The sequence below is a fragment of the Pinus tabuliformis genome, chromosome 6 (assembly GCF_031772625.1).
Source record: "Pinus tabuliformis cultivar Carrire ecotype Pingquan chromosome 6, CPIR1, whole genome shotgun sequence".
NCBI classification, from domain to species: Eukaryota; Viridiplantae; Streptophyta; class Pinopsida; order Pinales; family Pinaceae; genus Pinus; species Pinus tabuliformis.
Window position 1 is genome coordinate 217,839,485 of NC_142292.1, and position 72,089 is coordinate 217,911,573.

The following is a 72,089-nucleotide window of genomic DNA, read 5'->3' on the forward strand; positions in this document are numbered from 1 at the left end:
ATGGTCAAGGATCCCAAAAAGGCCAAAAAATCAGAGTTGTTGGATGCAAGCAAAATCGGCACTGTCGCGTAGAGCTTAGAAAAAAGATCCCAACCCAACTTGAACGGATACATTTGGACTCCAAATGAAGGAGAAATAGCTCGTTGAAGTTTGTGTGCGAGCAGGCAAATGAGGCCTTGTAGGCCAAGAGGCAGCTCCACAGTTTGATGTGGTAGTCAACAAGTCAAAGTCAACTCCAGTTTGGGTGCAGATCTTCATTACATGGTGAAGGTATAAGTATCATAGCAAAAGCATATGGTTTATGAAACATATATAATATTTGGTATAAAAACCATATATTAAAACATATGCCTTGTTATTAAAGTTTCCTATCGTAATTATATACATAATATAAAATGTGGAACGCATATTACAAAATGGTGGGTACATTACATATGGTTGAGAACCATATATGTTAATGCTACAAAGGATATTAAAATTATGTATTAAACATAGTTTATGGTATAACATGGGTCCAAATGACATCTCACGCTTTGAAACGATTACAAAATGTGCCACGGGAACCATCGCTCCACCGTGACCACAAAGGGTTATGGCACCACTTGAAGCCACCATTCACATGCGACCAACAACTAATGTGGCATCACTATCGGGAGAAGTTATAACTATATGTTATGTTTGGAAACCATACAAAACACGCCGAAGTTTAATGTATTATATGGTTGCTATTAATATATGCCATATTTGTATAGTTTTGATACCTATGTGCATAGTTTTCATTGCACTGAGAACCAAATGTAATGTTTTATATGGTGCAGTTTTGAACTATATGTTAAATTTGTAACAAAATTGCAACCAATTTCCATGTATAGAGTTTCAAAAACTTACAAATTAGCATTACACCAATGTGCTAGAGGAGAGAGGAGAGAGTGAGCTTGGGGGTTTGAAGAGAAGTGGTGACATTCCATAAAGCAGAGGAGTTTTTGAGCAGGTGTAGGCAACAAAGCTAAGAACATTGAAGACACTTTCTGGGAGATTTGGGAAATCTTTTTCAGAACCGAGAGTTTCTACAGGATCCTAAGATGGAGCAGAGTGCATCTGTATGGTGCAAGATTGTATATGAAGCAATATTCTCTTATGTATTTATGGTTTTGAAGTTTCTAATATAAATCCCTCCCTGTTGAAGAATAGGGCTAGAAGATGTAGGCTTGAAAATAGCCAAACTATGTTAACAATCTCTTGTGTCATTTTTCTTTTCATGTTTTGATGTTCAATTTTGCTACAAATTTCTTCTCAGTTCTTCATGCTTATTTGTTTAATGGTGTTTTTAAGAATCATGCATTAACACTATTTGAAAGGTAAATACATCACATTTCAATTAAATATCTTTCTGGGGATCATGGTGTCACCATTTATGACAATGGTTGTCTTTTATGGGAAGAATGGATGAAAGATGCAGTAAGAGAAAGGAAATGGTTACCAATCTCATTTGACACTGCATATATAGGTCAAATGGATTGAATTTTAGGGTTTTCATACATAGTGTCGTGATACCAAAGAGTGGATTTGAATATAATGAATTGATGATCAACTAGATGACACTAGGGTTGAACAACAAAAATATGTAAGGGACTCGGTTGTTGATGGAAAATGGAGGAATGATTAAGTGGATCATCCCCATGTTGATATGGACTGATATGGGAATCTATAGGATTTTCAAGATGGGGAAGAATAGTCTTAATAGAGTCAACACTACTAGAGGCACTAGAAAGGTTGGAGAGAACTACTTCTCTTGGACTCTCAAAAGTGGATGCACCCTTACCCAAACATTGGGTGGAAATGTAATGGCCATAAGGTGGATGTGGTTCAAATTCATGGGTTTGAAGTATGGGGTGATGGAACCAATCATCATCATGGGAGACATGGTTCACATACACACTTTTTCTATGGTAGACTGGAGACAAGTGGATCCAAGGTCCATTGATGTTGAGACCCAAGTGTCTTCGGAAGATGGATCTAAAGAAACTTAAAATATGAAAAACGTTGAAGAGCTATGTTCAAATGAAACATATGGTGGGTCATAGTAAGCCCCAAGCAGCCTAGAATATTTATAGACTCTAGGGGAAACAACGGTAAAGGTAGGGGTTTTCTTATTTCTTATCGTTGATGAAATGGTCGTCTAAGGAGAGGTCTGCAATTGAGGGTCATAATAAGTTAGTTGATTGATAGTGACGATCTTTCATTATGAGGAAAACACATCTTGCGAAAGACAGAGGATGTGGAAACTAACGTGGTGTATGTGTAACTACAACCAAGGAAGAGGTTATGATCTAAATGGACATTGATGACTTGGATATCAATCAAGATAAGCTTTCTACCAATAGTGATGGGGCCATTCCGATATAAACCAAGAGGATGCGAGGGGTGAACATCCTGAGCATGAAGAGTGATAGTGGATGGTGATAGGTCAAGGGAACCAAGTTGCTTCTAGACACTACCAGCCATCACACAAGTGGAGGTGGCTTCATCGATTATACATCATTGAAAAATGGCATTTTCTATTGAGACTAGTATCTGAAAAGCAACAGATGAAGGGAGACGAGGATGTTCCACTTTATCAATGTCAGAGATAATTAAACAATTTTCAGAAGGATCCACAATGCCTAGGGTTGATAGTAGAGTTTTCCATTGGGATGGGCACATGTAGAGGTCTTCCAACAATGGCATGGTGGCAAGAGACTGCACCAAGTCATCTACTATACTATATGTATGAAAGGATTTAGAAGAAGAAAAATTTCGACTTAATGGTCCTTTGGTGATCTTAAGTTGAACCTATACCTTAGGCCGAGGGATATGTGAGGTACCATTTGGTTAAAAATGGGTCTCAATGGAATTTTTGGACTGAGAATCAGTTGTTGACTTATCAAGAGGATTGTCATACTTGCACGACCAAGTTTGGAGGTTGATGTCTTTAGAATTCATCTTGATAATTTGAAAATTTCCTTTCCTAGGTTGCAAAGGTTGGTGGGGTAGATGATTATGGGCAAGTTGGGTGGCCACATATCCTTAGTGGGGGATTGGATTGGTAAGCACTGCTAGCTATGAAGAAGAAGGAAGGGGTTGAGAAATGGGTTACAACCCTATAAAGATAGTTTTTTGGTCTTCACATACCTCGCATTTGAGAGAGAAGGGGACATTCATGAGTATAATGGCCATAAGTATCATAATAAGAACAATGTTTTCTAGTTTTAAGAGCCTTGTTCTACTTGAGATATTCACCGTGTTGCTGGGTTGCAGGATTGGACTGGTCACCCTTATTGGAATTAGGTTGTTAGGCCCCTATACTACTAGTGTGAACCCTTATTGTTATTAGTACAACCCACTTATTATATTGATGTACCCATGTAGTGCCCATATTGTTACTATTGTGCCACATAGAAGCCCACTATTGTTATTATTGTGCCGTTACATTATTATTGTTATGTCGGCTCTGATTATGTTATGACCCCTTGGACTCCTATATATAGAAAGGAGGTCTTTTCACTTGTATCATCCAAGAATTGCTCATTTATGTAATGTAAAGGAGGTTTTCCCCTCGAAGAGGCTGAATTCTAAGGCGTTGATCTATCTTTTCTATCTTTTTCTTGAGCTGGTTTCATAACATTTGGTATCAGAGCTTTGGATTCTAGGGTTTCGCTGCTCCAAACAGGTCATCGTGGCATTTTTGCTATAACTTTTTTTCTGCAATGTTTCAGAAGCTAAAAAAAGAACCCATTTTAGAAGAAATCGCTCTACATCTCGGGTCCAAATTTTAGAGTTTTTCGTACTATATTTGCGGAGATATGATTTGTGGAAGTTGGTCTTTTTGAAGACTCCTAAATTACATTCGAAACAGGTGACCTGGGGAAAATAGTCATAACTTTCTCTCTGAGCATCAGATTGAAATTTCGTAAGAAGTTACAGAAAGGGGATGGATTGTAGTTTCTTGTATATCATTTTCAGATCCAAAGGTCGAAAAAGTGACTCGTGGAACGTCGTACAAGTTCGCTATACTGAAACTAGTCTATAATCAGGTCATCTTGGGAGATTGTGCATAACTCTTCCTTGGAGAATCCAATTTGGATCAGACTGGTGGCATTGGAAAGAGGACACAAAGAGCTACTATATGTCGCAATTTCAGAACTTAAAGATCTGAAAATATAGAGCTACAGTTGTTTCAAGATCGAGCTCCTAAAATAAAGAAAAAGCGAGATGAGGAAGTTTGATGGCAAGGATCCAATAAATTGGATACTTCAGATGGAGCAATATTTTGATCTACATGGGGTACCATTGTTACAAAAGGTATGTATTGCATCTTCATATTTAGAACCAGATCAATTTTTATGGTATGAAGGGCTTTGTTCTCGTAAACAACTTGTTACGTGGTCAATTTTCACGGAGGAAATGATAGCACGTTATGAGGATACAAAGAGCAACACCTTCTTTAGAGCAACACCACAACAATTGGACAGAGTAAAAGGGATTTGTGACATAGTGGAAAGAAAAATTATGGAAACTAGGAAGCATACCCCTCACAAGTATAATGATGGAATTGTTGTTTCTCCCAACCTTCCACAACCTACAAGGGTTACACCACAACAATTGGAAGAAAAAAGAGAAAAAGGGCTTTGTTACAATTGTGATGGAAAATGCACTAAAGGTCATAAGTGTGCTGAGAAGAAATTATTTTACATAGAATATGAAGAGGATGAAGAAAAGGATCAAGAAACATCAAAAGAAGAGGATATACGCGAGGACCCCACCCTAGAGAAAGAAGAAATGAATCAGACCATATCTTTAGTTATAAGTAGAATTTCGGCGTAAATCACATAAAGAGAGACATTTGTCGATGCGTTTTGAACCATATCTTGTAAAGCATTGACAAGAATAACCACTCCTCAAACTCTCGAGATAGAAGGACATATCAAGAAGAAAAAGGTGCAAGAAGTGAAAGATCACATCGAGAAAGAAGAAATGAATCCAACCATATCTTGTAATTCATTGGTCGAAATTACCACTCCTCAAACTATCAAGATAGAAGGAGATATCAAGAAGAAAAATGTTCAAGAAGTGAAAGATCACATCTAGCATCAAGAAATGAATTCGACCATATCTTGTAAAGGATTGGAAGAAATTACCACTCCTCAAACTCTAGAGATAGAAGGACATATCAAGAAGAAAAAGGTTCAAGTAGAGAAAGATCACATCGAGCATCAACAACAAGTTCTCCAGCTTTTAAAGGATAACGCAACTTCGGTGCAAAATCAAATGAAACAACAGGTAGATCAATATCATAGTGAAATTTTTTTTGATGTAGGTGATTGGGTATTTTTACTGCTACATCTCAAGCAAGCTATTTATGAGAAGGAAATGTTGGCAATACTACATGCACTTAAAAAATGGCGACCTTACCGAATGGGAAGACTCTTCAAGGATGAGGATGTGGAAGCATTGTTGTGTGCTATTTCTATTATCCAACTAGATTGGATAAACAAAGCAAGGGATGAATGGAAGAGGGATGAAGAAGTATGGCCACTTATTCAAAAGTTACAAAATATCCCAATTCAAACAAGATTGCTAGAAATTGAAGAGGAAGGAAAAATCATATTAGAACCTGGAGCAGTCACAGAACCAAGAACCCGACAGCTACAAAATCATTCAATTTTAGAGTATCTCATCAAGTGGAAGAACTTACCCACTAAAGATTCCACATGGGAGGACAAGAATTTTATACAGAAGCATCAAGAACTACTCAAGCGTTGAGGACAACACTTTTTAAAGGAGAGGGCATGTTAGGCCCTATACTACTAGTTTAACCCCTTATTGTTATTAGTACAACCCACTCATTATATTGATGTACCCATGTAGTGTCCATATTGTTACTATTGTGCCACATAGAAGCCCACTATTGTTATTATTGTGCCACATAGAAGCCCACTATTGTTATTATTGTGCCCTTACATTATTATTGTTATGTTGGCTCTGATTATGTTATGACCACTTGGACTCCTATATATAGAAAGGAGGTCTTTTCATTTGTATCATCCAAGAATTTCTCATTTATGTAATGTAAAGGAGGTTTCCCCCTTGAAGAGGCTGAATTCTAAGGCTTTGATCTATCTTTTCTATCTTTTTCTTGAGCTAGTTTCATAACATAGGTTGTCTACCTGAATTGCCTTGATTACCCTAAGATAGTTGGTTTTGGTTACCTTTACTCCTATTCCTTCTCATGGGGTTGGGGGGGAATGGTAGCACTCTGCTGAGCATACACTTGAGTTTGTGGAGGGGGTTTTTGTTGCAGCAGAGGTGGTGGAGTCATGGAAAATTGAGGGACTCATACCATTGGGGTTGGAGTGTTAGGAAGTGTAAAGGGATAATAAGGGTTCACCGCAACATTTTGGTAACTAGGTTGAGAAACATCTGACCCTAGCATCAACTAATGTGAATGGGAAACTACATAGGATGTGCTAGTAGGTTGGTAATGGTTGACACGTTAAGTGTTAGAGGGGGGATAAGTGTAAGTAGAACTGGTCCCCTCTTGGGGTTGACGATAACTCATAGGAGGTTGAGAATATGGTGATGAATGAGGGAAGGATTGGATCCAATAATATTGTGAGTGGCATGAGATGCCCTCATCACAAAAACGACATCAAGCCATGGTAGATCGGGAAGGATAATATAAGCATAACCTGACTGTGCATAGATAAAATCATATTTCAATGCTATCGGGAGAGTTTCTTCCTTAGTTCGAGGGAAGTGTGAGGTGACATATTTACATATGGGGGCAAGGAGAGTTTTTAGAAACCAATCCATATAAACACGATCCTCAAACTCAGGAGCTTTACAAAGGCTCCTCCTTTTGTTCCATTCTTGTACATGGCCATAAAGGAAAGTGGCAGAAGTTTGATGAAAAAAGTCAATAATTTAGTATCACTATCATATGGAAGAGGGAATTTGAAATATGAAATAAATGTGTTAGAAAGAGTAAAAATGGTGGAATGAGAGGCATCAGTTGATATACATATCAGTTGGTAGCAACTCCAATTAGAGTGCATTAGAAATTATGTTGAAGTGAAACTAGTATTTAGTGATGTAATTTGATTAATACAACATGTGGAAAGAGAAAACGTGATTGGTAGGGGTTTCTCCAGGATTACCTTCAAAATTTGGGATACCTAAGGGAAGTTTGGTGGTCATGGGAGACCAATTTTGGTGATGGAGAAGGGGATCATTGAGGAGTTGGCTTAAGTCGAGGAGGCTCAAATCAACCATGTAGGGAAGAAGAGATTTATTAGAGACATACTTGAAGAGGTTCCGATGTTACATCCTTGACGGCTACCTTAATTAGGACTAGTGTTACCACTTGGGTTTCCACCACCTACATTAGCTCCTAACATGGTAGCATAGTGGGGTTGGGAGGATGTGGAATCAAAGGAATATCTAGAAGAATCAGAAGAACTCGAGTTTGTTTGTGGACTCAAAGGAAAACTAGGAGGATGGATCCTAACTCAATGAGCAAGATAAGAGGATGTCCTAAAGGAAACTGGGGGAAACGGCCATGAAGTCTCCATGAAAAATTCCTAGGGGGCATAATGGTGTCAGGGGAAAATTATGACACTAAAGGCTAAAGGGTAAGATGAAGGAAGAGAGTAGGAAACAGTAAGAAAATACCTAATGTAGTGGTGCCAAGTGTAAAATAGCTATACTGATATGCTACACTAATCCAAGAAAAAACGTCCTATCAAAATAAAAAATGACCGTTAGCCTAAAGGTTGTTTGAATCCTCAAACAAGTGTTAGTTCTACTATTTTATATGGGCTTCCAAAAGACTTATTACATGTTAAGGTCAGGTCCCTGCAATAAGAGTTGTCTAGGGGAAGGTAGGGTGGAGGAGCTACTTCTTTTCCCATAGCCACTACCTATAGGGTGCTTTCCTAATATTGGCCACTAAGGTTACCTTCGTATGATGGGGACAATTGAGTCTTAGGCTTCTTGGCATTCATTCAACAATGTGGAAGCCTAGACCAATGATTCAGGTTATCCTCATGGAGAGTCACACACGCTGAGACCTAAGCATACCCCCCTCTCAAATGGGTCTATGGTGCACACTAACTTTGGACCGTGAGATCGTGAAGGATTTTGACCTCCCTAGTGTTGGCATTATGACACAGGTTTGGCACTATGACACAGGTGTTGTCCTTGATGGCAACTCACTCAGATGACAGATCATAGTTCAGGCTCACATAATGAAGGAAAAATAGGCAATGAAGGAAAAATAAGTATACGTAGGTTCCCTTTGACCAAGCCGAGTATACACGTGGGATAGCAGACCAAAAGATGCGTATGCGTATATACGCACTTTCGCGCAAGGAAAAGCACGTACATGTTGGAAAACTTATTTTTGGTCTGTGGTGTTTGGTCCAAGGTATTGATTCTAACTGGTTTTGGACCATGGTATTGAGTAAGGCCTAACACTATAAAAGGAGGAGGATATCATTAGGCAAGGGGACTCAAGAATTGAACATCTAATGAAGAGCAGGATCTAGAATATTGGTCATTGGGTTATGGTGCATAGCTAGATCTGAATCAAGGAGGAACCTGAGTGCTTGAAGAAGGATAAGTTCTATTGGTGGGTCAAGATCTTTAGGCTTGAAGAGAAGTATGTTTGTGTGGTGTTAATCTTTTGTAATTGGTGCATGTCATAATCTATAAATTTGATGATCTGGGTATAACTAATGTTTGAATAGTTGTAAAGGTTAAATCATCTTTTACAGATCTGTATGCAGGTTTAGTATAGCAAAGGCGCAGATACACGCGGGTTCGACATTTCAAAACTGCGTATACGCAAGTTTACCTTCATATAACAATGTATGAATACAGGTTTGACACATTGAAGTAGCGCGCATCTCATAAAATATGTTTTAGCTACTTCTGTTAGTTTTTGCAGTGTTCTGGGTTCTGGATTGGGTTTTGGTTACCGTTACTGTATTCTAGTTACAACATTTATAAAAGTGATTGTTTGATTCAGTTTTGGTTGGTTCAAAGGATATCGGTTGATGCAGATATATTTGATGTTTGATTGATGTTATTGATGGATCCAGTCTAAAAATTTATGAAACGTGGTCCCTGGAAGAAAAGAGAAGGTTGTAGGCTTATGTAGGTTAGAATTTACATACTACTAAACACATCAGCTAGTACAAGAGCTAAGGGGGTTGTAGCTCCCTTCCAGGAAATGCTGGAGAACGAGAGAAGGTTGTAGCCTTCTACAGGTAGAATCTTGCGTACTGGTATAAGGCTGCACTAGTACAAAATTTGTAAAAATAAGTTTCTTATTAAAGAAAGATAGAGATGACTATAGTAGGTGGTTTTCACCCACATTGGGTTTCCACCTTATATCTTGTGTTCATGTGTGTGATTTCTTGTTCTGTTTACTGCACCTGATTACTGGTTATATGGTTCTGATACATAGATTAAAGATCAACTAACTAAATTATAAGTTTGCAACGTATACGTTGGTTTCTCTAAACATAGTTGCGTATACACGCAAGTTTCATTAACAGAAGTAGCATATATAAATCTGTTTATGGAAATGAAATATTGTTAAATTGCTAATACTGATTCACCCCCCCTAGTATTATTTCTAAAAATTGAAATCAAAGCAGGTCCTTTAGAAGAAGCTTGATCAATTGAAGGAAGATCTATCATCATGGGCAACTACGAAAGAGAGGGATCCATTAGACCACCAATCTTTGATGGGAGCAACTTCATCTATTGGAAGGTAAGAACCACAACCTATCTTCAATCTCTTGGAATAGATGTTTGGGAAATCGTGGAAGGAGGATATACATTTCCATCAACAATTCCTACAGATACGGCAGGTAAAAAGTAGTATGAAACAAATGCCAAGGCTGTTAATACACTATTGGGGAGTTTGTTACAATCATAATTTGTTAAGGTTATGTAGCTCAAAACCACCAAAGAAATATGTGACAAGATCGTTCTAAGCTATGAAGGAGACAATCAGGTAAAACATGCAAAACTACAATCTCTCAGAATTCAATATGAAACTCTCAAAATGCACAATGATGAAAGTATAGCTCATTACTTCCTACGTATAAATGAGATTGTTAATCGCATGAAAAACTTGCATGAAGAGATAAAAGAAGTTACTTTAGTTGAAAAGGTTTTAAGATCCTTGTCTTCTAAGTTTGAATCAAAAGTTTCCGCCATAGAAGAAAATAAAGATCTTAAAAGTATGACTATGACATAGCTGCACGAAATCCTAACTGCTGTTCAAATGAGAAAAGGAGGTCCATCAAATATGAGAGAAGCCACATTCAAGGCTTCAGGAAGAGAAGAGCTCAATGAATTGGGGCACATTTCAGAAGGAGAGGAAGAGTCGGTCATTGTGCAACCAAATGTCCTCATAAAGGTAAGCTTGATAAAGGTAAGGAACTGGAGAGAGCTCGCTCGGATTAGGGTTCTGAGGAAAACTCGACGGCGCAGTATGTACAGCACTTGATCCATTCACGGGCTAGACCGAAACGCCTGAATCGCAACAGAACTGCAGAGTACTAGAACAACCCGATGGAATCTCCTCAGGGGAGGGCGTCAGAGCCCTCCCCTTCGCAGCACGGTCCTGAGCAGGCATTTGTCTTTGGATCAGTCGATAAGGAGATCTTGAACAGAGAGAACAGGCAACAGCATGGAAACAATGAAACAGGAGGTCGGAGGGACAAAGCCAAAGTCACACAAGATAGAAAGGAAACACCAGAAGAAGGTCCAAAAGTTTCCTCGACAACATGCAAGCCTATAGCCAAAGAACGGCCCCGAATAGAGCTGCTGGGACACAAGATTGACAAGCGAATCGAATATATGAGGGGTCATGCCCTTATTGGGAAGTTTATAGGGTTCTAGCCGACAGAGAAAGCCTTATACAGATGGATTGCGGCGAAATGGAAGCCCAAAGGAGATGTGACTCTGCAACTAGGGCCGAAAGGCTTCTTCACAACGATCTTCTTCTGTCTAGAGGAAAAATACAGGATTTTGGGAGCAGGGCCCTATTTTTTTAACTCAGCGGGTCTGTATTTGAGGGAATGGATACCTAGATTTAACCCGGACAAGGAAGATCTCACTTGGGCGCCAGTTTGGATCAGAATGTATGGGCTTCCAGACGAATATTGGGACGAGGACATTCTCAAAGATATAGGAAATCGATTGGGGGAATACATCAGGGTGGCAGAAGAAACAAAAATGTGCAAATATACTTCTTATGCCCGTATCTGCGTCTTCATGAGGCTGAACGAAGCCTTGCCAGAGTCGGTAAGTCTCTCCCATCGTGACGAAGAATGGATACAACCCCTGGATTATGAGCATGTCCCCTTTTGTTGCAGGAAATGCCATGCTCTTGGACATTTATTCAGAGATTGCCCTCTGAACACCAAAGCCAACACTCCTGATCCCTCCAAAACCCTAACCCAGGACGGCTTCTCCAAAGCCCCCAGCCGAAAGCGAGCGCACAAAAAGCCCACAAATGGGTTTAAACCCCAGCAAAATAATACCCATGGCCCAGTTACTAAGAACAACTTTGAAATTCTTGCTCAGACCTTTGATGAGCCCCCCCGACCTCCGAGACTAGCCCTGCTCCTCCTTCTTCCTCCACACAACCACCTCACTCAGCATCCCCCTCCAAACTCCATATCCCCATTATCACTCCAACCATCCTCAAAGAAGGTCAGGGAGAGCCGGTAGGGAAACACAAGGACATGGAAGTCGATGGAAAGCTAGATCCCCCCCAAGGCATAGTAACCAATATGGAAGGCAACAGCCAAGTGCAGTAGATGGAAGAAGAACCAGAAAGCATAGATCTGAACGGCCTAGACATTCTAGAGCTAGAACTAGCATGCAAAAAGAAAGCATATGACAGTATACCAGAGCACCAACTCAGCAAGCTGGAAGTGGTCATTACGAGGGCCTATCAACAACATCAACTAGGGATACAGCCAGGAAGTCATTGGGATGGACACCTTCCCCCAAAAGACACCAAAAAGCGAGGAAGAAGAACGGATCTTCAGAGAACGATCGAGATAGGGAAAATCCTGGTAGACTCAGGCAGGTATGCTAAATTGACGAAGTACTACAAACCCTCTATCAATAGTTGAATCATGAAGCTAGTATCATGGAACCTAAGAGGGATCAATAGCCCTGGTAAAGTCAGAATGTTAAAAAACATGATTAAAATGGAAAAGCCGCAACTTTTCTTTCTCCAGGAAACTAAATGTAACAGCTCTACTTTAGGAAGTATACTCTCCAAAGCTTGGCCAGGGTGTCGTTCGGTAGCGGTTGATGCCTCTGGAGCTTCTGGAGGGCTTGCTATAGCCTGGAACACACAAGTGTTAATTCTATCAGATTTTCACGCTTCTCACCACCTCATCTAGGCAGCCTTCCATATTCTGGGTACAAATATACATGGAAACCTTTCAAATGTATATTTCCCGCAGGATACAGGAAGCAAAATCATGCTTCTCAACACAATAGAAGCCCTGAACAACAACAGGAGGCACCCGCTCTGGATTATTGGAGGGGATTTTAACATGATTACCAAGCTAGAGGAGAAGATTGGGGGGAGAAACATAATGGAACAAGAAAATGCCCGCTTCAAGGACTTCATTCGGAACTCCGCTCTCATAGATATGCCCTTCTGCAATGGTACTTTTACATGGAGCAATCGAAGGGCTGGTAAGCATCAAATAGCATCCAAACTAGATCGCTTCCTAATATCAGATAATGCGGTTCATCTCGGAGGAGACATATCAGCTGCCATACTTCTGAATACAGGGTCGGACCACTGGCCGATTGCCCTCCAATGGCAAAGACCAGGTGACCAAACCAGAAGACCCTTCCGATTCGAAGAGTTCTGGCTTTCGCATCCCACATTTAAAGACTTTGTAAAGACCACTTGGACATCCTTCATCCCACCAGAAGGGTCCAAGATGTATCAGTTCCAACAGAAGCTCAGGTTTTTAAAAAATGAACTAAAGCAGTGGAACAGGGAGATCTTTGGAAACATCTTTAAAGCGCAACAAGACCTAAACCAGGAACTCTCGGAACTCCAACAAAAAATAATCACTGAGGGGCACACTAAGGCGACTTTGGAGCAGGAACGACGCATCCACAGCCAACTAGAGGAAAGGAGGAAAAAGAAGGAAATATACTGGAAGCAAAAATCCAGGATCAGATGGCTGAAGGAAGGAGAGCGAAATACCAAATTCTTCCATAGAACCACGGTTCATAGAAGAATGCACAACAACATCCCTTTCATTCAAAAGCAAGGGGGGGCAAAAGTAGAAAAGCATGAGGAAATTGAGGAGGAATTCCTCAATCACTTCAATCATGTCCATCAAGAGCCTGAGGGAGACAGGCGACCTGCAATTGATAGAATAACCAACAATTTGCCAAAGCTCATCACAGAGGAACACAATGAGCTTCTCCTTCGCCCTATTCTGGCCCAGGAGGTGGATGAGGCCATGTCCCAGCTTAAGGAAGGAAAGGCCCCTGGCCCGGATGGTTTCACCACTACGTTCTTTCATACCTTCTGGGAAATGATAAAACTGGAGGTCTGGAAAATTGTAGAAGAATCAAGAGCCCTCCGTTGGCTGCTTCCCTCTCTCAACTCCACCTTCATTGCCCTCATCCCTAAAGAGGAGGATTCTGTCACCCCTGACAAATTTAGGCCGATTGCTCTCTGCAACGTCATATACAAAGTCATATCTAAAGTTATTGCAAACCGACTAAAGCTCCTCCTGCCTCTGCTCATCTCTCCGGAACAGTCGGGGTACGTGGAAGGGAGACAGATCATGGATGGCATTCTCCTCACGCATGAGATAATACACTCTCTCAAGCAATCAAGGCAGGCAGGTATGATTCTCAAGCTGGACCTCTCTAAAGCGTTTGATAAGCTTAGTTGGACCTATATTCAGCAAATTCTAAAAGCCTTTGGATTCTGTTCTAGTTGGATCCGCTGGATCATGAGTCTAATCACTTCCACACACTTCTCCATCCTTGTGAACGGAATCCCCTCCCGCCCCTTCAAACCTTCCCGAGGAATTAGGCAAGGGGACCCCCTCTCCCCCTTCCTCTTTGTTCTAATGGCTGAAGGTCTTGGTCGTCACATCAAACACGCCCTCCACTCTCATCAGCTCAAAGGCCTCTCTGTTCACAACACCCCCGCGACCTCTCATCAGCAGTTTGTTGATGACACCATGCTATTTGGCTACCCTTCTGTCCAAGAAGCCTCATGCTTAAAATCCCTGCTCAATGACTTCTCTGAAGCCTCAGGCACTAGTGTCAATTGCTCCAAATCGCAGATCTTTTTCTTTCACACTCCTCCTTCTGTCAAGACTGCGGTTTCTCGTATCCTAGGATTCCCCACTGCTACCCTCCCCTCCAAATACCTTGAAGCCCCCCTAACTGCTTCGGCCATAAAGCATTCCTCTTGGTGATCTCTAATTGAGAAGCTGGAAGCCCGTCTTAACCTTTGGACGCACAGAACTCTGAATTTGGCCAGTCGTGTGGTGCTCATTAAGTCAGTCCTTCAGGCAATGCCTCTTTATCTGTTCTCTATCCTTGCAGCGCCGAAATGGGTTTTAAAAAGGATCAAGAATCTTTAGCGTGGCTTCCTATGGAGCAGCTCGGCAACTAACCGCAAATGGGCACTTGTAAAATGGTCCACCGTCTGCATGCCCAAAGACAAAGGAGGCATTGGGCTAAGAGACCTAGAGCACAGAAACACCATTATGAGTGCAAAAATTTGGTGGCAGTGGGTCACTAATCCAGAAAAACCTTGGGTCAAAATCTGGACAGCCAAATATGCGAATAACAGACCATAGGAAGAGCTCATCAGATTCACTCCTACTGACAAGGGCTCGTTAATCTGGAACGCTGCCAAACAACACTACCAGTTAATTCAGCAGCACAGCTTCTGGGAAGTGAGGAACGGACGGACGACAAGATTCTGGACTGATGCATGGAACCAGATGCCAAAGCTCACTTGTGTTCTTCATCCATCTCCGGTATTCAACAGGCAGGATCAGCAGCAAGAAAAGATCAGACAGTTTTGGATGCAGGAGACAGAGAACGGATTCAGGAAATGGAAACAGGGCAATCAACTATTAAATAACACAAATCTTCGGGAGGCTGAGGAGCTGGAGAAGGAGTTGCGAAAAAGGAACATTAGGCATGACGAAGGCAGAGACATCCTTAGATGGGGATATCAACCAAAAGGTACCTTCACCACAACAGAAGCTTACAAAATCATTTGCAATATCACCGCCCCTCCTGATCCAATCTGGAGCAAAATATGGGGTTTTGAATCCTGGCCCAAAGTCTCTTATTTCTTATGGTTGGTAGGACATAAAAGAATCCTCACTTGGGACAAACTAAGGAGAAGGAACTTTCATGGTCCCTCCATCTACCCCAACTGCAATCAAAATGAGAAAACTCTCCAACACCTCTTGGACACGTGCCCATTAGCCAATCAGCTATGGGAAAAGGTAAGCTTCAGATGTCAAAAACGATGCAGAATGGAGAACGACATAACCAACACCACACTGGCCACAGAATCCTTACAAAAGCGAGCTTCTCAACCGTTTGTGGAATATAATCCCGGGGCTCGTCCTCTGGAGTATCTGGAAGGAGAGGAACAAACGCATATTCAAAAACCAGCGCTCTTCAACCGAAGATATTTGGAATAGGCTTTGTGGGAATCTCACAGAAACGCTGATGCTCCGACCCTGGACACAGGAGGATCTTCCTTCTCTTAGCAGTGAGAAAGGCATACTTGGCAACTGGCAATTGCAACTGCCTCAGGAACTACCCAAGAACGGCCCTTCCAAAAGCAGTTTCATAGACAAGAACATTTGGACCGCTCCCCCTGAGCATTTCTATAAACTCAATTTCGATGGTGCCTCCAAAGGCAATCTGGGATTGGCTGGTTTTGGAGGAATTCTGAGGAATCATGAAGGCACTCCCCTGCAGATATACTTTGGAAACATAGGGTGGGATGCCAATAACTCTGCTGAACTTGAGGGACTCTGGCAAGGGCTCCTTCTCGCTTGGAATCTCAACCTTCAACCCCTGATCGTGGAAGGAGACTCCCAGATCCTTATTAATATGGCCGAGCGCCTCCAGAATGGCTCTCAAGCAAGGAAAATCGCAGCCAGTTGGAGGCTCGAAGCAAGGTTGGAGGCCATCAAATTAGCGCTACGCAATAAAAGAGCCATTTCCTTCAATCATATAAAAAGGGAAGGCAACAAGGTAGCTGACCTCCTTGCCAATATAGGGGTGGAAAATGAGAATACCCTTCTCACTGGAAACACCACTATCATTCCAAACAATGACCAAGCTCAGGAATGTGCTAGCTTGATCCAACGAGATGCTGCTTCCCCGGATGCGGGTGACTCGACAGGTGGTACTGAGGAGCCACATGGTAACCATGTGCTGCCTCATGTCTAAGCTGGGCATTCAATGCAATGGAGCCGCCAAGGAATAAAGGAATGGCGAACAGCGGAGGCAATTCAATGCACCGTCCGGGTTATTGGAGCACCTGCAGTGAGCAGTTATGGCGAGCAAAGCTCGAGGCAGGGGCAAACTGATTAATAAAGGTGGCGGGACGATGGTTCATGCTCAGTGTCTTGTATTTGGATTTCAGGCTCCTGCCTAGTCTTCGGTCCTCAGAGCATCAGCTCTTGCTATCCCCCTGTCTGTTGGACGCCATTGCAATCCTGTTAAGCTGGTTGGGTGCCGTTTCTATATTATCGGGTGCCACCTCAAGCTGGATAATCCTTCTTATTCTGCCCTGGTCCTTACCCCCGGCGCGCTGGCAAAGATGGTTAGGCCCCGACAGCGCTTGCTCAGCCGTCGTGGCTCTGCCCGGGGAGGGTCATCTCATCCTCCAGTCGAAGAATCAACCACACAATGCTATCGTTGTCATTGCCACCGAGTTGCAGAGGCCAACCCACTCCAAACCAGCCAATTCATGGACTCTAGTAGCCCAGATTCTGACCCAGCACCCTTGCCCACCTTTGGCTCTGCCATTTTTACCTTTAGTAGCTCCCAGAACAAGCCCCGTATTAATGCCCACGTTTCAGTTCTCTTCCTTGAGGATTCTCAGAATGATGGCGATGGTCATTGCAGCAAAGGGAAGCACCCAGGGGAGAGTTCGGAGAATGTTGAGGGGAAGCCAGCGGAGGCACCAGAGCAGGCTGCCAACCTTCATTAGCCTCACACAGTGCAGGCTCCTTATCCGTCTGCAGAGGAAAGGGAGAAATATGGCTGGTGTGAGGTGGTCGAGGAGGAGCTGGAAGATTAGCTGTCCAGCTGTCCAACATTGCACACTCCAGCGTTTCTCAGGTCTTGTTTTGGCTTTCTGTTTATGTAATTTCGGTTCAATGTCTGTTCTGGTTGTATTTGCAATGCCCGAAAGGGAAACTGTTGATGGTCTTTTGTTGCCCCTGTGTGGGATGAACACTCTCGGTCCAGAGCCCTTGCGAGGGAAAACTAGTTTTCGTATGGTTGCTCTTTTGTGGTTCAGGGCCCCTGCGTGGGTTATTTTGAATAGATATGGTGCCCCTGCGAGGGCGGTCTTTTTGATTTTTCCCACTCCAGAGTGCTACAGTTTAGCCTCTGGTAATATGGCATTGTGTATGTAATTGTTTTTTTGGTTCCTGTAAATAATAGAATAGTAGTTTAACGAGAAAAAAAAAAAAAAAAAAAGATAAAGGTAAGGAACTAGAAAAATGGAATAGAAAAAAATGTAAGTGAGAAGAGCTACTATATGCATGAAGATAGCGATGGTTTATCAAATAGTGATGAAGATGAATATGGTAATGATTATAGAATTTTTATGGTTTTTGAAGATGATGATTTCTTGGATGCTTTAGATGAAGATGGCCTCTATGAAGAAATTTCTAAACTTAAAATCTGTTTAGAAGAAAAGAGTATGATTATAGAGGCTCTGACATTCCAACTTGCTGAAAGGTAAAAACACAATGAAAAGTTAGAATGTGAAATTGTGGGCCTAAGAAAATATATTGAGAAAACAAAAGCTCTCAATTTTAGATTTGCGAAAGGATAATAAACTTTAGATGAAATTATTAAAGCGCAGCGTTCTCCTCTGATAAAGACAGGTCTTGGATATACTGAAGAAGCATCTCAAGCACAGAAGCCATCAACCTCCAAAAGCTATCTTGATGTAGCAAGGAGAAGTGAATAGGTTGACAATCATCAGTAAAGGCATAAAGCAGATCACCAGGTAAATCGGGTTCAATATACTTCAAGGATTAACATAAGCTCTAACCAACCACAGGTAAGTCAGTCTCATTTTCTTCAAGAATGAATGCCAATGGAAACTACAATCATCAAGTCAGTAGATTCGATAATCGCAGGAATTTCTTTAATGGACAATGTTTTTCATGTCATAACTTTCGACACAAAGTTGCTCAATGTGTTTCTTACAAGACCATCATGACTAGAGAAGCACGAAATCAAAGGAATGTGACTGGGATCATGAAAAGGACTTACAATAACTTTTCTGCTCTTGAAAATGAAATAGAATGCTCTATCTGTAACAACTTCGATAATGAAGATTCTGAATGCAGGAGTAAATTTCAGCAAATATCTTAGAAGGAGAAACCTTCATTGGGTCCCAAAACACAGAGAAAGAAAGAATCACAAACAGAAAGATGTGGTATAGCCTTATATGCAGAAGGTCAAGAAAATCAGTGGTACATCGATAGTGGATGCTCGAAACACATGACAGGTGATAAAGAAAAACTTCAGTCATATAATGCCTTATAAAAGGGAAAGAATGTCTCATTTGGTAATGACACTCCTGCAGTCATAAAAGGTAAAGGCTCTGTTCTCTTAAAAGAAAAAGTTAAAGCTGGGAATGTTATGTATGTAGATGGTCTAAAGCATAATCTATTGAGTGTCAGTCAAATGTGTGATCAAGGAAATGAGGTAGTATTTCAATGAAATGGATGTGTTGTTCGTGAGCTTGATACATGATAAACAATGATCAAAGGTGTAAGAACTCCAAACAACCTGTACATAGTCAAGGTGGGACAACAACAATGCTACCTAAGCAAAAATAATGAACACTGGTTATGACATAGAAGATTGGGGCATCTAAGTTTCTCTCAAATAAGAAAAGCATGTAGATACTGGGTTGTTCATGATCTTCCTGATATCAACATTCTAGAGAATATAATATGCAAATCATGTCAATTTGTTAAGCAAACTAGAGCACATTTCCATGAGAAGGAAGGATCAGCTAGTAAGCCTCTTGAACTTGTTCACATTGATTTATGTGGTCCATCTAGGAAAAGGTCACCTTGTGGAGAAGCATACTTTATATTGTTCATTGACGACTTTTCTAGAATGTGTTGGATAGGACTTCTAAAGCATAAAGACGAAGCTTTTGAAAAGTTCAAAGCCTTCAAAGCCTTGGTTGAAAATGAATCAGATCGCAAAATCAAATGCCTCAGGTCTAATCGAGGAGGGGAATTTACCCCGGATGAATTCTTTGACTTTTGTGAAGAACATGGAATAAGAAGAGAATTATTTATCGCAAGAACTCCTCAGCAAAATGGAGTGGTAGAAAGGATGAACAGAACTATTCAACGAATGGCTCGTGCTATGCTAGATGAGTCTGGAACTCCTGCAATCTTCTAGGGTGAAGCTGCATTTGCCGCCATCACTATTCTCAAAAAAACAAATGTCCAGGTAAATAGCACTCAAACTCCACATGAAATTTGGTATGGTAAGACTCCTACTGTAAAATACTTCAAAGTTTTTGGAAGAAAATGTTACATCAAAAGGACTGATGAAAAACTTGGCAAGTTTGAACCTAGAGCAGATGAAGGCATTCTCCTTTGTTAGTCTTCCCGAAGTAAAGGATAAAGTTTTATAACAAAATACATGGGAAAATTGTTGAAAGTATTGATGTTGTGGCTAATGAAGCAGGAAAAAATCCAAAGCAGGTGAAAACCAAAGATTATGAAGAAGATGAGGACTATCCTTCCACATCAAATTAGACTAATTCTGAAGAAGAAACCAATGAGGCACCCGAAGAACAGATAAGGGTAGAAGAAAAGACTCCATCTAGGTATATTCAGAAGAATCATCCAAAGACTCAAATTTTGGGACAGAAAGAAGCAGAAATTTTGGGACAGAAAGAAGCAGGTGTGCATACAAGAATAACTATTACAGAAGCTTCAAGCTATCTAGCATTTCTTTCCTCTGTGAAACCGCAAAATGTAAACGAAGCATGCAAAGATGAATGTTGGGTCAAGGCCATGAATGAAGAACTTGAGCATATTGAAAAGAATAATACTTGGGAATTGGTTCCTAGACCTAATGATAAGAATGTCATAAGAACCGAATGGATATTCAAAAACAAGCTGAATGAAGATGTAGAAGTTATTAGAAATAAGGCCAGACTTGTTTGTAAAGGGTATGCTCAACAAGAAGGTATAGACTTTGAAGAAACTTTTGCACTTGTTGCTAGACTTGAAGCCATAAGAATGTTCCTTTCTCTTTCTAGCTTTCAGAAGTTCAAAGTATATCAAATGGATGTGAAATTTTCCTTTCTTAATGGAGACCTAGGAGAAAAAGTATATATTGAGCAACCAGACAGATTCATCGTTGGAAATGATCCAAAACTTGTATGCAGACTCAGAAAGGCTCTCTATGGTCTAAAAGAAGCTCCAAGGGCATGGTATTATCGTCTTGACAAATATCTTCATCAACAAGGTTTTTCAAAAGGATCAACTGATAGCAATCTATATATAAAAATTGACAATGATAAATTGTTAATACTTGTTGCGTATGTTGAAGATATCATTTTTGGTAGCAATGAAGAAGCCATGAGTCAAAAATTTGCTTTGGTAATGCAGAAAGAATTTGAAATGTCCCTGCTTGGTGAGCTCACATATTTTCTTGGTTTAGAAGTTCAACAAAATAATGATGGTATTTTTCTATAACAAACCAAGTACCTCAAGCAGATCTTGAAGAAATATGGCATGGAAGATTCTAAACCAGTATGTACCCCTATGGTAATAGGATGCAGCCTTAGCAAAAATGATGAATTAGTAGCAGTACATCAACCAACCTACAGATCCATGACTGGTAGTCTACTCTATATAACAGGTACCCAACAAGACGTCATGCATGCAATAGGAATAGTTGGAAGATTTCAAGCAAATCTAAAGAAAGCACACCATCAGGCAGTCAAAAGTATTTTCAAATATCTTCAAGGAACATATATTTTTTTTTTAATGGTATCCTAGGGATACAGATCTTACACTTCATGCATATATAGATGCAGATTGGGTAGGAAGCGCGGATGACAGAAAAAGCACTAGTGGTGGTGCATTCTATATGGGTTCCATATTAGTATCTTGGTTCAACAAGAAACAAAGTTCAACTACATTATCTATAGCTAAAGAAGAATATGTGGTTGTTGCATCTTGCTTCACACAAATCCTTTGGATGAAGCAAACATTGCAAGACATTTAGATCACATGTACTCCACCCATTTCCATTCTATGTGATAATACAAGTGCAATCAGTATTTCAAAGAATCCAGTCATGCATTCCAAGACCAAGCACATACCTATTGAATATCATTTTCTCTGTGAACAAGTGCTTGAACAAAAGGTCGAATTGGAGTATGTTCCCTCCAAAGAACAGGTTGCTGATATATTCACCAAACCGTTGCCCAGAAAGACATTTGAATATCTCAGACAGAAGCTGGGAGTAGTTGATGCATCATCTTGCTATTGAAACCTATCTGATTTAGAGAAAAGTGGTTGTACGCGAGTTTCATGAAGCATATCCACATACATATGCCGGTTTCTGTGGATACAGTCACGTATATGTTGGTTTGAAGAAAAATAATGGGCCAGACTCAAGAGGAAAAGAATCTGATATGAGTCGGACAATGATCATCTCGTCCAAGTTCAGGGGGAGAATATACTTCTAATAATGCATTATTGGCATTATCTTGGTACAATTTCACAGTTGTTTCTGATTCAAGTGGAACAGGTGTAGATGGAGATCATGGTTGCTGGTCTGGATGGTGATTGACAGATGCTACTAATGATAGTTGTTGATGACTATCATAGTCTTGTTTTAGATATTTTGTCTCCATGTCATGTATATCTTTTATTATCAAGGTCATGTAACGACCTATTTTGTTTCCTCACTATGCTTGGGATGGATGATGTATTGTTCTTGTTTTGTCATGTATAAAATTTTGGTATATCCCCACTTGGTTGGGAGATGGATGTATGTATGAGTCTTTGGTAATAGTAAGTTCATTTATGATGTATAGAGTCATGTTCTTCTTATAGAACATCTTTTTGCAGACCTTTCTTATAGTCAGGGGGAGCATGAAGAACACACCTCAGCATATCAAAGAATTCAGCATGTACTCAGGGGGAGCATAACCCTTTGCCCTTGATGACAAAGGGGGAGAGTGACTTGGGGTTGCCATCAAGTCCAAAGGGGGATATTTTTGGCATTATGACACATGTTTAGCGCTATGACACAGGTGTTGTCCTTGATGGCAACTCACTTAGATGATAGATCACAGTTCAGGCTCACAAAATGAAGGAAAAAGAGGTATACGCAGGTTCCCTTTAACCAAGCCGCGTATACATGTGGGATAGCAGACCAAAAGACGCGTATGCGTATACATGCACTTTCATGCAAGGAAAAGCGTGTACATGTTAGAAAACTTGGTTTTGGTCCATGGTATTTGGTTCTTGGTATTTTGACCCATGGTATTGGTCCAAGGTATCTTGTACGAAGTGTTGACCCGAGGTATTTGGTCCAAGGTATTGATTCTAAGTGGTTTTGGACCATGGTATTGAGTAAGGCCTATGACTATAAAAGGAGGAGGAGATCATTAGGCAAGGGGACTCAAGAATTGAATATCTAATGAAGAGCAAGATCTAGAATACTGGTCATTGGGTTATGGTGCATAGCTGGATCTGAATCAAGGAGGAACCTAAGTGCTTGAAGAAGGATAAGTTCTATTGATGGGTCAAGATCTTTAGGCTTGAAGAGAAGTATCTTTGTGTGGTTTTTATCTTTTATAATTGGCACACGTCGTAATCTGTAAATCTGATGATCTGGGTATAACTGATGTCTGAATAGTTGTAAAGGTTAAATCATCTTGTACAGATTTCTACGCAGGTTCAGTATAGCAAAGGCACGTATACATGCTGGTTCAGCATTTCAAAACTGTGTATATGCAAGTTTGCCTTCATATAATAGCCTATGAATGTAGGTTCGACACATTGAAGTAGCGTATGTCTCATAAAATATGTTTAGCTACTTTTGTTTGCTGTTGCAGTGTTCTGGGTTCTAGATTGGGCTCTGGTTACTGTCACTATTTTTTGGTTACAACATTTGGAAAAGTGATTGTTTGATTCAGTTTTGGTTGCTTTAAAGGAGATTGGTTGATGCAGATATATTTGATTTTTGATTGATGTTATTGATGGATCTAGTCTGAAAATTTATGAAACGTGGGCCCTGGAAGAAAAGAGAAGGTTGTAGCCTTCTATAGGTTAGCACCTATGTCCTAATAAACACATCAGCTAGTACAAGAGCTAAGGGGGTTGTAGCTCCCTTCCAGGAAAAGATGGAGAACGAGAGAGGGCTATAGCCTTCTGCAGGTAGAAGTCTGTGTACTGGTATGAGGCTGCACTAGTACAAAATTTGTAAAAAGAAGTTCCTTATTAAAGAAAGATAGACACGATTGCAGTAGGTGGTTTTCACCCACATTGGGTTTCCACCTTATATCTTGCGTTCATGTGTGTGATTTCCTATTCTGTTTACTGCACCTAATTACTAGTTATATGGTTCTGATACACAGATTAAAGATCAACTAACTAAATTATAGGTTTGCAAGGTATACGTTGGTTGCTCTAAACAAAGTTGCGTATACACGCAAGTTTCATTAACAAAAGTAGCGTATATAAATCTATTTATGGAAATGGAATATTGTTAAATTGCTAATACTGATTCACCCTCCGCCCTCTCAGTATTATTTCCAACACCTAGAATGTCAAATTTCTATGTCTCGGTGTAAGCCATTGATGGTTTCTTTTGGAATCCTATCCCACTGATCCTAAACCTAACTACAAATATTGTTTTGCCATATTTCCAAGTTGTCTTAATCTATATGAGTAAAGTTATTGTTAATGTGGAGTGTTTCAAGTCATGGATTGGCAATTGTAACCAAGCTCATGTTTTCTTAGGGTGTGAGTGTGTCGAAAATGTGGAAGTGGATGAGTTAATTGAGCATGTTGTATGATGCCAATGCTGCTAAACATAAAGTGCATAAACTGTAAAATAATACTGAAAATGAAAAGTAAAATAAACAACAAGGTCAAACACAAAATTCACCACCCAAAAGATAATGAAGAAGTAATACAAATAATGGCAAAAAAACCAACTGAAAGAAGAAAAATGACCAATATATATAATGTCTGAAGGAACTGGGATCTTAAGGAAAAAAATGTTAAAATGATGCGAAAAACACTGCAAAAAATAGAAAGAAAGGTGTTGGACAATTGCAAAAAACAAGCTGCAGAAAGAAGCATGGTCAATGGGTTCCTAGAGAAGAAACACAACACAAGCCTCAAAGGGAAACAAAATGTTTTAAAAATGGCCTTTGAGGGACTGGAAAATCATTGAAAAAATGTTGAAAGACAATGGTTGAATGTTTTGTAAATGTTGGGTGTCGAGCCTGATTATCTTATTAATTCAGAGGTCTTTGTTTCAAATGGATGTATAGCCCAAGAACACTGTACACCCCTCCACGCGGGGGAGAGGGGGGCACCTTCCCCCCACGAGGGTCCGGGGGTAATCATCCCTCTTGGATGGGGGGTCTAGGGGCTAGCAGGCCCACGATGGTGGTTTGGGGGCAACACCCCTGAAGCTAAAAATAGATGAAAAATTACCTTGTAAAATATTGCAATTTCCTAGTCAATCTGAGTTGTTCATTAAGCAGATGATCTGACAGTAGAAGTTATGTTAATCTAGGGTGATTTTTCCCTAGAAGGAAAACCTCAGTTTATATGAGGGAATTTTATTTTTTCTGTGGATTATTATTTTGAGTGTGTGAGAGAGAGAGAGAGAGAGAGGAGGCTTTGTGAGAGCGAAGAGGAAATTATAGCGGATCTACTGTAGGTTATATCTCTTCATTTTGTTGGCTAATATAAAAGGAAGGACTTGATGTTTCTTCGTGGACCTGGCCCAAATTGGGTGAACCACATATATCTATCTCTCTCTTGTTTTATGCATTTTTGTATTTGTGTTTCCACAATATTTTATGTTTTCCAATGCTCTAGAATATATAAATTTCTAACAACAAACTAGACTCCTCAACTTAGAAAAATTTCTCCTAAATGGTAGAGGTGTACTCTAAACTGTAAGGGGTTTTTTCCTTAAAATGAGAAAAAATGCTAAGAGACTTTAGGTACCGGGGTGGCTAAGAAAAATATAAAAACCCTTCCTGACACACCTACAAAACTCTCATAAAAAACTGAAAAATTCTTGAAAAATTCCAAAAACAGGAGGGCGCCAATGCTAACTTGCTTAGTGTGCCCTCATGTAGAAACATGCATAAAAATTCTATTCTAGAGCATAGGTTATGGACCAAAAAGTGTTTTTGTTCTTGAAGATCTTGCTTGATAGATCTATTATAGACTATGCTATCTCCTATGTGGTTGGTACCTATGACTTGCAAAAAGGATGTGGAAACCCAACATAAGAAATAATTTTCCAGCAAAAGAAAAAACTCTGAAAATAGAAATGAGAATTGAGAGAAGAAAGAAAATTTGAAAAATATTGAAAATTGTTGAACTAACAGTCAACATGACTTCAAAATTGCTACACCAATGGAGTTGCTATTTGTTAGTATAAAGTTTTCTGGAAGGCATACCAAAAATGTTTTACTTAAGTTGTTGTGACTAATAATCCTACAATAAAATATGGTTGTATCTGTGTTTCAGATCTACATTATAAAACCAGAAAACATGCAAGAAAAGATTAACAATAAAAATAGTGTGTGACAACCCAATGGAGAATGAAAATGATTAACTTTATTATTGGAAATAGTACACTTGATGTAGGGAGATTGTAGACTTGGGTCTACAAATCCCCCTTCGTGGGATGGGTCCTTTTAATGACCCTGTGCTTCAACTCTATTTTCTCTTTTTCAACGTGTGCAATGGGAAAAATGTGGTCATGGAAGCTTGAATCAATATGGGAGCTCAAATGTAATACAAAGATAATGGGGATGCTGATAATGGTCATGGTGAAGAATGAGGAGAAAACTCCTCTATTTATAACAAAATATTGAGATAAATTGAGAATTAGAAAATAATAAAATATTATTGACTAAATCAAAATCTAGTTGTTATGAATATTTTATTATATTTTTTGAGAGGGAAAAGATATTCGAAATGGTCAAATATCTTTATTTAGAAAGTGGTTAAATTAATTAACAAATAAAAATGATTTATTAATTACTTTATGGTGATTAAGTCAAATTTGAATTAGAAACAATTATTAAATAATGATTTAATAATTATTTCATGAGAGAAATAAGGGAATAATAAATAAATAATGATTTATTTAATTATTCCTAAGTGGTTAAGTAAAAAATAGTTAGAAATAATCATTAAATAATGATTTAATAATTATTTCGAGAGAATATATAAATAATGATTTATTTAATTATTCTCATGGGGTTTTTTGGGTTTTAATGAGAAATAATTTAGGAAAATGGTTCACTAAATTATTTCCTAAGGTGAAAGTGGGTTTTAATATGTAAAAACCCATCCTACATGGTGTATTTCAATCAACCTAGTAAGACATGGCTAGGCAGGGTGATAACACCTAGTGAACAACAAAGTCAATAAAGGAGCCATTTGCACACAACGATAGTAGTTGTCGAAGAAAGGACACTAGATGTGAGTGGAGCCACAAGAGCCTAGGTGAATCACCCTTTGGTGAGTCCTCTATGTAGTGGCCTCTCAATTTAAAATTTGTGGGTTGCAAGATTTAAAGGGTCTTTAGTTCAGTATTTAGATTATATGTATGAAGTATAATTTTGAACTTGTGTACGATTATGGATAAAATTACTTTTGTGATATGCATCCATGTAGACCTCACATTTCATTAATTTTGGTAAAGATTCCAATCTATGGTGTGGCTTCCATTTATCGAATTAGTTTTGGCTAGAAAATATTTATGAAAATATGAGTTCTTTGATCTCCATAGTAGGAATTGTTCTCAGCGGGAAGGACAATTATCAAGAATCATTTCAAGAAATAAAAAATACTCTTATTTTTAATGATTTATGGGAAGGTGTTTGTGAATGTAAGGATGTCAATGAACCATAACAACCTAAAAGTCACAAACAACTTTCAATTTGGAAGAGTAAAGTTAAAAATGCATATGCTTTAATTTATGCTTCTCTAATAGAAGAGCTAAGTTGACACATTCTTTCCAACGCCACAACATTTGAAGCATTAAAGAAATTAAAAGATATTGATGACTCCCATTCAGAGCTGGAAATCATACAATTAGTAATGAAATCGTTTAATTTGGAGCTGAAAGATAATGATCCAGTGAAGTTAGCCTAAAAAATTAAAGCCATTTATCATGATATTGATTCGATTGGTGTTAAAGTTGATATGCAAATCACTGCATTCATTAAAACCCTATACCCTACCTATTCACACTACCTAGAGTCTCTTTAATATAGTGAAGGTGGCAAGCAACAAAAGAATTTTTAGAATGATAAAAAATATAATAAGTGTTATAGATGTGGTAGACTTGGTCATACTGCCCCTCATTGTCACATTTCTTGAGAAAATATTAGTAAGAAGAAATAGCAACAACCTCCAGAAAAAGGAAAAGCACCTAAATCTTCGCAGTATATTGTTGCACACTGTAATTTTAGTATAAATGATGTTTTTAACACTAACTTTTCCTCTTGGCTAGACACTTTGATATTAGAATTTGGAGCCACTTGTCATATGAACTTGATATTAGATTTATTTGAAACATTCAGTGGTCATATTGATGGAGTAGTTTATTTCGCTGATAAATAAAAAATAAAGCCTTCAAGATTTGGATCTATTCAGCTAAAAATATTAGGACTTTCTGATTATGTTTCACATGATTTTCTTTAGATTCCTCAATTTCAAAGAATTTGATGTCTCTCATACATACCAGGAAACAAGGACATTCAATACATATGTTTGATGGTATAATTGAAATCCATAGAGAATCTGATAATGCGATTGTTATGATTAGTGTTGAAGAAGACAACCTTTTCAAACTCAAAGAAACATGATCTTCTATATTCAATTCTACTCATTTTACTAAGCAAAGAGATACTCTATCTTCTAGTTCATGATGGCATGCTCATTTTTGTCATATAAACTATGATAATACCGAGATTATGAAACATGAAGGCATTAAAGGGCTTCCTACTATTCCAGGAAAACTTACTCCATGTGATGCTTGTATTTTAGGCAAGCATTATAAGTAGCCTTTTCATACCTATACTTCTAGATCTTACAAGGAGTTAGGTCTCATATATTTTGATTTTATATGGACCCATGCCTATTCCATATGCCAATGGCAATAAGTAATTGTTGACTTTTATTGATGAGTACATGAGGATGTGTTGGGTTTATCCGTTGAAAGAGAAATCTCAAGTTTTTGTAACTTTTAAGAAATTTCATTTATGGATTAAAAATGAAAATAAAATTAACAATGAAACTCTACGATCTGGTAATGGTGGTTAATATACATCTCATGATTTTGGAAAGTATTTGTACGAAAGTGGCATTAAACATCAAACTACAACTCCTTATAATCCACACAAAATGATGTTGCAAAACGTATCAATAGATCATTGCTAAATATGTTGATATCAATGATTTTTTTAAAGAATATTAAGTTGATGTTTTGGGGAGAGGTAATGCTTTGTGTAGGATATATTTGTAATCATTGTCCTTCTTCTGCAATCAATAATAAGTCTCCTTATGAAATGTGGTATAATCATCTTCCTGTTGTTAAACATTTTAGAGTTTTAGGTTCTCTATGCTATGCATTAATCCCTAAACATCAATGCGACAAATTGGGTGCCAGGAGTCGCAAATGTATTTTCATGAGATATTCTAATAATTCCAAAGTTTACATGTTGCATGATGGGGAGAACAAGAAATTTATTGTTTCACTAGATGTAATTTTTCTTGAATCTCCTAAAGATGCTTCCACTATTGATAGAAAACTCAGTCATTTGGATAAATTCACTTCAAAAAAGATTTATTATGAATGGGATAGTGATATTCCACATCCTGAAGGGGGGGATTCAAATTATAGACCAATCTGTGGATTTTCCTTCAATAAATTTTCCATCTTCATTAGAGAATGAAGAAAAAAGGAATGATGATAATGTTTCTGTGAAATAAAAATTAGATGATGATAATGTTTTTGTGGGATCAAAAAGTCCTCTTGAAGAGCCTATTCTTCAAGATGAGCAACCACCACAACAATCACTACGAAGATCAACATGGATCATGGCATTTCCAGAAAGGTATGATGAATTTGTTAAAAGAAGTTCTACTAAACAAAATGATTGTGGATTTCTTTTTTTCTGCTATTAATGAACCTACTACTTTTGAATAACATACTAGCTGTGATGAATGGAAAGATGCAATGCAAACAAAATATGATGCTCTCATTAAAAATGGGACATAGAGGGTAGTGGATCCTCCTATTGGAGTCAAACCCATTGGTTGTAAGTGGATTTACACAATTAAGTATACACGAGATGGTTCACTTAACAAACAAAAAGAAAGGCTTGTAGCAAATGGGTATGCACAAAACCAAGGTGTTTATTATACATAAACATTTTCTCCTACAACTAAATGGGGCACTATTAAAACTTTATTTTCTCTTGTATCTTAAAAAGGATGGAAAATACATCATATGGATGTGATAAACACTTTTTTAAATGGATATTTAAAAGAAGATGCCCATATCATTTAGCCAGAAGATTTTTATGTTAAAGGAAAAGAGAAAATTGATAAAATCTTTGTATGGTTTGAAACAAGCATCTCATGCATGGTATGAGAAGTTAAATGAACATCTTCTCAAATTGAATTATAAGCATTTCGACCTAGATGATGCAACTTTATTTGTCAAGAAAGTTAGAAGATCAATTGTATATCTAGTTGTCTATGTTGATGATTTACTTATCACAAGAAACAATGATGATTATATAGCATCTGTTAAAAGGGAGCTACAAAAGGTTTTTGATATGACAAATTTTGGTTTACTTCATTATTATTTAGGAATTGAAGTTGATCAGAAGCCTAAGCATATTTTTATTTCTCAGAAAAAATATATTGGACTGCTATTGAGTAAATTTGGAATGCAGGATTGTAATCCTATTTCTACTCCAAGGGAGTAGAAACTAAAGCTTACTTCAAATTAAGGAAGTAAATTTGAAGATCCAACATAGTACAAGCAACTACTTGGAAGTTTAAATTTTCTTACTACTACTTGTCCTGACATAGCTTTCACTATAGGAATAATTTCCAAGTTTATGCATCAACCTTGTGAATATCATAAAGCAATATATTTCTGTTGACTCTACCACTAATGTTGAATATATTTCAGTGACACAAGCTACAAAAGAAATATTTTGGCTTCACAAAATACTTGAATATTTGCATGAGAAACAAAAGACTTCAATGCATCTATTCATTGACAACTCTTCTGCAATTCAGTTGGCCAAGAATCGTAAATTTCATGATCGAAGAAAACATATCAACACCAAATATCAATTGATTCAACATTATGTAGAGGCCAGAGTCATTTATCTTATACATTTTCTTACTTCAGAGAAAATCACAGATATCTTTACTAAAAGATTGGGATGTGAAAAGTTAGAAAAATTTAGAATGTTACTGAGCATGTCAGATGTCCCTTCGGATTAAGGGGGGATGTTAGCTAATCCTTCAAGATCACATTTTACATTATTAGTTATATAATACTTTATTTTCCTGTTAATAATTTACTAAGAAGTTATTGCGAAATAATTGTCTCCTACCTACTTCTCATTTGTATAAATAAACAATTTCAATATCAATACATCAATGTTTGATTGTGGAGTTCATTCACAATCCTGTTTACAATAATCCCCATCTTTCACATCTCAAAAAAACATAAAGAGAGCTAACACGTCCCTAAAGAAGAAAAAATACATAAAGCAATAATAAAGATAGAGAAGTGGCCATACAGTATCAATCCTTGCTAGACAGAGACAAGTTAAGTAGGCATGCCAATGGTGCTTTATGATGGTGAAAGAATTAGATTGTAAGAAAATTAATGTGAAATCTAGTGATAACATGTGTTTAGGGACTTTAACTTATACAGTTGGGAAAACAAATTGTTCACCAAATAATTTGAGCTAAGATCTTTTGACTTCTAATAAAGGAGGACATGGGGTGTTCTTTTATCCACTTATGTGTGCATGGGTCATGAAAGCATTTAATATGGTCTCTTTGGGTAGAACCACACGTTAAACCATTACCTCAAAGTACCCCATAGATACAAGGAAGTCCTTGTGAAAATTGAACGTTTCTCAAGAGTAAAAAATTCCTCAAACATTGAGAAATATTAATAAATTAACCTATATTTATTATAAATTAATAATAAAATACTTGTAAATATAAAGTGAAGTTAAAATGCTATTATAGTGATGGGGAGGAAAGATAAATTAACTCAAAAAAGTAAAGAATGATGAGATAAGGTCAATGCATGAAATTACCATATAAATAAACATAAATTAATACTATTTTAAATTTATGTTTAGTTATACAATAATTTCATGCTTTGACCTCACCTCATTTATCTTTACTTTTCAGAATTAATTTATGTTTTTTCTCATTTATTATAATAATATTGTAATCTTACTTAGTATTTACAACCATTTGATTATCATTTACAATGAATATAGGTTAATTTATTAAGTTTTCTCAATGTCTATTTCATATTTTGTATTTTATTTATTCTTATCCCAACAATGTTTTATAACATTATGAAAGCTTTATCTATCCCTCATGCTTGGTGGAGAGTCTACAAAAAAATTAGGTATTTCAAAAACAACAGGAATTTAATACATGGAAATTTCAAGCACAATTGATCATTTATATAAAATACAAATTAAATAACCATCTAAATTACTAACATATACTTACATATCACTAGTAGTTGTAGATGAAGATTGTTACACAATGGATTACGATATCAAGGTTATATTTTTCTCGTTCACTCCATTGGATGCTATGATAAATTATTTTAACTATCCTCAACCTTGTAGAAGAGAGGGAAAGCCACAAGATGGGAATTGCAAGTGGAATCATGCATATGAACAATGGTGAAAAAGGTGAAGGGAATTTTGAAGAACCCAAAGATTTGACATTTCCTTCCTTACAATCTAATTCTTGCAACATCGTGTTGTAACAACAACTTGCCTTTAAATTCTCTCTGAATTCCTGGAATTTATAGTGTATGGCAATTTATTCATATTTATTATTGCTTCCATGTATTTTATCTACACACATGTTTGACTACTTTTCTGTAGAATTTCCTGTTTATGAGATATGCTAAAAAACAAGACAACAATCTACTCTACTCTTCAGCGGAAACCAAAATTGATCAGTGAAAACAATAAGTAGAAAAGGAAGAATATCAATCGCACATAACACAATATTTCTTTGGGGAAAGCAACTGCTAAAAACCTTGACTATCTATATTGCATTAACCAGAAGATATGAGAAGAAAATACAATGCTTGTTCAACCTGAATAATTCTTGCACAAGTACAATCTAACTCTCTGGCTCACAAGCTAGCTCAAGCCAACACCTAACCAATTATGTTTCTTGCCAAGCCCCTACTTCCTTGCACAATCCCTACAAGAATTAACCCATATTTAATTGGGAAATCAACTCTCCATAACTGCACAATCCAAACACAAGTCCTTAATTGGTTACAAGCACCATCTGTATAACTTGGAAAATTATAAAACTGATAGTACACTATCCCTGAACTATAATCTCAACTCGGTCTTCATCTGAAATAATAGGCATGTGTTATTTATGAGTGAATATTCAGTTAACTGGTGTGGTATTGATGATGCAATGGTGCACTACTCCACTACTAGACCTCTACTAGTTCCTCCAGCAATTCGAACTAGTTTAACTGACTATAACTCAACTAGACTAAGTTATCTAATTACAACACAAAAGAACTCAACCCGGGCCTATAAAATTTAAGGACCACTCTACATGACTCTAGATAGACTGTCAAATCGATTTTTCTAAGTCAATTAAGTCAAATTAACTTAATTAACTATTACAAGTTGCTACGAGAATAGAATTACAATTTAATTCACAATTTAATTCAAGGACAAATTAAAATGGAATTTCTTGTTTCTATCTTTAACAATCCCTCTCAAGAAGAAAGGGATTATCAACTACCCTAATCCTGTCTCTATGAAACTTGAATTTGCATCTTGACAATGGCTTTGTCAAAATTCCTACATCCCACTCCTTTGTAGGAATATACTCCAACAACATAATTCTCCTCTGCACACAATCTCGAAGATGATGATACCATATATCAATATGCTTGGACCGATCAATAAAATATGGATTTTTAGAGAGTTTGATACAACTTTGATTGTCATAGTACATCACAGTTAGATCTTCCTCATCCAGATAGCCTCACAAGCTGCTTGACTAGCAGCCATGTACTCTGCCTATGTTGAACTGAGTGTAATTGATATCTGTTTCTCGTTGTACCAAGAAACAACTGATGATCCACTATTGAAGATCCTACCTAATGTGCTCTTCTTTTCAGATGGACTCTATGCCCAATTTTCATCGGTGAAGCCTTGAAGATTCACCCCCTGTATCCGTGTGTACCATAAACCATACTGAGTAATGCCTCTAGGGTATCTCAACACATGCTTTGTTTCCTTTCAATACAACTTGGTTATCTTAACCATCACTTGACTAAGCTGGATAACTGCATAACGCATGTTCGGTTGTGTGTTAACCAAATACATGAGTGAACCAAAAAGCTTCCTGAAAATAGTAGCTTCCACTACTTCACTAGAAGTAGCATCCTCCTTCCTCCAGGTACTTCCTAGAGGAGTCTCCACGGGTTTACTTCTCTACATGTGAAACCATTACAGTATCTCGTTGGCATAATTTCCCTGAGAGAAAAAATTTTCCTCATCACCTTGCTATACTTCCATGCCCAGAAACTAGTGCATGAGATCCAAGTCCTTCATTTTGAACTCTCTTGCAAGGTCATCTTTGCAAGACTTGATAAACTTATCATCACCCGTCAGAATCAAATCATCGAAATATAAAACAATAATCAACAATTTACATTCAACCACAATATGGTAAAGTTTTTCATCTGCTTCACTTTTGCTAAAGCCCAACCCGGTGAAGTAGATATCGATCCTACTGTGTTAAGTCCCTATACTACTAGTGTATTCCATTATTGTTATTAGTGAAACCCCCTTATTGTATTTTTATTCCCATGTAGTCCCCATGTTTTTATTATTGTGCCCCATAGAAGCCCATTATTGTTATTGTTGTGCCCCTACAATATTATTCTTATGTAGGCTCTGATTATATTGAGACCCCTTAGACTCCTATATATAGAAAAGACGTGTTCTCATTTGTATCATCCAAGAATTATTCATTTGTGTAATGTAAAGGAGGTTTCCCCCTTACAGAGGCTTATTTGAAGTTGTTGATAGATTTTTTCTTCTATTTTGTGAGCTGGTTGCATAACATTTGGTATCAGAGCTTTGGATTCTAGGGTTTTGTTGCTTCAAACATGCCATCGTGGAATGTTACCTATAACGTTTTTTCTACAAAGTTTTAGAAGATGAAATTAAAACCCATGTGAGCCTAAATATTGATGAACCTCGTGCCGTACTTTCATATTTTTTCTCACTATAGTTTTGGTGATATTATCCAAGGAAATTAGGGGTTTTGCACGCTCTCGAATTCAATCTCAAACCAACGACCTTGGGAAAATCATCATAAACCTATCTCTAAGCATCATATTCAAATTTCATAAAAAGTGATAGAAACATAATGGACTGTAGTTTTTGTGGTATCTTTTTAGGGCTGAAAATCAAAACAATGACACATGTCACTCCGTAAAAGTTCGCTCTACTGAACGAGTCTATAATCAGGTCATTGTGGGATACTGGGAATAACTATATCTTGGAGAATCCAATATCGATCAAACTTGTGGGGTTGGAAAGAATTCTTAGAGGGCTACCATAGATCTAAATTTCAGACCTTGAGGATCTAAAATTATAGAGTTACAGTCATTTCAACATCGAGCTCCTAAAAAGAATCACTTGAATCAAGAAATTAAAAACACCTAGTAAGCAAAATTGGATGGATGATTTGAAGAATGTAATCAAAGCTAAGATAAATGATTTTATCTATGGCATGGAAGTTAAGGCTGATGGTATAGAAGAAAATATGACAGGCATCATGGAACATTTAAAGAAATATGGGGAAGGTTTGAAGGAAGGATGGACAAAATTGCTACAAGAAAGGCTTCCCAATGACGAAAAGGTAGTAAGGAAAACTTATGATGAGAACAAAAGAAATGTTAATCATTATTTCATAGAATATAACATTGTATTGAAGGCGCACCATATTCCAAATATAGATATGAGGAAGTTTGATGGAAAGGATCTGTTAACTTGGATAATACATATGGAGCAATATTTTGATCTACCTGATGTGCAACTGCCACAAAAGGTACGTATTGCATCTTTATATTTATAACCAACTCAATTTGTATGGTATAGAGGGATTTATTCTCGTAAACCACTTTCCATCTGGTCATTTTTCATGGAGGAAATGATAGAACATTATGATGACACAAAGAGAAACACCTTCTTTAGCCAATTGATAAATCTCAAACAAAAGGGTTCAATGATAGAGCACATTGAGTGTAGGAATATACAGGGTAAGTTCCTCAGACAGAACACCAAAAGGACACCGCTCACAACCAGATCACAGATCAATACACCAGTATTTTGACGTGGTTAAAACCCTCAAAGAGGGAAACAGTCCACGGCCTGAGCCAACGCGGCCACTTCAGGCAATTTATTAATAAAAGAATGAAAATTTACATATGTTTCTCTCATGCACGGATTACCCTAGAAATGACCCTCCATGCGCTTTAACTACAACTCATGGACCAATCGGGTGTCAAGCCACGGATCAAGTGTCGGTAATACCGATGAGAGAATGAACCGTCGGATCACTACATATCGTGACCGTCGGATTGTAAGTTACAAAATGTACAACGGTAAAGAAACACACTTTACCTAACTCTATACTAGACCAAGTTGTACTTAACTATTTCCTATGTGTCGGAATATCCTAACATCCCCCCTTAAGAACAACTTGGGATAGGATTGAAGGATTTACAAATATGACACAATAGGAGAAGGAAGGAGGCACTAGAGCCTATCCCCCCTTAGTGACAACTTCCTGAACTCCAACCATAAATCGAAGTTTAGTGAACTTCGCCTCTGTGAGAGCCTTTGTGAAGATGTCTACAACTTGATCATTTGTTGAACAATATTGCACTTCAAGAACATGGTCATGGGTGAGCTTTCTGATGAAGTGCATGTGCAGTTCAATGTGTTTTCTGCGCTGGAATGGCACTTTGATTATCACACCAAAGTGTAGTCGGATGCTGCTGCTGAAAGCCAAACTCTGACAGGATCTGACGAAGCCACAAGGCTTCCTTACTAGCTTCTACGGCACCAGGATACTCTGCTTCTGCTGATGAAAGAGAAATGGCAGCTTGTTTCTTACAAGCCCATGTAATAGGTCCTGAACCAAGAGTGAACACATAACCGGGAGTAGACTTCCGATCATCAGGGTCACCGGCCCAATCGGAATCAGTGAAACCAACCAATAGAGGAGCTGCTTCGGCACTGTAATGAATCCAAAACTGAACTGTACCTCGAACATAACGAAGTATTCTTTTAGCTGCTTTCCAATGACTTTCACGGGGGTTTTGCATGAACCGAGCAACAAGGCCAACAACAAAGGAAAGGTCAGGACGAGTATGGGTTAGATACAAAAGTTTTCCTACAAGTTGACGGTATAAGGTAGCATCAACTTCAGGAGAAGTACAAGTGACTGAAAGTTTGACTCCAGACTGAAAGGGAGAAGGGGCAGGCTTACAGTCTTCCATGTGAAAATGACGTAGAATATCACAAGCATACTTGGACTGGGAAAGGGAAATACCCTCCTTGGATTGCAAGACTTGAAGACCGAGAAAATAGTGTAAGTGTCCTAAGTCTGTCATTTCAAATTTCCTTTTAAGGCTAGACTTCACATGGTTTATAAGGTTGGTATCACTACTAGTAAGGATAAGATCATCAACATAAAGAACAAGGATGATAAGAGAGTTGCCCACTTTCTTGGTGTAGACAGTATTGTCAGAATGACACCTAGAAAAGCCAGATTCTAAAAGAAAGCTATCCATTTTGGCATACCAAGCTCGAGGAGCTTGCTTGAGACCATAAAGGGATTTCTTAAGTCAACATACAAGGTTGGAGTCTGTTTGTATGAAGCCAATGGGTTGTTCCATATAGATTTCTTCATGCAAGTCCCCATGCAAGAAGGCAGATTTAACATCCATCTGATGGACTTCCCATTTGAAAGAGGCAGCAAGGGAAAGAACAAGGCGGATAGAGTTCATTTTGGCAACAGGGGAGAAGGTTTCAGTGTAGTCAATGCCTTCAACCTGTGAAAAACCTTTAGCAACAAGACGAGCTTTATGTTTATCAACTTTCCCATCTGGTCCATACTTGGTTCTGTAAACCCATTTGCATCTAACAAGTTTTCGTCCCTTTGGTAAAGGAACAAGATCCCATGTATCATTTGCCAATAATGAATGATATTCTTCATTCATAGCTGCTTCCCAATCTGGATGGCCTGAAGCTTCTGCAAAGGTGTCAGGAACATAATTTACTGGAGCTTGAGACAGTAGAGAAGAGGCTCTCTCGAACTGAGAACGTGTGCGTCGCTGATCTGTAGGATCACCGGCAAGATCACCTACTGCATCTCGAGTAGCACGAACCCATTTTGGAAGCTCAGGAGCTAAAGGAGGATCCTGAGATGGTGGGGGAGGATTGTCATCCTCACTTTCATCATCTGAAGAAGAAATGTTTTCAAAAGTAGAAGAGATAGGGAGAGGTGGCACAACCGCCGCACTAGGCTCGCAGGCCGATATATTTTCATCAAATTTTACATCTCTTCTAATGATAACATTTTTGGATTTAAATGGAATAAATCTATAGCCTTTGACATCTTCAGAATATGCAACAAAAGTACATTTTTCACTCTTAGGTTCTAAAGCTTTATGCTTTTCATCTGGAATATGGGCCCACGCTTCACTTCCAAAAACACGAAAGTGACTTACATCTGGTTTGATTGAGCTCCATGCTTCTTCTGGAGTGATATTCTTTAAAGCCTTAGTAGGAGTGCGATTTATTATGTAATTTGCACAGTTAATTGCTTCTGCCCAAAAACTAAGACCAAGTCCTTTAGATTGTAGCATACAATTAGCCATTTCCTTTAAGGTGCGATTCTTCCTTTCAGCTACACCATTTTGTTGTGGAGTATATGGAACAGTATGTTGCATTTGAATTCCATTCTCAGTGCAATAGTTGATGAATGTGTTTTTAACATATTCTCCGCCATTATCAGATCTTAACTTAAGAATTTGATGTCCAGATTGTTTTTCAACAAAGGCCTTGAAGGCCAAAAAAGTGTTAAATACTTCACTCTTGAGTTTTAAGAAGTATACCCAAGTGCGTCTGGAGAAATCATCAATGAAAGTTAAGAAATACTTGCAGCCAGAGAATGACACAACTGGAAGTGGACCACATAAATCACTATGCACAAGCTGTAAAGGGGCTAAGGCGTGCCAAGAGGCACGTTTTTCAAAACTGTCCCGATGATGTTTTCCGAGTACGCATCCGGAACAAACACCATCTCTGCAAGATACCATAGGAAGACCTGTCACCATATTTTCTTTACATAGATGCTGAAGGGAGCGATAGTTTAAGTGACCAAATCGCTCATGCCAAAGTTTGCTCACTTCATCGTTATGAGCAACAAATACTGAGGGAAGATTTGATGACCCAAAGTTGTGAAACTTATACAACCTTGTGGAATCATCAGCAATGCCAGTAGCCAAAATCTGTTTAGGATCTGTTAAGTCCTTGATTACAACATCATGAGGTGAAAATTCAACGATTTTACCTTCACCTGAATGAGTTATCTGATATACAGATAGAAGGTTGCAGGATAAGGTTGGAACACATAATACATCATTAAACTGACCATTGTCTAGATGAACAGTTCCAGTCCCTACAACATTAAGAGATCTATCATCACCAACATATATATTTTTGGTGTTACAATCATTTAAAGAAGAAAACATGGCTTTGTTTTTGGCCATGTGATAAGAAGCTCCTGAATCAATGAGCCACTCATGAGAATGAGAAGAAGAAGATACATTTAATGCATAGCCAGACCGAGATGATTGACAACCACATGCAGAAAGTGCCATTCCTGAAGATGAAGTTGAAGTTGAAGATTGCCCCAAATGGATGTTATGCTTCTTCATTGCTGCTTCCAAGGCTTCCATCTTCTTAAAGCATTTTGATTCTAAGTGGCCATCTCGATTACAAAAATTGCAATGTCTATCAGTCTTCTTTCCTTTGTTTTTATTTGTCTTATCATTTTGTTGAAATGATTTTTCATTTTGGGGCTGAAATTGCTTAGGACCCTTGTTTGGTTTAGGACCATTCTTTTTAGGATATGACTTCTTGGGATTCTTTGAATTTGGTTGCTGCTGGGCGGCTAACGCTTTCTTGGAAGAGTTTCCAAGATTAAGAAGACCAAGGTGTAAGAGTTTTTCTTGTTCTCTTGTTAAAGAATCACAAAAAGAGTCAAAGGAAGGGGACTTGTAGTCTGTTCCTTGAGAAATGAAGGCTTCTCTTGTAGAATGGAAGGTGGAAACAAACACAGAGTAGGCTGGTCCCAACTTTGTAAGAATGGAATAGATAAGATTACTATCTTCTTTCTTAACTTTAACACCTTCCAAAATATATCTAAGGGTCTTGAACTTGGACAAGAAATCTTCAATGCAAGAAAAAATATTAGGGTCCAATGTAAGCAACTCATTTTCAAGTTGATGAGCTCTAATTTCATTTTTAATGCCAAAAACTTTATTGATTTGTTTCATTGCTTCATCAGGAGAATCAATTTCTGCAATATGGAATCTAAGATCTGGAGAAATAGACATCCCTATCAATCCACATGCTTGATCTTGCCTATTTTCCCATTTAGCAGCCTTATCTTCATCCTTCGGTTTCTTTTCTTGGCCTGAGGCTATTCTGAAGAGACCTTTACTTCTAAGTAAATCCTCAATGTAAGCCAACCATTGGAAGTAGTTGGTGCTGTCAAGAGTAACTTGGTATTGACTTTCCATTTCAATGGAAACTGAAGGTAAAGATGCTAAAAATAAGTGATCCAATGGATAGATCTCGAAAAATTAGGCTGGTTTAAAAAAAACGGCTCTGAAAACGGCTTCCAGATGAAGAAGTTATGGCTTTTTGAAAAAAAGTTGTTGAAGTTGCCGACGAAGTGCGGGAATGTGCGGAAATGAAAAAGTCCGCCCCCAAAAAATGGAGACTTGCACCCAAGACCTCTACTCTCTTAAAATAGCTTTGAACCAATTGATCTATACAAAAAATTTGAGAGAGAGAGAGAGAGAGAGGGGGGGGGGGGGGGTGCTTTGGGTTGCGTGCTTGCCTTGAGAAAGCTCTTTTTCCCTACAAAACACAAAACACAAAACCCAACACGGACATGCAAAGAAAACAAACCTTATGGCTCGAAGTTAGCTTTAGCCGAAAAACTAAATATTTTCAAGAATGAACCTTGCGGCTCAAAGTTAGCTTTGGCCGGAAACTAAATATTTTTCTCAATGTTTCTGATTTTCCGAGATCACCCTAAGGCGCAGGGAAAAGAGCATACGCATGAGAAAAATCCTTCCTTTCTGTTTCTGATTTGCCCAGATCGCACAGAGTCGCAAGGTAAAGAGCATACACAGAAATGAAAGGTATAGATCCGGTAATAAAAAGGCTAAATAAATCGAAACCGAAATAAACAGAGAGAAAATAACAGTAAACTGCAAATAAACACTGTATACCTCCAGATCTTAAAAATGACGCAGTTAGGGCTACCGGAAACCTTTTCGCGTGAAACGAAAGGGGTTCCTCACTGGAACAGATGCTCCGAACACAACAGAGCAGTCCTCTCGGCCTGAAAGCAGTCAGAAATAGCAGATCTAGGAAACGGCAGTCGGATGCAGTTCTACCGGCTTCAGATTTGGATCACCAACGGACGCGGCCCTCAAATAGCTCTGATACCATGTAGGAATATACAGGGTAAGTTCCTCAGACAGAACACCAAAAGGACACCACTCACAACCAGATCACAGATCAATACACCAGTATTTTGACGTGGTTAAAACCCTCAAAGAGGGAAACAGTCCACGGCCTGAGCCAACGCGGCCACTTCAGGCAATTTATTAATAAAAGAATGAAAATTTACATATGTTTCTCTCATGCACGGATTACCCTACAAATGACCCTCCATGCGCTTTAAATAGAACTCATGGACCAATCGGGTGTCAAGCCACGGATCAAGTGTCGGTAATACCGAGGAGAGAATGAACCGTCGGATCACTACATATCGTGACCGTCGGATTGTAAGTTACAAAATGTACAACGGTAAAGAAACACACTTTACCTAACTCTATACCTAACTCTATACTAGACCAAGTTGTACTTAACTATTTCCTATGTGCCGGAATATCCTAACATTGAGGACTTCCAAAAATTGAATATAAGGGTAAATGATATTCTAGGGAAGCATAGGATTGAAGTATTCATAGGGAATTTAAAGGATAACATCCAACATGAGGTTTGAGGTTGGGAACCTTATTCATTTGAGAAGGAATACATGCTGGTAAGAAAAATTGAAAGCAAAATCATGGAGGAAAGGAAGCCTACCACTCATAACTATAAAGATGGAAGTGTTGTTGCTCCTAGCCTTCCACAACCTACAAAGTTGACACCCAAAACCATTGGAAGGAAAAATAGCAAAAGCGATATGTTACAATTTTGATAGAAAATACTCTAAAGGTCATAAGTTGTTGAGAAGAAATTAATTTGCATAGATGGGGAAGAGGAGGAAGAAAAGGAACAAGAAATGTCAAAAGAAGAGGATATACACTAGGAACCAACCCCAGAGAAAGAAGAAATGAATATGACCATATATTGTAATGCATTGACCATAATTACCACTCCTCAAACACTCAAGATAAAAGGACATATCAAGAAGAAAAATGTAATAGTGTTAATTGATTTAGGTAGTATCCATAATTTTATTGATTGTAAGATAGCCAAGGAATTTAATTTCTTCCTATATCTAGTACCACAGTGTCAATTGATGGTTGCAAATGGAGAAACCATAAATTTCTCTGGAAATTTCCATAACATGAAGCTATCCATGGGAGAATATGTATTGAATAGTTGAATGTTTTCCATTCCAATGTGTGGTGCTCGTGTTGTACTAGGAGTCCAACGGTTACAATCTTTGGGTACGATAGCTTTTAATTTTTAAGAACTTTTCTTGAAATCATTTTGGGAAGGAAAGGAAGTTGAATTAAGGGGTATTGCAGGGAAAACAAGAAAGATAATCATCTCTAATGGCATAACAAGGATTCTAAAGAAAGAACAATGATGCGTAATAAGTTCACTAGAGGTTCAAAAATTGAAATCATCTATCTCTTCATATCTCAAAAGGGTATTAGATAATCATTCTAAGGTTCATGAAGTGGAAGATCACAACAAGAGTCAAAAACAAGTTCTCCAACTCTTAAAGGATAAACTCACTTTGACACATAATCGAATGAAACAATAGGAATATCAACATCACAATGAAATAATTTTTGACGTAGTTGACTGGGTATTTTTACGGCTACAACTATACAAACAAATGTCCCTCAAGAAAGCTAAGAAGGATAGTAAATTATCACCAAAGTATTATGGTCCCTACAAACTGCTACAAAAAATTGCTACTATGGCATTAAAATTAGAGCTTCCTGCATCTTCCCAAGTGCCCCCAATTTTCCATGTTTCATCCTTAAAGAAGGCTATAGGTGAGAAGCTCCCAGTTGAAACAATATTGTTAGAACTTGATGAGGAAGGAAAAATCATGTTAGAACTGATAGCAATAATGAAATTAAGAACCTAATAGCTACGAAATCGATCAATTTCAGAGTATCTCACCAAGTGGAAGAACTTACCCGCTGAAGACTCCACATGGGAGGACGATAATTTATACAAAAGCATCCAGAACTAATCAAGCATTGAGGACAACACTTTTTTGGAGGAGAGGCACATGTTAGGTCCCTATACTACTAGTGTAGCCCCTTATTATTATTAGTGCAACCCCCTTATTATATTTTTATTTCCATGTAGTTCCCGTGTTGTTATGATTGTGCCCCATAGAAGCCCATTATTGTTATTTTTGTGCCCCTACAATATTATTGTTATGAAGGCTCTGATTATATTGGGACCCCTTCGACTCCTATACATAGAAAGGAGGTATTTTCATTTGTATCAGCCAAGAATTATTCATTTGTGTAATGTAAAGGAGGTTGCCCCCTTGAAGAGGATTCTTTGAATTCATTGATTTATATCTTCTTCTATTTTGTGAGCTCGTAGCATAACATGGAGTAACAAGCACGGGGTGCCTATTTGACCCCATACAATGCTTGGTTGAGTTGGCACACATGTGAATCCCTATGGAATGTCTCAAAACCTTTAGGTTGTTTAATATACAACTCTTCCTCAGTCATACCATTAAGGAAGGTTGTCTTTACATCCATATGATGTATCTTCCATCCCATATTCACTGATAGTGCCAAAATAGATATGATTGATGAGTACCTTGCAACATGAGTGAAGGTGTCATCGTAATCAATCCCCTCCACCTAAGAAAATCCTTAGGCCACAAACCTAGCCTTGTGTTTCTCCACACTACCATCAGCTGCTTGCTTTACCTTGGAAAGCCATTGAGAACTCACCACTTACTTGTCTGTTGGTCTTGGGACCACATCCAAAACACTTTTCCTAACAATGGAGTCATACTCCTCAACCATGGCATTAACCCAAACTGGTTGCTACACTAATTCATCAAAATAGGATTTCTAAGTCTCAAAACATCGCTCATAAGAGCCATGTATCCATTGGACCTCTCAGGTGACCTCCTCTATCTGTGATTTGATGTGGGTGCTCCCACATTCTCTCTTTCATCTTACAATAACCTGTCAACCTCTCTTGTGCACTTTCTTCCATCCATGGGAGAATCTGCATGAGTGGGTGTCTCCACTCCATGATCCTCTACATGTTGCTGCTCCACATCAATATGAGGTTCCTCCTTAGGAGCTAAAATCTCTGCAACCGCATGTAGCCGAAGCTCCCTCTCAAGGGAACATCTCATAGCCTTCTCTTCATTGAATATTTCATCCCTTCGAACCATTGTCTTCCTGGTGGTTGGAAGGTACACCCAATAATTGTGAGGTGTATCAGTGTACCCCAAAAATATCCCCAACTATGTTGTTGGCTCAAGCTTCTTCCATGCATATTTGGTTACATGGAAGTAGACTAATTAACCAGAATTCTTGAAGTGGCCAACATGTGGTCTCTTTCCGCAAAAATCCTTTTCTGGTGTACTCACTTGAAGAATTCGATGAGGGTTTATGTTTTGCAAATAAACAGTTGGGTTGCATGCCTTGGCTCACAAGTGTAGTGGTAAGCCCTGATCATGCAACATCACTCATGCTACCCCTACTATGCTTATATTCTTCCTTTTAGCCACCCCATTCTTCTATGGGTTATGAGGTGTTGTCAACTCTCATCGAATGCCTTCTGCCGCATAGAATTTTTTAAACCCATTCAACACATAATCTCCACCATTATCAATCCTGAGAGCTTTAACCTTCCTCTGACTATCTTTCTCGACCAATGCTTTAAATTCACAAAACTTTGCAAAAGTCTAGTCCTTCTTCTACATGAAGAAGATCGAGAATTTACATGAAAAATCATCAACAAATATAACATACTACCTGTGCTTGGTCGTGGATGCTGTCAAGAATGGTCCACACACATTTGAATGGACTTGATCAAGGATCACCTGTGCTCAATTTTATTTATCATGAAAGGAAGCTTTGGTTTATTTCCCAAAGTACACCCTTTGCATGTGTAAACTTTCTCCAGTGTACCTTTGGGAACATCAGTGGAAATTTGCTGCATGATTTTCAAAGTGTCGTGATGAAAGTGACCTAACCTCTTGTGCCACACCTCACCAATGTATCGGCTCTACACCTTCTTTCGAGCTCAAGGTAGCACAATATTCTACCTCCAAATTGTAGATATTCTTCACTCAAACCCCTATCCTCTTCACCAGTCCTCTGGCTATGCGACAAAGGAATTCCTTTCCCTTACTAAAGATCACATCATAGCCTCTGTCCTCCAACATGGCAATAAATACCAAGTTCTTCCTTAAACCAGGAACATACATACCATCTCTCAAAGTGAGGGGAGAACCCAAATCCCTCTAAAAGTTAAGTGTAACAAGCTCGGTATCACTATACCTCATGTCATCACCCATCTTGATATGCATATTGAGATCCTTCTCCCCCAAGTTACTGAAGAGATATTTGTTACCAGTCAGGTGGAAATATGCTCCATTATACAAGTACAATACACTACCCATCATAAATGACACCATACATACGATGATGGTAAAGTCCAATTCAAATTGTGAGGCAAGAGCCTCACCTGCCACTCCTCCTAAGGGATTCTTACTAGCCTTCTTGAATAGACACTTTGTGGAAAAATGTCCCAGCTTGTGAAAGTGAAAGCACTTGAATTTCAACATGTCCTTCTTCTTGCCACCATGACAAGAATCTAATTTGGAATGGGATGCCTTACCGTTCCCTTTGTTTTCCTTACCCGCTAAGGCACAATGTTCCTCATCATCAGTCTTTGATGAGGATCTGTCTCTGGTATTCCTCCAAATCTCTTCCTGTACCAAATATGACAACAACCATTCCCAATCTGGTAGCTTCTCCCTCCTGTTGAAAGATTCTTGATAATTGTTCCAACTCTTGGGAAGTTGTAGAAGAGCTAGGCTCACCATATCGTCCTCAGCAATAGTAATCTTGAAACTTCCAAGCTCATCCTGACAACTGGTGAGCTTGGTCAAGTAATGCAGAATTGAGCTGCCCTTATCCATTTTGATCTTTAGAGTTTGTCCTTTAGTGCCAATTTCCTATGGTCACTGATATTTTGAAATAGGTTTGTTAGTTCCTTCCACCTTGAGTAAGGAGTATCCTTTCCATGGAGACTCGAGACAATGTGGTCTTGAACTCCTTCCAGGATAATTCTTCCTGCTTTTGCCACACACTTTCTCCATTTAGCCAGATCTTTAGCATCTGATGCTAGAGGCTTAGGAATTTCATGATCTATGAGTTCCTTGAGGCCATTGTCTTGTAGCATTGCTTCCACCCTATCCTTCCAAGGTATGTAATTCGAGCTCCCCTCCAAGGCATACTCAAGTCACAAACCATAGAATGACATATTACTGCTATGAAGTATGAACTTGAAAATTCAATTTTCACTTGCAAAAAAAACTCGAATTCTCCTCTTCTATACTGTCTTCAACTCCGACAACATGTAGAATTTCCTATAGATTCAACAACTTATGTGATATGCTAAAACACAAGACAAGAATCTACTCTTCAGTGGAAACCAAAATTTCTTGATGAAAACGATAAGAAGAAAAGGAAGAATATCTATCACATATAACACAATATTTCTCTAGGGAAAGAAACTTTTGGAAACCTTGACTATCTAGATGGAATTAACCAGAAGATCTGAGAAGAATATACAATTCTTATTCAACCTAAACAATTCCTGCACAAGTACAATCTAACTCTCTGCCTCACAAGCCAGCTCAAGCCAACACTTAGCCAATTATGCTTCCTTCCAAGCCACTACTTCCTTGCATAATCCATAGACGAATTAACCCATATTTAATTGGGAAATACACTCTCCATAACTATGCAATCCAAACATAGGTCCTTAACTGATTGCATGCACCATTTGCACAACCCAGAAAATTATATAACTGATAGTACTCTGTCCCTAAACTCTAATCTCAACTCGGTCTTCATCTGAACTAACATGTATGATTTATTTATGAGTGAATCTTCAGTTAACTAGTGTGGGACTAGTGATCCACTGGGGCACTACTCCACTATTAGATCTCTACTAATTCCTCCAACAGTTAGAACTAGTTTAACTAACTATAACTCAATTACACTAAGTTATCTAATTACAACTCAAAATAACTCAACCCGAGCCTCTAAAATTTAGGGATCACTCTACATGACTCTAGATAGACTTCCAACTCGAATTTCCTAAGTCAATTAAGTCAATTTAACTTAATTAACTATTACAAGTTTCTATGAGAATAAAATTACAATTGAATCCACAATTTAATTCAAGGACAAATTAAATTGGAATTTATTGTTGCTATTTTTAACATTTCTTTTGTTAGGGGGTTTCTCGTAAGCTAAATATTGTGAACAAAATGAGGGAAAATAATATTTGACACCAAACAAATTAGAGCAAGGCCCCTAAACAAACATGTGTAGTTTAGGTTGATATCGATGCCCAACTACCTCTTCCATTGCTTCAATAGTTTCCCATCTTCTTGTTGGTTTTCTATGGTATCTTTGGTCTGTTGTAATCTAGCAGAAAGTATGCAATGTTACAAGTAGACAAATACGAGTAAACATATAGAAAGTAGACAGACTATATTATATATGTAATCACTTTTTACATTGGTATACCGACAAGTATATATAAATTGATAAGATAGTTACAAGAGTCTAACTTTTTAATTAATCACACTATCTATTCTATTATTAGTTATCCCACTGCTGTATTACAATATATTACAATAAGGCTGGTCATCTAGGCTAACTAGCCTTTTCATATTCTACTGTCAACCCAACTAGGTCCTTCAACATCTCCCTCACCCTGAACGTCTTCTTCATCCCGAAGAAGGGGGAGTGTTTGGTAATTTAATTGATGTTAAATTACTTGCATAAATTATCAGCCAGAGCTAGTAAGTTGATGAAGTGTAAGTGCATTGTATGTGCTAGAAGTCCTTGATTACTCACACTTCTATATTAAATTGAGTTATCCAAATATAGATTCTAAATTAAGTTCTTGGAATGCACATTAGTAGAGTAATTTGTTATAGAAAATAAAATGATCACACTATTTTATCAACTGTTTCAAAAGAACTTTTAGAACTCTGCATAAAAATAAATCAATCCCATACTTCTGAAAATTAATTCTAATTATGAATTCCACAAAAATTATGAAAATCTCAGAATTATAAATCAATCTCACAATTGTAAAATGAAATTTAACTCAGAAAATCACACACACTCTCTCTTTGTTGTATGTCTGAATTATGCTTTGAAAGAAACTCAATTCTCTAAAGGAATCAAATCATTTATCATACTAACACACTTTTACATGAAAATCCAAAAGAATTGAAAATATATTCTCACTTGCTCAAAATCATAAACCATTCTTGCTTGAAATAAAACCTATAATCAAATCCTCTGTTTTTAAGAATTACAATTTTAATCTAAATATAAGATCTCACTATTGTTATCATTACCCATTAAACTCAATTCATGTGCTCTTGAATCAATAAAGAAAATTGGCTAACAAAACAATCACACTACCACTATTTAACTCAGAAATCAACAAAGGGAAATGATATGGAAATTCTACAGGATCCATTCGGAAAAGAATCTTGTGAAAAGTTATAAGGAAATTAACTTAAAAACATTAAAAAATCTTACTACTTGAGGGGGCCCTCCACAAGCAGATGGTCATGAGATCCGATTGAACAATCAACCATGCATCAAAATAAGAAGGATTCTAAATTGAAAATAGAGTTTTAATTCTCACTGTCACATAATAAAATCATTGTGCTTTTGCTTTCTTGTGAAGTCCTTTTATAAATCCCATAGAATTAAATGTTTAGATCTTCATGAATAGCTTCACTTAACAAAATACTAAAATTAACTATGAACGATCTCGTAATGAAATTCACTGATGATTTTCTATTTAACAAAGAAAATTGTTAAGTGTATATATCATTCCTTGCTTGCTTGTAATACTGACAAAGTTGACTTTTCCCTTTGACCACCTACCTGGAAGATTTCTTGATCGATCTGGTTCACGAAGGTAGGAAGGAATCATGGAGTGCATCTATTACTATCTTACCATATATTTCTCACTCCAGCTGGCACCTTAGAACCTATGAAACAATGGACTTAGTTGCAGAATTAGACATTAGCTACATAATCATCCTAATCAAGTAGCTAAAAAAAATATTAGTCTAATAATAAAGAACATTATTAACTTATGAAAAGCAAGATTTTCATATACCTACCATGCCATGGATTCTGTGATTTGTTTCTCATTGAGTGATTATGGTGATAAAAAAGGAGTAAAATAGGTGGAAAAAGGGTGTCAAAAAGAAGCAATTATGAGGCTCAACAAGGAGTGTTGGAAAAAAAAATGGACAAGACAAAAAGACAAAAGAGACTTTTACATTAATATTTTTGAATTACAATTAAAAGAAAAGATCAATTTTAGACAATTGGAGGATCATAGCCCAGAGCCCAGTGCTTCTATTATTGCAATCGACATCTATGAGTTTGGCGGGGGTGATCGGTTCATTGTTTGATCAACATCTTCTATGTGATATTGTTGTTCTGAATTGACAAAAAATGTGTAAACAATAGGCGCATAAAATTTATGGGTAGGTTGTTGCTGAAGTGGAGAAGAGAAACGTGCCCACGGTGTTGCAGTTGTGCTAGGAAAATTTGTCTGGTAAATCACTGGAACTAGAATATGCAAATTTTCATCAAATACAGACCATTCACAGATTGCTACTTGAGCATTTACACTCGACTCTATAAGAGAAAATAAGTATTTCACATTGTCTTCTACTACTGTAGAGTCTTGTATCCTCTAATTGAATGGTCCACTTTTCTTTATACCTTCCGCAGGTTGCAGAACTTGTTGTAGGAATTGAGAGGCACCTAAAGCTTCAAGTTTGGATTTCTTTCCTTCACACAACCACTCTCTATGCTGCTACATAAGCTTTGCATAATTTTTCCTCTCTTGTTCTAGTTGAGTGTTTATTTTCTGTTGAACTCTAGAGTCTGATGTTTTCTTGTTTGAGAGGTCTTTGTCATCTTCTTCTTGGGCCCTTATCTTTGTGTGAAAAATAACCAAGTATGAGGGCCAATTATTCCGAGTAGTGGTGATAGAAACTCCTTTTTCCAGTGTAGCTTCTATTGTTTGCTTTGCTAGTAAGAAGTCATTGTGGGCCCTATGTAGAGCTTGAGTAAAACTAGGATTAGCAGCAAGTGTACGTCAGGACTACAAGTCTAACACCCATGCATTGAGTTGGGCATTCTGGCTGATCAATTACTCTACCAACTATTTAATAACACTGTGATTATCATCACTCTTGGTTGGAGTGGGAAAGTTTAATTTCTTTGTTTCCTAGCTCTAGCACTTCAACCAAGTCTTCCTTTCTCATTCCTGTAAGCACTACAACTTATCAGTATATTTATTTCTTTTCTAGAGTCATTTATTAGAAACTTTGATAAAAAATTTCATAACCAAAAAACGTTTTCTGTCACTGGCAAGATTAATCTCGACATACATAGTAGTGATATCAGCATGCTTTCTCCTATCCTTGGCTATTGAAGTGGTTTGTGTGGTCAAATTTGCATTTACTTGGGAAGTTGAAATGAGGTTGGTACCTGGATTCATTCCAGGTGTATTAATGACAGGTACTCCTCCTACTTTTCCTTGTTATGACTCAATCAAGTAATGTCTTCTCTTTTAGTTGATTTCTATGATGTTTTCGTCAGACTGAGTTCACTCTGACGAGTTATCCTTAGAAGTAGGACCTAAGTTGTTTTGGATGTCTGATTGGTTATCCTTTGACTGATTGACATCCAACTGGGTATTTTCTGTTTGAGTGCGATCTGACTAACCCTACTCTACATTTTGGTTTTCTACCTGGTCCCTGTCGGACTTCTCTTCTCCTGACTATTCTACATTAGATTTCTCTTTTTGCGACTATTCTTTGCCAGGGTTCTATTTGTTTCACTCCTCTTTCTTAGACATTTCTCCACCTAAATGTTCCTCTTCCGAATGCTCTTCGCCAATGTCATTGTTTTCTTCAACAACTCGATTCAAAGAATTAATGGGGGTATCCTTGTCTAAGTCAATCTTAGGAACTGAGGCCGAATGAATTTTTTGCTTATGAGGTTGAGAAGATGAGTCAATATCATGTTGGCCCTTTTGAAGCATTTCATCTATTTTTTGTTCAATATTATCAACAAGAAACCCTTAAGCACTCTCTTTGGTGTCCCATATATGAATTTTGATGGATGGAGTTATGTGCTTAGGAGGATTCTTGACAATTGTTTGTTTAGAATGTATATCTTTAAGAATTGCATCCAACTTCTGTTGCCTGGATGGATTAGTTAGTTTAATATTTTTAAGAATTTTTTTCCATTAGGATGGCTTAAATTTGGAAGGGGTAGACTTAGGACTCACATGATCTTTACATGCAGACTTATGTGAGGCTTCATGAAAGGGCAAGGACAAATCAACTTTGAAGGGATGCAAGAAAAGACTAGCCTTCAATTCCTCCTCAAATTTTGCATCTTTAAGGGGTGTGATGATTTCATGGAGAGGATTGAATACATTGTGTGGGATGACATATTTAGTATTAGAATGATGAATTAACTCATCAAATATTTTTTGTATTGTGGGTTGGGAAGGTAGTTCTTATGGGTTGACCTCGGGAAAACTATCACACCAGAATTTAGCATAATCTAGGCCCAATTGAATATTAGAGAAGGGAGGCATGACACAATGAACATGTTGGGGCATTCACCATTTTTCACAGATATTCTTAATATTCAACAATCAATTCCTAACAATTTCATTAGGCCCTAATGACTATGCTTCCCCTCACCAGCTACTAGAGAAAAGTTTGAAATTATTCATCATGGGTAGATCTCTCTTTGTAAAGTTGACTTCCCTAACTGGTGGGTTTTCCCTCATAGCTATCCATACCAACAAAGAAGGAAAACAAATAGCCTTACCAGAACTTTGGCAGTCTTGACAGCTAACATTAATTAAATTGGCTACATGATCTTCCCAACTATACTAAACTCCATATTTTTCTATTTTGCCGATAACTTCTAGCATAGTGATATTGACATCTCAGGATTGTCCTACCAAAGTCAAATAAAGACACAATCATACATATCCATATTTCCAAGGAGTGCTACACCTCACTGATCACCATACCTCTTGAATTTTTCCCAGAAGCCCATCCAACAAGTTTTGTAAGCCAATGGATTATGTTGATCGTGGTTGGTGCCTTAGGTCCCTTGTAGGGAAGTTCGGTGATCAAATGGATGATCATGCTGTAAACAGACTGTGGTTGGTCCATCCACAATTTTCCATTGTGGTATCTTCTCACTAGATATTTGGCATCTTCTTCCTTCATCCCTTAAAGGTCTACAGCCAACGGGGCTGTAGAATTTCACGTACTCCAACTTTCTCCAACTAATCTATTTGAGGATTCCATTGATTTCTCATCTTGGCCCATTGGAGATAAGCATTGGAATTATTTTCCCAAATGACTTCTTTGACCTTCACCTAGCACATTGGAAGCCAGGGAAATACTTCGAGGGGGTGAATCAATACTATAGGAATTTTACCAATTTAAATTTCCTCTTACTGTGTGCACAACATAAAATAACTCAGCAATTATTTAAATAACCATAGCAAAGATTGGTGTCAACAATCACAATGAAACACACAAGAACAAGTAACTTTCAGAACTTCTCTTCAATTCGTTCATAGGGAAAGCTACAACTTACAATAAATAAGTATTGGTTACAACTCACAAGAAGATACAACTTCCTAGTTTATCATCTGCAGCTAAATGGAGCTACAACCCCAACTATTCTCCAACACCCACTAGAAGGAGCACCAACCCAGAATCAACAAGCTATAAATTGCTAGACACTCACTATTTTACTATTTCATCCATTTTCAAACTCAGAAACATGAATGCCTTCTTTGCTTACAAAACAATTGAATCTCTCAACCATCAACACCTTCAATAATACCTTATCAGTAAAAACACCATACCAACATCTCACTACACCAAGATTCATGCCTAGAAAGCTCGTGTATATATTTTGCTTGCTTAGGCTTGCTTTTATATATTTTCCTTTTTGCTATCTTTTGCTTTTAATTTTGTGCATGAAGCCTTATTTTTTTCCTTTTTCTTTAGTTTAGTCTTCTAGAATTGTTCACCAAGTTCTTTGATCGTATCAGCCACTTTCTACAACTTAAACTAATTTTATTTACCAATTTTAACCATTCTATCCTTTCGCAAGATTTAGCAGTACACTTTCTTTTTTTATTTGCAGTTAAATTGTCTTAACCACCAAAATTGATGCTAAAGTGATTATTCCACCATTTTTTCCTTTAGCCCCTTTTCTTTGGATCTGTTACCTATTTTACTTGCAATTAGACTGGTCATGTTCTAAGCCATTGGGCACTTAGCCATTTTAACCCATGTCGGTGGTCTATTTCACCATATTAACGACTCTGCACTATTGGTCACACCTCTACACGAGGCAACCAAACCTTAGCTCAAAGGTCAAAGATGGTATGGTTCTATGTGAAACAATATATGAGGCTAGCACTTAGCTTCTCCCGAAGCCTGCATGGCTCTTTTATTTTCCCACACCCCTAGCCTTCCAACAGCTACATGGGACCCTGTGCGGGTGCATAGACCATCACCCCCTTCCTCCCGTCGCATACTATTTTTGTGCAGCATGATACCCCACCAGAGTGTTGTCACCATGTTGACACATCTATAAGGAATGCCCAGTGATTTCTCAATTGACTACCACTCCACCTCCATGGCCTGCTCCCTTTTTCACACTGACGCTGCAAAATTATTTCAAAAAAACTGCTAAAGATATTCCTATGGAATTAGTTGTGTTGTGGGTCCTCCTGGCTCCTTTTTAGTTAGCTACTACTACTATCAATAGGATGAGGTGTCCCAACACCCACTTCCTGAAAAAACCTCTTGATTTTCACCCTTTTAAAATAGGAGAGGCCACATCTCTGGGATGATGTCACTCTTGCCACATGTTGACCTTTGAGTGGTGACACATGTCATATGAAAATGGCCCATTTAGGTATCTGAAAACCTTGAATGTGCTTGTCATGTTTCTATATTGATTTCATCCTTTGACGTTGTCTTGACCAATCACAAGCTGCCACCTGTCTTCCTAGGGAGAGAGAAAAAGGTCCTTCGAGGCCTTATTTTGTGACCATTTCCTTTGTTATTTTGTTTCTTTTAAAAACTATCAGGTTCAAGCCTTTAGTCTCTGGCACCACCCTTGAGGGGATTGTGGGTTTTGGAGGGGTTCCCATGTAGTAGATATTTTTTATTGATCTGCATGATCAATTTGTGCAGGAAACCACTTCTGGGACCATAAACCCTGTATAACAAACTATCTCTAGTCCCCACGAAAAGTAGTCATGTGGCCCATCATTTTATTATATTTCATGTTCTGCTTTTCCTCTAGGATTTTATAGTTAGGTTCACCTTGTGTGGGTTAAGCTAGTGGAGTGGGCTTCTGCCATAAATTCTTCATTGGTCCATGTTATGGTATTTTGGCTCAACGTTCACCACCTAACTCAACCCCTTTGTGCGCCAAAAGGATAACGCTGGGGTGAACCCTTTGGGGTATTACCATTGGGTGGTCACCACTTGCTTGGTCCCCACTAGACAATGCATAGCTATCATGTCGTAGTTGTTTCCTCCCGGTCACTTAGACTTGGGCCTTAAAGTGATTTTGTCGAGGTAGATCCGTTAGGGTAATCCTGTCAGGCCAACCTGTACTGTGGGCTCTTCCTTTGACCAATGATATTGATTCTCGTTGTTGCACTCTCTCTATGTTAGCCTGGAGCTTCACATAGAGGCTCTACCACTAGGTTTGGCACTTGTTCCTACTTTGGCTACATGCCAAAGGCTCCTCTAAACAACTTTGTTATGAAGTCCTTGGGCTCAAAAAACTTTGAATGACTCTATCTCTCACACCAGGAAGACATTTTGGGACTTCCATATACTGTTTGAAATCTCTTTCAGATCTCTATCCATTCAAGTGGATTTTATTATCTTGTAAGATGATTCACTTCCCTATATTTGGTTGCAAATCCTTTGCTCCTCTTTGTCATTATGTTTCTCCATATGTATGCTCCCATAGACCTTATATGACTTCTGTGCCTCTTGTTGCCACCTACTACCACTTGCTACCACTTGTTGATATCAATGACAACCTATTTCCAACATTCTCCCCCTTTGGCATTGATGGAAACACTAAAAGAAACACCTTCTACTCTTTTAAGTCTTTTCAAGTCCTTCTCCCCATGAAATGGTCACTCCTCTTGTCCTTTAGTTGTTTGTGATTTTATTGTTCTTTACTATCCCTTTGTTGTGCATGATCTAGATCACTCTACCTCTGTTGTCTAGACCACTCCACCTTTGTTGTTTGATTTATTTAGATCTTCTCTACCCCTTTGATATCAATTTCAAAGACACCACTATGATCCCCCTGTCACCATACTCCATCTTTCAAAATTTTGTCTTTGTCATGTTGATCCTATGGACCTGGTAGCTTCACCTTGATTTTTTGATGATGCAACAATTGCCCTTCTTCCTTTTAAAGGAGAGGCAAGAGGAACAACTCCCAATATTTTCCTCAAATACTCAAATTGTTCTCTAGGAAGTGGCTTAGTGAAGATATTAGAAACTTTTTCTTTGGTAGATAGATAATCTAACCTCACAACCTGAGCTGAAACTTTCTCTCTCAAGAAATGATACTTGATGGGGATGTGCTTGGTATTTGAGTGAAATATTGGATTATTTGACATGTTGATTGCACTTGTGTTGTCACAAATAATGGTAATAGGATGATCATAAAACACTTGGACATCCTATAAGGTTTTCTTCATCCAAAATAGTTGAGCACAAAAATAATATATTGCAATATATTCTCCTTCAGTTGTAGATAAGGAAATGGAAGCTTGCTTCTTGCTCAACCACGAAACAAGAATTTCTCCAAGAAATAAAGCACCACCACTTATTCTTTTTCTGAATCATCTATGTCACCTTCCTAATCAACATCAATATAACCAATGAATGAGAAATCTTTACCTTTCGGGTACCACAATCTATAGTCAATTGTTTCTCGGACATATCTAAGAATTCTCTTGGCTACCAGTAGATGGGTTTTATTGGGAGCTACTTGAAATCATCCAATTATAGCAACAACCTGCATGATGTATGGCCTTGAAGCTGTCAAATATAAAATACTTCCAATAACGAATCTATATAATGTTTGGTCCACTACTACAATTTCATCCATCTTTCTAAGCTTACAACCTATCACCATTGGAATGCTCACTAAAGAGCATTCTTATGTCCCAAATTTCTTCAACACTTATTTGAGATACTTTCTTTGAGATATAAATATTCCTTTAGGAGTTTGTGTTATATGCAATCCAGGAAAGTAGGAAAGTTATCCAAGCATGTACATCTCAAATTCTGCCTTCATATCAACCGCAAATTCATTGTTAAAAAAATATGAATTACTTTCAAAGACAATATCATCAACATATAATACCACCACAATGAGTTTCCCATCCTTTTCTTTGACATATACATTGTTGTTAGCTTCTCCTCTTTTAAATCTTCACTTGTTCAGGTAGTTGTCAAGCTTGGAATACCAAGCTCTAGGAGCTTTTTTTAGACCATACAAAGCCTTCTTATGTTTGCATACATAATCTGGTTTCTTTCTCATTTGAAAACCATTTGGTTGTTGTATATATACTTCCTCCTGTAGATCTCCATTTATAAAAGTATATTTGGCATCCATTTGATAGATTTTGAATTTATTGAAGGAAGCATATGCAAAAAACATTCTTTTTGCTTCTAATATAGCAACAGGAGCTAAATTTTCATCAAAATCGAAGCCTTCTATTTGAGCATAGCCTTTGCATACCAACCTGGCCTTATTTCTTACCACTTCTCCATGATTATTTAACTTAGTTTTGAAAACCCACTTTGTGCCAATGACATTCTTGTTTGTAGACCTTGGAACAAATTACCAAGTCTAATTTTTCTATGTCGAGTCCAATTACTCATTCATAGCCTTTAGACAATATTGATCTTGACTAGCTTGAATAATTTCCTTTAGTTCCTCCAAGGACAACAGGGCAACATGTGCTTGCATAGGGACATTAATCAACTTCCTTCTCGTTTGTACTCCAAAATTTAAATCACCAATAATTTGATCAGTTGTGTGATGTTTTTGTGCATACCTTGGGGGACTTTTTGCTTGAGGAATAGAGGGATCTTCCTAACTTTATTCTGCAACTAACTCATCATTCTCATCAACAATGCTTATTGGTTCATCAACAATGGACTTTTCAAGTTGGTTAACTTTTTGATCTTCGTGCTCATCTACCTTCACATTGATATAGTCAACAATCATTTTGTTCACTTTATTGTAGCAGTTGTATCCTTTGTTATTCTATGAATAATTCAGATAAAATTCCTTCCTCATCTCTTGCATCAAATTTCCCAAGTTTCTCAACATTTCTCTGGATGTAGCACCTGCTGCCAAAATTTTTGAAGCGTTTGACTATTGCTGGTCTACCACACGACAGGTAATAATGAGCTTTGTCATTGCCATGTAAAAAATGAGCCTTGTTGAGAATAATGACTGCTGTATGAATTTACTTTGCTTAAAAAAAAAACCAACTTGCTTTTCTATCATCATAGCTCTGGTTAACTGCTGTAGTGACCTATTTTCTCTTTCCACAACACTATTTTTCTAGGGAGTTTTTGCTATTGTAAACGTCTTTTAATGACATTTAATTTGTAGAAATCATCAAATTGTCTTGAAGTGAACTCACCTCCATTATTTTAACTTATGATTTTGATTTTTGTAATTAGTTTAATTCTCAGCCATAACCTTGAATTCTTTAAAACTTATGAAAAGCTTTAGATTTCTCTCTGATGAATGCAACCCATATCATCCTACAGGAATAATATGTGATTAGCATAAAATATATCTCACGTGTGGTTGATTTTATTCTAGATGGTCCACACAAATCCATGTGTACCAACTGTAATGGTTTTCCTGAGGTGTTTTCCCTTCCCTTGAAGGAAACTCAAGCTTTCTTTCCTAGTTGGCATGATTTGCAAATAATATTCTCTGGCTTTGAAAGCCTAGGAAAATCCTTAACAATGTTTTTATTTATTAGCTTGACAATCTGGTCAATGTTCAATGTCCAACCCTTTTGTTCCATAACCAACTATCATCAATCTTTGTCAAACAACAATTTTTGACCTACAACACCTTCATATAACTTCTTGTCAAGCCCTCTTATGGTCTTCACAACTTCATCAACTCTTTGAAAATAGTTTGCAATATATTCATCATCATGCATGCTCAATGATTCAAATTTGATCCTAAAAACATGGATTTTATATTTCTTTACCTTGTTGTCTCATTCATAACAGTTTCTCATCTTGTCCTAAATTTATTTGGCATATTTTCAATCCATGACCTTGACAAGTTCTGATTGAGGTAGGCTAGTAAGTAGGGCATGCATTTATTTAGCATTGTATGTGAATTCAAACTTCTGACCTTTAGTTACCAACACCGGGGTTCTTTTATATTCTTCTTCCACAACATCCCATACATCAACTCAAAGTGATTAAATATAGGTCTTCATCCTTACTTTCCAAAACATATAGTTTGTTCCATTAAACGTAGATTCCTTATTGATAAAACCTACTTCCTAGTTCGACATGGTCCTTGATCTTTCTTCTAGCTGTTAGACTAGTTAGAAGTAACTTGCTTTGATACTAATTGTTGGAAACCATGACAATACTAAGGGTGTGGGGTTGAATTAGTATTGTAGGAGTTTTACCAATTTAAATTTCCTGTTACCTTGTGCACACCATTAGATGCTTCAGAAATAACTTTAAATAACCATAACAAATATTAATGTCAACAATAACAATGGAACACACAAGCACAAGTAACTTTCAGAACTTCAATTCATTCATAGGGCAAGATACAACTTGCAATTACAAAGTATTGGCTATAATTAGCAGGAAGCTACAACTTCCCAGTTTATCAGCTGCAGCTGAATGGAGCTACAACCCCAACTATTCTCTAACACCCACTAGATGGAGCACAAACCCCTAATCAACAAGATAAAACTTATTAGACACTCACTATTTCAATATTTCATCCATTTTCAAACATAAAAACATTAATTCCTTCTTTACTTAAAAAAAATTGATTCTCCCAACCACCAACAACTTCAGTAATCCCTGATTGCTAAAAACACCATACTAACAGCTCGCTACACTAAGAGCCCTATTTCAGAAACTCATGTATATATTTTTCTTTCTTATGATTCATTTTATAGATTTTCATTTTTGTTATCTTTATCATTGAATTTTGAGCATGAAGCCTTGATTTTTTCCTTTGTCCTATTCAATTTAGTCTTTTGGAATTGTTCACCAAGTTATATGATCTTATCAACCACTTTATACAACTTAAATTGAATTTATTGTCCAATTTTATCCATTCTGGAATTTTATAGGATTTAGCAGTGCGCGTACTATTTTTATATGCAGTTAAGTGGGATTAGCAACCAAAACTACTACTAAACTAACTATTCCACCATTGTTTCCTTTAGCCCCTTTTCTTCATCTCCCTTACCTGTTTTACTTGCCATAAGACCAGTCTCTGCGATCACGGTCTAAGCCATTGGGTGCTTAGCTGTTTCAATACCTGTGGGGGGTCTATTTCCCTATATTTATCTCTTCATGTTGTTAGTCACATCTCTACATGAAAAAATCTATGGGGCTAGCACTTAGTTTCTTCTGGAGCCTCCGTAGCTCTTTTATTTTACCTTGCCCCTCCAATAGCTACACAAGACCTTGTACATGTGTGTAGCCCATAGCCCCCTTAATCCTAGTACATTCTCTTTGTGTGAATAATTATAACCCACTGGGGTCATACCTCCGAGATCACATCACCATGATGTCACTCTTGTCACGTGTCGAACTTTGAGTGTTGACACATGTCATACAAAAATGGCCCCTTTAGGTATCTAAACTCCTCAAATCTACTTACAACGTGTCCATGCTGATGTCATCCACTCATGCTGTCTTTTCCAGTCACGAGCTGCCACCTATCTTCCTAAGGATAGAGAAAAACGTCCTCTAAGGCCTTGTTTTGCGATCATTTCTTTTGTTATTTCGTTTCTCTGAAAAACTATCTGGTTCAAGCCTTTAGTCTTTGACACCATGCTTGAGTGGATTTTTCTTTTGGGAGGGTTGCCTATGGAGTATCTCTCCGCCATTGATTTGCATGATCAATCTGTGCAGGAAATCACTTTTGTGATCACATAGCCTGTATAACAGGCTATCTGTAGTCCCCCTAGAAAGCAACCACGTCTACCAACATTTTATTTTTCTTTTTTTCTCGTTCTCCTTTTCCTCTAGGATTTTCTTTCTAGGCTTGCCCTGTGCAGGCTGAGCAAGTGGAGTGGGCCTCCACCTTAACTTATTCATTGGTCCATGTTATTCTACCATGGCCCAATGTTCACCGCCCGGCTCAACCGCTTCATGCACCAATAGTATAACACTGGGGTGAACCCTCTAAGGAGTTACTGCTAGGTGGTATCCACCCACTTGGTCCCCATTGGATAGTGTGTAGTTGTCATGTCCCATATATTTCCTCAAAATCACTTAGAAATGGCCTTTAAAGTGATTCCACTGGGGTATATCCACCGGGGTAACCCTCTCAGGACAACCTATACTATGGGCTCTGCTTTTTACCAATTGGACTGCTTCCTGCTACTGCATTGTCTCTCCATGTCAGCTTGGAGCTTCGTATAGAGGCTACACCACTAGGTTTGGCACTTGTGCAAGCTTTGGCTGTGTGCAAAAGGCTCCTCTAAACTCTGCTAACTATGTTATGGATTCCTTGCAGTCAACCAACTTTTATTGACTCTATCTATCACACCAAGAAGCCATTTTTGGACTTACATATATTGTTGGAAACCTCTTTCATAACACTATCCATTTGAGTGGCTTCCATCAGCATCTAAGATGATATGTTTCCCCAAAATTAGTTCCAAAGCCTCTGCTCCTCTTTGCTACGATGTTTCTCCATTTGTCTGCTCCTTTAGACCTTCTCTAACTCATATGCCTCCTGCTTCCACCTTCTACAAGATGCTGCCACTTGTGGACTTCAATGAAAACCTATTTCCAACATGGTGGATGTTGTGCATATGAACTTGAAGCTCCATTTTACCAGCAGGATTGAATCGATCTTTGGTTATGGGTTTGACTGTATTTTCTTCATCTGATCTAGTATTGTGCTTTTCCATGGTGAATTATTCATGGAATTATTTTGTTCGAAGATAGTCAAGCAACTTTGGATCAAATATTACAGGCCTTGGACTGATAGTTTGAAGATTTCTGTGGAGGGTATCTTGAGTTTTAGTGTTCAGAACTAATCCCATAGTAGCCATTTTTGGATTGACATTTCAAGTCTATAGCAAGACTCATCGCCAGGATAATACTTACAGAGAAGAGCGAAAAGTGTAAGGGATTAATATAGAATGGTATGAAAATGAAAGACTCAACTTGCTTAATACTATTAATAGAAGGAAATTAAAATTAATTTTAATATTAAATTATGATAATATACATCTTTATTATAAAATAATAAGGTAAATAATAAAGATTATAATTATTATTGTTATTATTATTATTAGTGTTAATTGATTGATTAATACTAATAATAAAGCTAATTAATGATAATAATGACAATAATAACTATTATTAACCCGATTATTTATTTGTTATTGTTTATGGTGACTTTAATAATTTTTTAACATTATAATAGATTTATTGTTAGTTTTTATTATTATTGTATAAAGTTAATAATTTTTACTAATTATTATTATAGTTATTATTAATAATTAATATTGGTGTTAATTACATAATTAACACTAATAATAATAAAGTTAATTACTAATAATAATAAAACAATGATTATTATCTTATTTTAGATATTAAATTAATCATAGTTGTTCTTAAGTTAATAAATTATTAGAAGAGGATGGTTACATTATTAGGGTAGACAAGGTTGGAGATGCTATGATAGTTAGGGTAGGAATAAGGAAGGGGCAAGCAGAGACAGGATTAAGAGGGAAAAGAATGTGGAGGAGAGGGAAAGAAAAAAGGATTAAATGAGGTTAGAAGAGAAGTTATAGTCAAGATTGCCAGACATGGGTAATTGGGTGAGTAAGGGCATCCAACTATTACGGGGATGCTTTATAATTTCAAGGGCTTCTCTGATCTTACGCTTGTATTGATGTTTTTCTTTGGCAATAATTGTAGTGTCTTCAAGGCAAATATGGTGGTATGTATTTTTTGAGTGTTCTGTAAGAGTTGAAGTCATAGAATTTCCATTTCTGATGTCTGCACCATGTTCCTTGAGTATAATCTTGAAGGATCTCCCTGTCTCACCAACACATGAACACATGACTTTGTAAACCCCTTTGTGTTGGAGGTGATCAAGATTGTCTTTCACTGATATCATTTCCTATTTCAGACTGACAACATGTGGATGAAGATATAAAAAATTTGAGGAAGGTATTTACTAACATTGAATATAAAAATCAAGACATCACTAGAACCAGCAATAAAGCTAAAACTGGAAAGAGAGTCTTGATTGTCTCCAACACAAAGAAATGTGATCACTGAAAGACAACCTTGATTGCCTCCATCACAAAGGGGTTGACATAGTCATTTGTTCATGTGGAGAATGTTATATTGGTGAGATAGGGAGATCCTTCAAGATCAGACTCGAGGAACATAACGTCAACATCAGAAATGGTAGATCTAGATCTTCGGCTCTTCAAGAACACTCAGAAAAACCATGGCACCATGTTTTCCTTGAAGAAACTAAAATGCTTGCCAAAGAAAAGCATCAATACAAGCCTAAGATTAGAGAAGCCCTTGAAATATAAAGAATCCCTGCAATATTAATAAATATGGGGGCATGGATATTAGCAGAAGTTGGAGCCCCTTACTCACTCAAGTACCCATGTCTTGCAACCTTCACTAGTACCTTTCTCCATGTCTCCCTCCTACGATTTTAACCTCATTTAACATTTCTTTTGTTCGCTCTCCTCCGCATTCTTTTCCCTCTTAATCCTCTCTTTTCTTCCCCGTTCCTTATTCCTACCTTAAATATCATAGCATCTCTAACCTTGTTTACCCTAATAATATAACCATCCACTTCTAATAATTTATCACCTTAATAACAAATATGATTAATTTAATATCTAATATAAGATAATAATGATTAATTTATTATTATTAGTAATTAACATTTGTTATTAGTGTTAATTATATAATTAACACTAATAATAATAATATCTAATATTATTAGTACAAATGATTAAATTTATATAATAATAATAAATACTAACAATAAATTTATTATAATGTTAAAAATTTATTAAAGTCACCTTAAACAATCACAAATAAATAATAGGGTTAATAATAATAATTAATAATTCCCGGATGCGGGTGTTCAATCAGCGTAAGGGTACGAAGGTGGCGCTTCACATGGGCAGGTGTCAGCCCATGCGCGCCACGAGGAACCATGCAGATCAAGTGAGCTGGTCTCACGCAGGGTTATTAATGTGGTTCGTTTACTCCTCCATCTACCTCCTGGTAAATTGTGCAATGGCGCTTCATAATGTTTGTGCTCCCGCGGCCTCCTCGCATTTCTCTGTGGTTTCTTGGCATTCTTCGGCGGCCTCTTTGCATCCCTCTGCTACCACTTCGCACTCCTCTGTGGTGCTGTGGGAAGCTCAGGGGCATTCACTCTCTGTGCCCAAGTCCGTCTCCGTCTCAGGCTTGAGCGTGTTTCACGGGAATTTAGCTCCAGTTCAACGAGCTCACGTTCTGGTTAGTTGCTCCCCTCCGTGTATTTGTGTGCTGGTCAATCCACTATATACTGCAATGCCAAGAGAGCATCCAAGAATGGGTAGCAGACGCGGAGGCTCCCATGGACGTGCCACCTCAGAGAGGTCTGCCCCCATCTCTCCCTCCTCCTTGGTTGAGGTGGCACCTGAGCAAAATTTCCCTCAAGTTTCCAGAGCTGGAAGAGGCAGAGGTCACGGGCGTGGAAGGCTGGTTGAATGTGAGCATGCAGCGCATCCAACAGTCCATTATCGTATCCCAGGCACTCTTGCCAATTCCACTTTCTTAGTCTCTGTTACGATAGAAAATTGTGCAAATCTTAGCGTTCAGGCAGCAGCTCATCAGGCAATTCCGCCAGAACAAGGGACAGCGCCTCCAATTGACACTCAATGCCCGGTCACGAGAAGTTCCTCCTTGGCGACTCAAGCCGCCCCTGATGGTCCAAGCGAGCCTGCTCCAGGAGTCCCAACCAGCTCGGTGGTCCTTCACTCAGACTTGGAAGACTCTTTGCAATTTGGGTGCAGGGTAGTGGAGGAACCCTACACTATGGATGACGACTGATCTTGGATGGCACTCTGCTCTCGGCAGCCTAAGAAGTAGGTGCACTACTCTGTTTTTGGAACTCGCAATTCTGCCTGTGTCAGGTCATAGTATGTGTCTATATGTCTCTGTGTCGACTGTTTGGATCTATGTCTATTTGTCCTTGTTCAACGCTGCACAACAGTGCAATAGTTGTTTGTATCAGCTTGTCTGTTTCGCAATATTTAGAGTCTTAGGAGAAGATGTAACAGATGGAAGTCCACCATTTTTGGAAGGTGTTCAGCTGTGCTAATTGTCAATCTCATGGCAATATTTTCAAGGCTACGGCCTTGCTGTAACATTTTGAATCTTTTTGTATAATAATAGAAGTAGACAGATTGAGAAAAAAAATAATAATAATAATTAATAATAACAATAATAATTATAATCTTCATTATTTACCTTATTATTTTATAACAAAGATGTATATTATGATAAATTAATATTAATAATAATTTTAATTTCCTAATAAATTAGTTTCCTCATATTAAAAGTATTAAGGAAGTCAACTATTTTATTTTCATATCATTCTATATTAATCCCCTACTCCTTTTGCTCTTGTCTGTAAGGATTATCATGAGGATGAGTCTTGCTATAGACTCGAAACGTCCATAAAAGATGGCTAATGTGGCATTAGTTCTGAACAATAAAACTCAATTCTTTAGAATGTCCAAGATATCCTCCAAGTTAGAGGGAATGTTTCATGGAATTTTTGACAAGATTTTAAGAAACCCGGGGTGTTCCTTGATTTGTATAGAGGTGGAATTAAATGCACAATCATTGTCATTTGCTTCTGATCCCTCAGGATGTCTCTTTAGTTTTTGTGTCAATTTTTTATTATTATTTCACACGTGCATGGCATCAACTCACCACCTCTCCTGTGGAGTGGGAAGTAAATGTTGAGAATATTGACATGACCATGGCTGGATATCTCACGGTGTTGATATGTGTGAGGCATGGGATGTGTCAGAATATGAAAACAATACTTGATCGCTTTGATCTTTAAATCCACCTTTTTGTCTTTTCTGAGTTTCTTAGTCGAGTTCATGCACATTGTATTTCTACAGTGATAGATTTTATGAACTAGTCTCTCATAAGTATTCATCATTTCCATCTATGCTTAGTGATCTATGGAATCGTACTCTATGAGTGTGGTCCATGTATTGATGCCTACGAGGTACATGTAAGCTCTTCTATGTATGCCCTTCATCTTGATTATCTTCATGTTGGTGTGGCTCTAAACTATGCTTTGCTTTTAAAAGGTTGCGTAGGTCGGCCTCACACTTCATTGATGTTACTTGCTTGATTATATGATTATACCTATTTTTTTAATGGATATGCTGGCTGTTTCATCAATTAAAGCAACACCATACAAATTAATAAATGGCGAACTCTATAAACTAGCCTTTCGGGCTGTGTGCACAAGGAAGAAGAGTTTATAACATAAGTATTATATCTAATAAATACTAGTTTGAAGCAATAATTGTGTATCTTTGCCTTTGTATTTACTTATGAAATTTATGTGTATTCGCTCTATTGTTCACTATTTATCTCAATAAACACTTAAATAATGTGCGAAAGTGGTATATCTACATGTTTAATTGATACTATGAATGGTTAAAGTGTTCCGCGAAGGGTTAGATTCTGTCTTCAATAAGTTACTATGATTTCTGCATTTTAAGGATTACGGTTCATGAAGGTTGGGATAAAACCCTAGAAGTAGTAGAAACCCATCACATAGACCTCTGGATGCAAAAATCTAGCTATGTCATCCCCCAATACTGCTTCGAGTGACACTGCAGCCTGTGCTACGCGGGTTATTGCTATAAGGGCCAGCAGTTTAGGGTTTTGTTGGTTGGTGGCGCTAACTCTGAACCTGGGCCAGGACCCTTCAAGCCAAAAAATGGTTATGTTTCTAGGACCAGGATCTATTTGAAGAATGTGTGATATCAAATAAATGGTTTCCAACTAAGAATGAAATCAAGAAGTGGATGGATTGGAAGTTGCATGAATTTGCAGCCCAAGAAAAAAAGAGTTCATGCCTGTCAAAGGAAGAGTGGCTGAATAGATACCTTTATACAGACGAGCACAAGATTTTTGTCTGCTCTTTTCCATGCGAATTACACTAGTGGTTATCTAAATTGGTAGACAGTTAGGGTACGTGGAAGGTGGACAACCCTATTGTGTAGATTCCATCGTTGGTAAGGCATATGGAAGGTTCAGAAAACAATATCGCGAGGGTTGTCGATTACTAGATAGATATAATTTTGGGCATATTCATAAATGAGTTCATGATGGATACATCTGTAAGTTATAGTGAATCTTAATGATGATTATTAAAAGGACCAAGAGCGAAGTACTATGGAAAATTTTAAGGATGGAAATTTATTTTAATGTTTAGAAACCTTTGCGAATCTCACTATTACGTAATATGCAATCTGAAAAAACATTGAAAATTACCCCACTTGCGAATACTAGCCCCTAAAATTTTCGTTGGTAAGTACCTGAAATCCCTGAAGGCTTGGATTAAAATGATATTGTGCGAGAAAAGGGTTATGCTACTGAATTTATGTTTAGAAGATATATGGCAGGAGCTATATGAAGCAGAAAAACATTTAGAAGAGACCTAGATTTTGGTACTGAATATAGTCCTCTATTAGGAGTGTCTGACAGTGACGAAGAAATTAGTGTTTTGAGGACACTTCTAGGTGTGGTACAGATGGTAAAACAAGGTATTGCGGGGATATGAAATCCATCCACTCCGCTTCCACCATCACCATCACCTCCACCTCACACACCTACATCGACACCTCCATCTCCACCTCCACCTCCACTATTCAACATGGCCAACATGATGAAGATGCCCATTTTTAGAGGTCTAGGGACAGAGGACCCTGAACATTTTTGGTTTGTAGCAGATGTTGTGTGGAAGTCACATTAGGTTACCGATGATGATTTTAAGAAGGCGGAGCTGGTTATAGCACTGCAAGATAGAGAACTAAGCTGGTATATTAAGTATTGTTCGGTGCATCCAAGTGTAACATTGGAACAGACAAAGAAGGCGCTCAATAATGAATTCAAGAAGCCTAAGTCACAAGCTCAATTTGCGAGGGAGGTCAAAGAGATCCAGCAAAACGTAAATGAATCTGCATGGGACTTTGATCATAAACTAAATTTTCTGCTCCAACAGGCTAATATGTAGATCACAGATGATCAACATAGGGATTGGTACATTGCTTCGCTATTACCCTATCTGAGATTTCCATTGTCACAGTAGAAAATTACCATGCAGGTTGAATAATTAGAGATTTCTATGAGATTGGAAGCTTCGCCCATTCTGGATGCGAATCTGGGAGTGCAGCAGATTTAGTCACAGTTGGCTAGCCTGCATATGGAGTTGTAGAGCCCTAAGAAGGGAAAGGAAGTCCATATTAAGGTTTCGTAGAGGTTTGGTGCTTGAAATGCAAAGGCCATGGTCACTATAAGGACCATTACCCGGTCTATCTGAATTATCTTATGGGGGAGGCCCTATCCCCCTGGAACCAGAAATTGTTGTTGGGCTGAGCAAGGCAGTGGCACCATGGTGTGCTATATGTAAAGTTACAAGACAACATGTGACAAATAATTGTCATCAACTATAGAAGTTTGTCTAGACCCCGCAACAATTGTTTTGCAACTTATGCAAATCTATAGGTCATGATGAGAGCCATTGTCGAAGTTATGAGTTGATGATGGATAGAATCCCTACGTATAGAATGGAAGTATATACTCATCCTCAAAAAGATCAGGTCACAACTGCAGTGTGTAGTGGATTCCAAGGCGAACGAAGAGGATGAGGATGAGGAGCTAGAAGGGGTCATGGTTAGGTCATCTATTACAATTGTGGGAAGCAGTTCATTTTGCATGTGATTTTCAGAATCCAACACATCCTTCCTGTCAATATTGTCGACAGTTTGACCATGTTATAGAAGATTTCCCAGTGCTTATCATGAATATGCAAGAAACGAATACTCAGACCCAAAAACCTACGCAAAACATCGAGATGATGAGGTTGGAGCTTTACGAAGATGGGCCCAGTGTCAATATTGTTATGTGAAGCAGTATCGCTATTTGAGAAGATAAGGGGAAATAGTCGTAAGACGATGTGTGGGTGTGCAAGGCTACTAATAAGGAAACGAGGTTTGTTATAAATAAGGTGAAGGAAACATTTATGGAAGCAAAAAGGAGCTTCTACATCAAGGACTAAAAATACGGGAAAGCTTGAAGATACCAGTGTTGCAAAGGAGGCAGACCCCTCCTTATTACTATCATTTTTGAAAACCTGCATGAAACTCCTAAGGGATAAGAAGGAAGTAGAAGGACTGCAAGAATTAATATATAATTGCACTAGTAATAATAAGCCTCTACTAGAACAACATGCAGTACATAAGGTGGGCAAAAATAAGAAATGAATTGGTCACAAAATGAGGTTGTCGTCGGAGATTGGAGAATATGAAATGGACCAAGTAATTCTTGATTTGGGGTCTGATGCAAATGTTCTGCCAAAGAAAACTTTGGAACGAATGGGAAGACCAACGCTATAGTAGTCCTTGGTCTAGCTGAGAATGACTAATCAGTAGAAGATTATCCCTATGGGGCACCTACATGGAGTGACTTTAGATATTGAAGGGGCGCACACCATAGACGACTTTGAAGTGATTGAAATAGTGGACAATAGTAACCCATATCCATCACTTCTTCGAATCGATTGGGGATTTGATATGAATGCAATCATCAATATGAACAAGTGGAATATGACATTTGAAAAGAAATAAATAAGGGTAATTGTGCCATTGGATCAAACTGAAGTTGCATGATATACTGAACCAATCCATGATTATGAGCAAGGATATATAAGCTGATTTCACGAGATGAAGATTGGATCAACCCTAAAGCAGATGGGTTAATTACGTGGGAGAAGGATAGATCCTGTAATTCATATTTTGACAAGGAGCTTGAGCATGAGAAGAACCAATTGCATAGAGTACCATCACTATGCTACAATAGCCTTACCAAATTGCTACGATGCATATCCATCAAGGTACGCAATTTACCTTATTATGATTGTTTAGAGGATGTCAATTTATATCTGGATAAGTTTGAAAGGGATGTACCAGAGGAACATCGGTTCCAAGTGTTAGACATTGTGCTGCGAGCTATGCCTGCCCGTTGGTGGGGAATGCATAAAAACATTTTTGTAGATTGGGAGGAGTATCAAAGAATGATGAAGTTGAGGTTTGTGTGCTCTAATAGCTGCATTGGGGAGAGGTACACATGAAAGGATGATCTGCATGAGCACTTAGCTCATTGGACAAAAGCATGGGAACAAGAGCCTCAACCGGAGTGGGTTCATATATTCTACCACACTTTGGATACAATCTTGATGAACTGTTATTTGAAAACAGAGTTGTGACACTGGACCGTAGAATAGGATGTTTTGAAAGAAATTTTTCTATTAACATTTAGCTTTGATTATGGGTTTGGATGTATAGATGAAGCACAATAGACAATCAAAGATGTTGTATTCAAAATACCTGAAGAATCGATTGAATTGGTACAACCAGATTGGGGTACACAACTGCGCCATGCGCTCGAATGCTACAATGTGTCTGCAGAGGATGGTGAAGAAGATCCTAGGAATATCCACATTACTGACTTCAAAGGATAGTGCAAAGTCGAGGGACGTAAGGCAAAAATCCTTGATATATCGAAGCCTTGAAAGACCAAGTAGGTGAATATTGGATCGAAAGCGTAGCCGGAGTTCGTGAGCATAGGAGACTATTGGGACGAAGATAAAATATATAAGGTCACCGAGCTACTGCATGAGTATCAGGACTTGTTTCCCACCAAGTTCTCTAATGTAGAAGGGATAGTAGGGGATTTGGGAGTCATGAACATCACTTTGAGGCCATATGCAAAGCCAGTGAAACAACACCCTTACCGATTAAATCTTAAGTACAAGGAAAAAGTGCACAAGGAATTGGATAAAATGCTTGAAGTTAGGATCATTGAACCTGTCAAGGAATCAAACTGGTTTAGTCCCATGGTCATTCAAGAAAAGAAAATTTAGGGAGAAATTTGGATATGTGTAAACTTAAGGAAGTTGAATGATACACATGTCCGCGATGCATTCCCTACATCATTCACGGATGAGGTAATCTAGAATGTTGGAGGACAGGAAGGCTATTTGTTCACGGATGGATTCTCAGGGTACCACCAGATCAAGATCACGATGGAGGACTGGAGCAAGACCACCTTCGTGACTGAATGTGGCTATTTTGAGTATATAGTGATGCCTTTCAGACTTAAGAATTCCCCTACAAGATTCTCTAGGTTGGTAATTGTGGCCTTTAAGGAATTTATCCAGAAATTTTTGGAGGTTTACCTTGATAACTGGACAGTGTTTAGGTTAGTAAAGGGACATGTTTCTAGTATGTGCCTCATGTTGGATAGTTTTCGAAAGCATCACAAAGCCCTTGATTTGAAGAAGTTCATATTCTGCGTATTCTATAGGATACTCTTGAGCCATGTTGTTTACAAGCAGGGATTTATGGTAGACCCTGCCAAAATTGTAGTAATCGTCAATTTGAAAGCCACAAAGAATTTTAAACAATTGTGTGCAACCTTGGACCATATGGGATATTATAGGAAGTTCATCAAAGCATATGTGCAAATCATTGCACCCATGGAAAAATTATTGAAGAAGGAAGTGACATTTTGCTGGGATGAGGACTGCCAAAAGAGGTTGGATATCTTGAAGGAGGAAATGGTCAGCACGCCCATTTTAGTGTTCCC